We start from the raw sequence: 72,089 nt of genomic DNA, 5'->3' as shown, positions 1-72,089 counted from the left end.
TGAACAAAGGATTTATTTATTTATTCCTTTGTGCTTTTTTTTTTTCACCCTTGGCCTCATTCCTATCTTGGTCCTCCCGTAACATTCCCCCAAGTTTTAGGGCTCAATTTCTCTTCAGTTTAGATACATGTGTACAGCAAATTTCAGTCATATATATTTGGGGGTTTTACTTTCCTTCTTTAAGAAGGGCACTGGCAACAAGTGGCTTCTAAACTCCATTCAGTCAGATCCCATTCATTTCTATCCCTTACATTCTTTGTGCCTCTCCCGGCACGATTCGTGCCAGACAGAAACTGCAGAGCCAGAAAAACTCAGCAGGTCCTGCCGGGAATGTGAGATGAGTAAGGAGATACTGGCATGTCCGCCAGATTTATGGCTGGGGTTCACCTCAGGGAAATTATTGTATCTCAGCCGGGGTAGTGCATCTACACTTCCAACACACTGTGGCTGCACAAATATTCCCCATGAAGCCAATTCCCAGTGTCCTCCAGTGGGCAAATCCCGTCGCCTCATCGCATGGAATGTCAGGAACAACAATTGTTACAATAAAGTTTCATCTCAAGACTGAAAGTGCTCAGCATACAACAAAAAATTTCAGCAAAAATTTAATAAAATCAAAGTTGCATTATCGGATTGAGAAAGTTTTGGCGTATCATAAATATATTCCTTGTTATCAAAAATGAGATCTAACCTATATTTCCTTAATAATAAGGAATATTTTACTCTGGAGAAAGTGCAGGCTAAAATTTTTCTAGGATGCTTTTCTTGAGTAAACATCCATTTGATAAAGTCTTCTCTAACCAAGACATATTCATATGATAGAATACATTAGATAAAATTAATAAGATCAATAAAGACATGGTTTGTTTTCCTAATTATTTCAAAATTAGTGATGTTTATTTTGTACTTTAGTGCAGAGATATTTGCTATAAATTCACATTAAGAACAAAATTCTTTCAATTATAAAAAATAGTCTAACTGAATGTAAAATACGCTAGTTTTCAGTGTAGGTGATTCAGAGATAGGTTGATATATATTTTTGTGTAGAGTTCTTTTTCCTACAGAACTAAAAAATTTAATATTTTTGTAACTACTATGTAAAATTATATAAGCAATGCAGACACAGACACATCAAATATATGATTTCCTGACTGCAGCAGTTTAGAGTCAGTTATGGGCTTGTAATGTCCTCATTTACTTCTGAACTTATTACTATAAGCTACTTTTCTAGTCAGGAGTACAGTGGGAAGTTTGTGGAAATAATCTGCTGAATACTATGATGGCTTGCTTCATTGAAACAATCTAAAATTATTTATTATAGAGAGATTGTAGGGAAACTAGGATTCAAAAAAGACCTTTACAATTTTTAAGTGCAAACATCTATATTTTATACATAAACTTCTGTAGTCTATAGGGAAATTATTTTATACTGAGTTTCTAATATACCAGTGTTAGTGTGAAATCTATTAGAGATATTATGTCTTAAAAAGTAATTAAATCTGAATTTTAAAGGCAAATGAATGCAGCAATTTTATTTCAAATTTATTTGTTTCTGAAAACTTGATTGAAACACTGCATGGTCTAAATGTATGCATGTATGAGAAAAGAAATATATATATAAAGATGAAAATGTGAAAGCATGAAGGAAATACTCAGCCTATATATATGCATATGTGAAGGAATTGTATGTCTATAAATATGAACTAGTCTGTATATATAGAGTACATCTCTTCATAACCACTGACCTCTGGCAAATCTGTTTATATTGCCCATTTGGTTTAGTCTGTATGAACTATGCAGCAACTGTTTTAAAATATAACTAAATTTAATAGGATACTTATTCCAGAATAATTACATTCCAAGTGTTTTTTGAAAACAAGTATGATTTACAGAGCTCTGATGATTCTTTTGGAAAAAATGTATCTGTTAAATTTCAGTGAATACTTGTTTAAAATCAGACGTTGGATTTTCATATACATAACTGCCAAGCTCCATGTTAGACATTTTCAGGCTGTGAGTGATCATTTTATTTTTTACAGATGGAGGGTACTGCTTATTTTCCTGTGACTAAGACTTGTTTAAATGGTATAGACAATTCAAGAAGGACAATAATTCCTACATTAAATGTTGATAATTTACAGTAATTATTTTTTCATGAGTATAGTAGAAATTCTAGTTAATATATTCAGCATCTCTAATTAGTTCTACCACAGGTTTTAAAAATACACTGAAAATAGACTGTGACACACCTGTCCTGTTCTGTCCAATGCTGCTCTGCACTAAGCTACACTCTGGGAAGATATAAAAAATCAGACAGGTAAAGTTTACAAATATCCAAAATTGGACAGAAAAGTACATTTGATATCATAAGTATTGAAATTCAACTGATTACACGGAGAGATCAAATGCAGGTTTGTTGCTCTTTATCACTCTAATAATTTCCCTAATAAAACAGAAAATGATTACTTGAAATGAAACTTCTGTTGTCACTTTATTGAAAGAAAATACAAGATTAATTCCATTTTCCTTGGACCTCCTGTAAAATTTCTTACAGTTGCTGCTCTCACATAATGGGAAACACTTTTCTAACCTCGATGCCCTTTTCCAATCTTTCTATACAATTTATTTTTCTAAGTTCATGAAGAGATAGAAAAATGACATAGGAAAACACCCAACAGCACATGTAAAATTGCACATTGTTGAATAAGATATTTGGTTTATTGCATTTAATTACTATATTATCAGATTCCTGAGAGAGAGAGAGAGAGAATGTTTTTCTGACTGCTTGCAATACCTGATTAGTGAAACACTCTTCAATGTAATTTATAAATAGTAATTAATGGAATTGATGTTAATTCAATAATTTTGTTGGCAAAGAAATTGTTATTGATACAGTGTTCTTTGGTATTCTTTAATTTTTCCATTGAAATTTCTTCATCAAGTAATTCTTTGATTATATTTTTTCTCCATAAAGTCTGATATTTTTTCAAAATAAAGACAAACATAATGTAAAAGATAAACTGATTTCACCTTATAACTGCATATAATCAATCATTTATTAATAAAGTATTTTAGATATAATTCAAAACAAAGTGTAAGGGAAAGAAATAAAAAATCTGGTAAGATTATCAAGTAAGATTTAAGGCTTTAATCAACTAGGAAGGCAGTAAGGAAAGTAAACTGGGCAAAGTCACTCAAAGATTTAGGTGTGGAAAAAGTTTGCAATTTCACTAAAGCAAACATGCACAAAACATCTGGAGTTAGCACCACAAGGAGGGTGGACAGATTGGAGAGGAGGGCTCCAGGCATAGCTCCATGAATCATCTCAAGGAGGATATTAGGAGTGAAGAAGGAATGTTACACATGAGAGATCAGGAAGCACATCGGAACGATTCATTACAGAGGAATAAAAACCAGTGACAAGTGTTTCTTTAATGGTAAATGAGAGCCAGAAAACAAACTGAACAGTTCCAAGCCAGGATTGGTCAATTTTGAAATAGTTTTCATAAGATATACTGACAATTTTTGGTCTCTATGTCCAGTGAGAACGCTGCTCTATGATGTGGGAGTTAAAGCAAGCTGGTTGATAGAAATGAGGATGGAAAAGTAATATTAAATAATTTTAAAAAAATCTACAACTTAAAAGACTGTGGCTTTTAATGGTCCCAACAAAGAAGGAGAGCACCCACACAGCCACTTAATCTCTTCACCTCCTGTAGTGGATTGACCTTGGATGGATGCCAGGCACCCAACAAAACCTCTCTAACACTCCCCTGCACAAGTGGACAGGGGGGAGAAAATATGACTGAGAGTTCATGGGTTGAGATAAGGACCAGGAGAGATCACTCTCCAAATACCACCGTGGGCAAAACAGACTCAAGTTGGGGATATTAAATGAATTTATTACTAACAAAACCAGATCAGGATAATAACTAAAATAAATCTTAAAAACACCCTCTTCCCACCCTTCCCTCCTTTCCAAGATCTGCCTCTTCCCCATCAGCAGCACTGGGAAACAGGGAATGGGTGTTATGGGTGTTCCAGTCAGCTCGTCACGAGTTGTTTCTGCTGCTGTTCAGGGGGGACAGTCCCTCCCGTGTTCCAGCCTGGGGTCCCTCCCACTGGGGACAGTATGTCCCAACACCAAAATTGTGCATTTTCTACACTGTGTATATGGGTGTGTATATAGATACACACCAATGAAACACACACACACAAAAAAAAAGCACTATTGTTTTCTATTGCTTTCGATTTCAAATTTGTTTCCAATAAATTGAATTCAACACACACTGGAAAGAAAAATTCCAACAGCTCTTGCCCAACATCTTCAGCAAAGTCTTGCCTGCAAGAAAAGTTTAACTGCTACTATTCTTCAGATCCTTTTATAGTTTTGGCCTACAGAAATTTTCTTACACCTAAAATGGCCAGGGGTGAATAGGTCAATCCTCCAAACTCAATGGGCACATTCAAGATCTAAGGAGAAAAAGTCTATTAAAAATTCTTGAAGAAATTGGAGTATTCGCAGAGGTGAGTTGTTAGACAAGAGGGAATTCTATTACATGCTCTCAAGTTCTGCAAACATTAGAGGACAATCTATGGCTCCTCTTTTATGAGGAGGTTGCTGAGGTAACCTGCTCAAGATAGATTTAATGTTTACTTTTGGTAGACATCAAGCCATGAGGCCTGTAAAAAGAATTATGATGTTTCAGCCATTTTAGTATCAACACAGTTGGTGTGTCTATTACCTTGGCTTCTTTGATGGAAGCTTGAGGGCTTCTGTTACGAACTTCCTCATATTTCAAACACTGCCTGAGCACACATCAACTGTGGATTTTCCCCATCTGTGTATTTTCATTTGCAAGAGAAAGAGAACTCTGTTTTCTGGTTCACCTACTGAAGAAACAAGATTTAACTAATGGAAAATGCTGCTAAATGGAAACATGGAGGAAGTAGGGTTGTTTTGGGAAACGTGTAGATTTAATTATAATGTCCCTCAGAAACTCTGATTAGAACCATGAAATTATCAGGTCTCCCTTTTTTGTGTCATATCAACATTTCTAACCTGATCTCACAAATGCTTTGAAGTGTGTAGATCTTTGTAGAGCACTTGGTTTCAAGAAAGGGCTTTGCTAAAGAATTCAAAACTAGTCAAAATTATTGCATTTTTAGCTCAAGATAACTTATGCTAGAAGAAACACTTGCCTCCAAATATGAATTTAGAAATATAGTTGTACAATATACAACAATATGTTGTATAACTTGACAATTATATTTAACTATTTATTTCATGAGAGAAGATTCAAGAAGAAAGTGCTTGCCTGAAAGAAACTCCCTTGAGTCACTCAGCTGTCTCCTGCTGAAATACTCCACCTACATTTAGGGAGAAAATTTGACATGAAAACATGAAAAGTGTGAACTCTATGGAAAATTACCATCTTTTAGACAGTCAATGCCCCAGATGTTGTCAGATATCAAGTCAAGTAAGCAGGGAGAATTTTAGGTACTCAATAGGACTTTTCCATAGGACTTGCATACAGTAGTGTAGTTTGGAAGCTCACAGAGTAATCCATGCTTAAAAAAAGTAGATTTCTGGTCTGATTAGGAAAAATATATTATTTTTCCTAATTACTACTAATAAAAAATAAGTTAAATTTGTTTTATTGATATTTAAATCCTCAAGTTTATTAAACATGCTTTTTTATGCAATTCTCTTTGTAAATCCATCCTTCTTTTTATTGGTATTGTAAATGGAAGAGATAATTATCTTTTTTTCATTCTGTTTGAATTTCAAGAAAACACTGCACAAAATTAATTTATTCAATAGAAACAAAACTGTAAACTCACAGGATGCAATGCGTAGGGTCAATAATACAGGGAAGTTTTGTTCTTGCCATCAATCATCTGGTAAACCTCTATATGACCAAAACACAACTTTTATTTACCTGCTTTCTCATTTCCTAATATATAATGTCTTTAATTCCAGTTTTTCATTTCATTGTACAAAAAGACATGTAAACTCTTTTTACAGATTGGATGTATGATATTGTAATGTCCTGTTCAGTGTCCTTGAAATGCAAAATCCTGGCTAATATTGTTATGCTATTTCTGTTTGATTCTTTCTGTTCTTTCCCTTTCCCCTTATGCAACCGACATATACAGCAAGGAGCAATCAATTCTTAGGTACTTAACTGGGTTACCTAGGGCCTTTTCATTCTCTAATCATTGTCTCTCGTCCAGTAAAACAGTTTAAACCATCATTAACTGCATAAAGTAATTAGGATAACATTTTTGAAATAGAATATTAACTTGGGATATCATGTTCTACAGTCTTCTTGTTCATTTCATGAATGAAAATAAAAATTGAGTTTTAAATTAAGAGGAATAACAGTCATTGATCTTTCTGTTTAAAGTTACTTCATGTTGAATCCATGAAATTTTATACTTTGAAATGTCTTTAGTGGATTAAACACCGACCAGAAGAAATTAATATTGCACTGCAGTAAGAGTACCATTCTTTGCATGCTTTCCAGCAGCTAGCTCTTTTGACTTCACAAAATAATAACTAAAAAAAATTAGTGAAGGCAAAGAAATGAAGCCAGGGACTGGTATTATTGCAGAGTGAATTCTGTCACTTTTGGTAATACAAAGTAATATTTTTCTTAAATAGCTAAATTAAAATTGAACATTTTTTTTCCTACACAGGTGTTTCTTGAAATAAGGAAAGACTGATGACTCTTCACTGTTGGTTTCAGTCATGGGTCCAATCCTTGAGACATGGGAGGGATCACACAATGGAGGGAGAGTTTCCCTCTGTGACTAACATTTATAATCTGGCCCAGTCCCACTGTGACTAAGCAAGTGCAGTTTCTGTGTGTTAATGAGGCCTAAAATGCCCTGGGATCAGTGTTCAGGATGATTTTGCAGCTAAATCATCCCAAATCATTCTCCGTGAATTGCTCAAAAGGAGCTCAGTGACTCAGTCCTTCACCCTTTCTGTTCAAATGTTTATGGCTGATCTTGGATCACTTCCACCTCCTTTGATTTATGCTGCTGCTGCTCTTTACTTCTGGGTGTTGCCACAGATGTCTCTCCTGCCATTTTTCCTTGGCATAAAGCAGTACTTTGAGTGTGGAACAAAAAGACATTGTCACTTTAATTTTGGGGCTTTGTTGGTTTGAGTGGAACCCCACAACTCTAGCACAGAAATGGACCTTCTTTCTGGCCACTGCCAGAAGCATCTGTGAACATCAGGAGAATAAATTATATAGGGGGAAACCAGGAAAAGAAATCAGAAGTCTGATACTACAGAAATGGTAGGAATACTTTAATGAAAATAAAATAAAACTTATTGGTCCTAATTGAGTCAGCACAGACACATGCAAAATGTATATTTTATTCTCATTTAAATCTTTGAAGTAAAGCTTAAATAATATTTGAATAATCCTTCTTCCTAGAAGGGGTTCCCTGAATGGATAAAAACTTTCTACTACATGAGAAAAAGTATTGAAAACTGAGCAACACCTCTCAGTATCCTGCATCAAAGACTAGCTAAACAAACTGCATTCCGGTTATTTTTGTTAATGATGGAAAATAGAAGTTGTTTTTCTCTCAGTCTCTGGTAACAGATGCAGTAACTTAAAGTGTGGCTTGTTAAAGGAAATATTTCCTAGTTGTTCTTTTATTTGTAGGAGTTTCTCAGCCATTATAAATAGTAAACAAAAAAAGACAAATAGGCTGAAAATTGATCTGCACTTACAGATTATGAGTGCAGCTTTTATGAATTTTATTTTTCACATACTTTGAAAACTGCTATTAGGGCAAACAGCTGACAGAGCTGAAAATGCTGCATTTTGCAATTATACTTCTATACATGAAGATAATAAAGCTGTTTTGTCAAGAATTGATAAAAAAGAATCAGTTGTGTAATCTTTCAAACAAAATCTTCTCAAACAAAACCTGCTGAATCAAAATTTATTGTGTTTCATTTCAGTCTCTATGCCTTGTCCTGAATTCATGATCAGTTGTCTGAGTAAATTCAGGTATGGACAAGTAAACTGAGTCACAAGTGGCATGCCTGATTTACAGGGATAAAGAGATTTTATGGAACTACAAAATATTTTCCAGACCTAGTGCTGGTGGTACTAATATTGTTGCCTTAAAAGGTCAGATTTGGAGTTCCAACTTCATGGTCAGTGCTTTTGTGATCATTGTTAGTAATTAAAATGTAATTTTTTCCTTTTTAGTATTCTCCAGTTGCTTCACTCCACATGAATTCTTATGATATTTGTATTGGTTCAGATGATTTCTTCACCTAACCCACTAATTTTTTGCAGAAATAGGATAATGAGAAGAAAATCGGACCTATAGAGAATTGGTTGTACAACCTTAAGGTGCAGTGCCCTTAAAACAGATACAAGTATATTCTTCATCTGCATGATTTGTTTGCATTTGCAAGGGAAAAGGTTAAATATTTTTCCTCTATGAATAGATAAGTAGTCTGCAAACATTTAATAACCCTTCTGGCTAACTGGCTCAGATATCTGAAGTCCATTAAAGCTGTTGCCAACAGTTCCATGCACAGTCAACTTTTGTTGATCGGAGCAGATGAATCATTAATAAACTAAGGAATCCAGCAAAGAAATGAAAGTACAACCAGCTGGTATCAGATTCCTGGCTGATCTGCAGTGTCTGCTGGGTCTGTGGGCTTGTTTTGCTGGTATAATTCACTTGTAGTGTAAGACCTTGCAAGAATGATGAGTATCACCAGCACCTTGGTGTCCCTGACCCAGTGTGATTAAGGTTTGCACAATGTACAGCAAGTTATACTGGATGCTCACACTACTTTATATAAATCAAATTTTGTGGTTAATCTTTCAAAAGTCCAGCTTTATATAACAGCACAGGTAATATATGCTTCTTACTACCTTAATACATAAAAGTATGGTGTCTGCAATGTGTAACATATGTCCTCAAAGATCTGAAGTTTCCTGATTTTAGGGTGTATCACATTGTATTTCCTCCATGCAAACTCCAGCTGCTGCTAAAGCAGCCCTTTATAGCATGTCCTGGAGTCTTGGCCAGAGTCTGTTTCTGCTTGGAGCTGAAACAAACAAGGTTTCCTTTCTCTGAACAAAATGATCTTTTCTAAGTGTTTGTCTGCCAGATTCTGAGTCTTGGTCCCAGTCCAGTGTGATGGAGATCAAGGGAGGAAGGTTTCCTCTGTCAATAGAGGTTTCCTGCTCTTTTGTCAACTCACCAAAGAAAGGTAGAATTGGAACAAAATCAAAGTCTATAACAATCATGTCTGCGAAAAATACTGAATTTCCTGCTACTTGCTGTGTACTGTGGTCTGTGGCAGCAAGGATAGATGTTTGTCCTTAGGAGATGGAACTGAACTACAATAATAGGTGCTTGTCACTTCTATTTTAAATTTCTGCTTAGATTCATATCTTGTTCCAAAGGTTATTCCGGAGGATATTACATGTTGTTTTCCCCAAAAATACCAAAATATTAATGCTCTATTCACTTTTGATCATCGTCATTTCATAAGTATTACCCATTTTTTTAGATTAAGCTTGCCACTGTCCTTCTCTGTCTCATATGGTAAAGTTTCTTGTTAGCAAATCCACCAAGAAATGAGTAAGCAACAGTCTTGAGTTAAGGTCCCTGCCTGAGCTATGGAAGGGACAGAAGAAGGAAAGGGATATCTGGCCTATTTACAGTGTGGTTTTGTAACTAACACACTGGCCCAAGTTCCATTATTCTCACTACAAATTTATTATATGATAAAATAAAGTAGAAAATGACAAATTTCCTGGCTTTACAGTGATAGAACTGTGCTTCCCCAGATAATACCATTTCATCTTCATGCTCATTATTGCCTAAGCTATTCCATTCTGTTCCAGTTTCTGGAAGTAGATTTTATTTCTGTTCAAGGTGAAGCATTAAAAGAAAGCAAGATAATGTCCACAGCCATGATCCAAGAACAATAGCCACTGTTTGAAAAATAATTTTAGGCACAGCAAAAGACATTTGCTTGAATCTGACTATTTTGTTTGAAAAATAATCCTGAATCTGGAATTAAAAAGAATCCTGGATAATAAAGAAGACTATGGCTGTTTAAGGAATATATTTTTCACATTTACTAGACTCTTGAGTCCAAATAATGTCAGTGATACAAAAACCACTAACTATCAGCATTTTATGATCCCAGTCTGCCCCATTTTCCTTTCATAGTACATGTTCTGATAGTTTAAAGTAAATGTAAACTATTGTTACTTATGAAAATGAGCAAAGGAAAATCTAGGTTAAATATCAAGAGGCATTTTAGCAGTTAGAAGACCAGGCCCTTCCCTGCCTTACTGAGTACTCGTTAGCACAGAAGGCATATAAATAATCCAATATGTAAAGGAAAAGAGAAATAACATTTCTGGGGATATTCCTTGTGCTAGGGATGTATATTTGGGCTAGTACTGTCCACTCAACACGCTATCATTTATGGCTGAAAGATATCAAGCATCTGGATATGTTTTGAAGATTGTGGTTTCTATTCCCTATTCCATATGCACATTGTCCCTCAGTGCCACACAGCAGATACTGCTGGATGATATCAAGTCTGAAATTTAGCCCATTCTTCTAAAAAGTTAAGGAAAATACTTGTGTTAGACTTTGCCCTTCATAAAAATCTCCAGTTTTCAGAACTTGGTGGTGCAATACCCAGCTTCAGTTCAGAGCTCTTGGTGAAGCTCTAGGGTAAGACCCTAAGGGGGAAATCTAAGTTCCATAAATTGAGATCTGAAATAGTTTCATTTCTGATCTGAGAATGTCCAAGGGCAAGGAGATGGGAAATCCACACTGTTTGAGTTGACATTCTTGATTGAGGGCTTCAGGACTGTCCTTATACAGTCAGGATTATCATTTAGCACAGCTCTCCAAATGAAGGAAGATTCTCCCTTTAGAAGTATGTCTTACAAGAAATGTGCCATTTTCTAAATGCTATGTGCTACATATGCCCCGACACCATCTAGAAATGAGAGATTAATACCATCCACAAGCTACAGCAGTTCAGATACAAAGCCCTGGCTCACCTTCAAATTAAACCACACCGAGCACATCTACAATAACTCCAGTTCCACAACAGAAAAAAAAGTGTGTGGAATGACAAAAAAATAACCTAAGATATCATTTATGTTCTCCTGGAGTCATCAATATAGGATTTTTTAGAAAAATACATAGTGGAAAAAATCCATAAATTCTCTATGTATATTTCAAGGATTTTGTTCAAGCAGAGCACTTGCACAGTCAGAGGTGTTTCTATACATTTCTATATGAGATCTTTTCAGTAGTTTTTTATGAAGTCCATGTCTATTTCCTTGGAACTATCCAAACTGCCCAAAGTGTATTGATTCAAACAGAACAATTTTATATTATATTTACAGTGTACTTTAGCAAAACTTTGTAATTTTGGTGCTTCTCTTTCTAAAGCAATTTCATTACAAAAGAAGATCCTTTTTTGAGAATGGATCAGAACTTTGAAATGCCCTGATTGTCAAAATAAAAGCAAGTAATGGAAATTCTTACAAACAAAGTGTACCTCAGCAGCCAAGAACTGCAGCTGAATATTTGTTAGAACAAATTCTTCTCATGCAAAAGGACTGCAAGCCCATATGATATCGATCATATTCCTGTTTCTTTCAAGAAAAAAAGGAAACAAAGAGAACAGTCTTTGATTGTTCACATAGTTATGACATGTTTCATAATAGAATATTTTAAAATTATCTAGATTTAAAATAAATGGCTTTAATGGTCTGATAATGAGCCTAGAAATTGTAAATAATGAATGACAACATATGGCAGGTATAAGTGGACTGTAATGGAGAGACAATTAACTTCTGTACGAGCAAGGAACAGAGTTATTGGGAGAAACCCTTCCATGGGTCATTTATTGGTTCTTGATTTACCTGGCCTCAGACAGGGATTAAAACCACAAGTGTTGTGCATGACCAGCCCCATCAGGAAACAATCTCCTGCTGAAAGGGATGTTTCTGTCCCCACCCTGGGGTCATCAGAGCACATCAGAGCACTGAGCTGTGCTGAATACTTGTGCTCAATCACCACGTCACTGGAAAAGGCTCCAGCAAGTTCTAAGAAACCCAGTGCTCTGTTAGCATTATTAGATCACTAAATTTTTTCTTACCAATATAGCCTTGGAACAGATTTCAGTGTTTAGAGAGTCTGACATACAACAAGAGAAAGAGAAGAAGTGTCGTGTTGCCAAGGATGCCAAGAGAAGGAAGAATGTAAAGTGAGAGCAGAAGGTAAGGTACAAAGCTAAGTTTATAGTATGGTTGCCTGTCTACTGCATGCTATTATTTTTATTCTTAAGTACTTTGACAGTGCATAAACATTTATATGTACTTTGACTTACTTCAGCAAGGAAAACTGTGAACTGAAGTGTCACAACTGCAGGCCTGGCATTGTGCTTCCTGCCATGGCAAACAAAACTGAGGGGAGAGAATTTCTAAGGTCATTGGAACACCAGAAACAACCCTAAGCCATGAAAAAGTCTAATTTCATGCTCTTGCACTGAAAATAAAATTCCAAAATATTTTGTTAACTTCCTTTTCTCATTTTAACGAGCACCTGTGATTTACCAGTGCAATTATAGGTCCTAAAGAAGTTAAATTCAATCGGGTGTCATTTCTTGGATGTGACTGTGGAAGGGGTTAACTGATTGAGAAGCAATCAAAAAATAATTCCTGAAAATTTTCCTTCAGAAGCAATATGGATTCAAATGTAAATTATCCTGACCACAGACAGTCCTGATTTACCAGAGTAATCACAGTGCTTATTTTTTCAACCTATCCTAGAGATGGAAAGAGTTATTTCATTGCAAGGGAGTTCAGTCGAATTTAACTTCAGGTCACCAAAGCAGCCAAAAGAACTATAAAGAAACAGAATTCTCAATCCCTACTTTTAAACATTTCTTTTGTTTTTACAAAGTACTAAATTCATGGAAATGGTTAACTTGGAGGGCTGTGTATGACTGTTCAATGCCTTTTTTTCTAGGACTCCTCTATGTCACTGATTTCACACACTCTGCAATATTCCACTGTGGCTTTATGCAGGAGTCAAAAGGAGTAGAAGAGAAAATTCTGAGACTCAAATAATTGTCTCAAAATTTGAATATTGGAAACATGTCATACTGGGATACTATTTTTCCCTTTTACAGAAATTCCTGGCGAAAAATTAAAAGAGAGGTTTGGACTGTACATTTAAGGAATAAAAATAGACACAAAACTTTATTTCCCTAGTAAGATGTTATTTCAGCTAGGATAGTTATATTTACAAATTTTTATTTCTTTTGGGCTGTGTCTGCTTTTGCCAGCAATGGTTCTTCATCTACCCCATTTTCTTTCCCACTGAACTGTCCATTACACAGTTTGTCCAATCAAGTTCCACTCCAAATACTCATTTTGGTCATATTCTGACAACAAATGTGGTCTGGGTTTGTTTTCTAAAAAAATTCCATTTTTTAATTTTATTTTTCAGGGGGACAGGTTAGAAAAATACCCATTAAGATGAAGGGTATTTCTATTCCCTGAACTGGAATGGATGCAGCTCAGATTTGACCAGATAGCTATAATCAGAACGTAGTCCAAATTCCATTGCTATCTCCAGCATTTTTGGCAGAACAAAGACTGAATCAGAGACAAAAAACAGGATGCCATCAAACACATAAATGTTTTTCTTTTTCTGAATGTGTTCATTTAGCCACAGATACCTAATCATTGCAGCACAACTGGCTAAATGTAATATTTACATAACAGAAATGACACGAGTCACATTTTTTGGGATGCATTTATGCAGGAAAATGGATGGGCCCTCTATGAGCAATTCCAAGTTGCTATTCCTGAAAGTAACATCCATTGAGCCTATTTTCTTTGGGCAAAACAGCAAAATGTATTGCATAAAACAATTCTGAATAACAAATTTTAGATGTTACAAGCTGTATAACAAGTCTTGAGATGAGTGTGGTTATCTACCAGACCTAATAATTTCCTAAGGTACTTTTTGTCTCACACTTACCTGCAGGAAACAGCCCTACCCTTCTTTGGAGAAGCATTTCTCAATTAAATCCTTGTCATACCGCTTGTTTCCTCCAAACATGAATTAAAAACTCCACAAATTTTCTTGCTCTTTAAAGCCAAAACTTCCCTTAAGGATTTTGCAAAACTAACAGAAAAATTGTAAATTGTACTTCAGCATCTTCAATAATTTCTCCTTTTTCCTTTCTTGATTTTTCCAGCGGCATAGCAAGCCTTGGTGGAAGCTGCCTGGATGTTGATGGCAGCTTTGCAAAGGGAAAGGGAAAGTTTTGTGCTACACTGGGGACTGAGGCAGATCACAGATTTCCAGTAAGTCTCCTAAACAGAATACAGATTTTTTTAGTCACTACTACTAACTTGGAACTGATTCTAACAAATAACCCATATTCAATTAATAAATATCTGAAACAATCAGTCCTCAGTTTCAATATTTTTAAGTGTATAATCTGAAATATTGAGAACTTATTTATAATTTAATACAGTTATTGTGATTCTGTGCCAACTATTATCTCATGCATATTACTTGAATGTAAAGTTATGGAATAACCCAAGCCAAAAGAAAGGTAGATTTCTTTACCCACAAAATCTCTGCAAATTATAACTTTGTGTCCTGCTGTAAATAGACATATTTTTGGTTTTACACTTAATATAAAATAAGTGTAATAATATTTATGGTAAAGCAGTACAAAAATGCAGCAAACACTGCCATCATGTGAGTACACACATACAAACAAAGCATTTAGTATAAGATTGATCAATAACCTCTTTCTGCCTCCAATATTAAAGAAAATAAATCTACTAAGCAGCTCAGGGTGCTTTGATAAAACGTACAATGCACTTGCATTTTGGGAAGTAAATAAGAAAAATTCAGACTGAAATATAGGTATTAAGTAAAACAGGATTTTTTTTCTCATAAGAGAAACCTGGGCCCATTTCAGATCCATGGTAATTTTCATTTTGACTTGACTTTACTGGGGCCAAGATTTTATCCAATACCTATAAAAGGAAACTGAGGAATGTAGCCTGGCTCTCAGCACTATGGATTTTCATCCAAAGATGGTGGCAGGAGCAGCAGCAGCAGCATTTTGTTGAGGACTATTCTAAGGAATCCCAACAATCTAGACATGCACAAAATGTCACAGCTGTTGCATCTGTCTTTATCCAAATGTATTTTCACAATGCAGAATGCACTCTGCATTGTGCAAATTGCCACCAAATTAGCAGTTGGAAAAAGCACTGCAACTCATTTATAACACATTTCATTAAGTACAGATCTCGCTAACATTTATTTTATTTTCTGTATCAAAATAGGATGTAGTTTAGTTTCAGTAAAACTGCAGATTAGAAAGCTGGAGAAAAGAACATTCACTTGCTGGAATGTTTCCTTTGTACAGCAAATGCAGTAGAGATTGTAAAAACCAAATTGATTTGCTTCACTGTTTTTAATGCATTTAATTACTTTAAACTTTTTTAGCACTTGCTTTTATTTGCAAATAAGGTCCTACAATGCAAAAAAACAGCAGCTTTTCTGAAAACACATCCTTAAAAGTTAAAACAGAAGGGTCAAAAGCCATACTGATGTCTCAGAAGACAATTTAACCTGAACCGATGAGGTTTTTCCTAACTATACCACCAATGACTGAAATGCTGCTTTTACTATGTATCATGGGTTTTCATTTGTCACCTGGAAATCACTTTCATGTTCTATACAATTCTGTCACTAGTCCTAAATTTGCAGATTGTCCCAACTTTGCTTCTGAAAAGAAATTACTTCTCTTATTTGAATATGAATAGCAGCTCTGCAGTATTTTCAGTTATGAAGAACTCCGACTTTTTCTTAGTGCTGAGCTTTTTCTTCACTTCACATCTTGCAAAGTCACAACATTTACAATTCAACACAGAAGGTTGGGTGGCCTGATAAAAGGGATTTGTTGCCATTGAATACTGGAGAAATGATAACAACCAGTAGCATTGGAAATTGGAATGAGTGATTTATTCTCTCTCTTTTTATTTTTCCATTTTATTCAAGGATTATTGTCATGAGAAACCTCCTGATTACTGTGTTTTCTTATGAAAAATAAGTGGTAGTAGGCATCTCTAACCTTCCTGTCACAGTTTGAGCTTGGAGATCCTGTTTCTATTTCTAGAGTATTCATTTGCCAAGGATAATTTCTCCTAGTTCAAACCTGCTTTGGTACAAGAAATTTTTCTTTTCTCTTATGTACAGCTTGTCTATATCCTCTTTTTTACTTTGTTTCAGTGTTGACATTACAAAAAATGTATTCAATTTTTTGGGAAAAAGCTGTTCTGTTTTACTCTAGGAAAGCATGTGATTCAGTTCAAATTCATGCTGAAGGCTGTAATCATTGTAGCATTTTTATTTTTCTTTTATTTTCTTTAAAGAAAATATCTCCATTTTCATTGCAAAATATCATTTGAAGACCTCAGCATGCTAAGGAAGCATATAATCTCATTAAACTTTACAGATGAAGCTGCCATTTCAAATATTTCTTTAGGACTGAAGTGGAAGAGGAGGAGGACAATTTGTCCCTGGGTGCCTGTGAGGTGGAGAAGGCTTGAAATGCATTGTTACAATGGTGCAGATGGCCATCCACTGCACTGGGTGAATTTTCCACAAGGAAAATTCTTCTGAAATAATTTTGAAGGAGCTCAGTGAGGATCTGAGAGAGACTGATGCAAAACAGGGTGAGACTGGGTCTGGGACATGAGGAAGTCTGCAGATCCTGCAAAGAGAAGAAATAGAGATTAAGAAAAAAACATGAGGTCCAGGGAGAAAAATACATTGCCAAGCAGAAAACAGGGTTATAGCCTGACCTGCCAAAGACTTAATGCAACACAGAATTTCTTCAGCACCTTTCTTAATTTGCAGAAAGTTGAGGTTCAGGTCATTGATCACGTTGCCCTGTGGTTTCTCGTTTGAGCTTTGGCTGTCACACCAGGTAATCAGAAGTTTCCCACAGAGTGCATCACATGGGAGCCCAAAGCCCCCTCAGGGGCCTCAAAGAGCAGGAGGCATCAGTGTGTGGGCACCTGAGAAAGGTCTTCAAGGTCACGTGCAGGTCCAGACCCAGACATATGAAGATGTCCTTATTACCTGAGAGCTGGACGGGCACTCACAGTGCAATGTGTAATCACTGTCTGCCCACCATGGAGGCCAGAGGCCAGCTCTGCTCACCTCACACACACTCTGGCATCTCACTGGCTGGAGGCTCCAGACCTGACTGACTGAACTGACAGAGGGTTTGGCTCTCCTGCCCGGGCCTGGGCAGGCAGTGACATTTTGCTCATTCTCACCACCCTACAGCAGCAGCAGCGAGACCAGGCACAGCACTCCTGGCTTGGAGCATCTCTGCTGGCACCTGTGTGCTGGCAACTGTGTCATCCCATGCATATCCCCACTGCCTCTAATCAGAGCAGAGGTGTCTAATTTGCATGCAAATATCTGTACATTGGCATTTAAACGTAGGCATTTTTCTTTGCATATGAATCCTGACCTTGATGTTTGCTCTTCATTATTTGTTTGCACTGCAATTGGAGCCACCACTGAGCTTGTTGTCAGCCAAAGTGTAGCCACATCCCATCTCTCTTTATTCTCCTAAATTACTTTGTCCCTCTTGCATCATGCTACCATCATTTCAGCTCCTCTTTAGAGGCAAAAGCAAAGAGTTCCCCTCCTGCTGAGAACTGGATCTGACAGCAGCTCTGACACTGTGTACATTGGTGCCTGTTGGGTGTAGAAAGATAATGCATCACATCAAAATGGTCATAACATCACAACAGGAAAAGCACAGTGCTGATCCTGTGTGTTGTTCTTTTGCATTGAGTGCAGTGCTACACTCCTTCAAAAACAATCAGTACCTCAGTGCGAGCATCAATGGGCAAATGAATGCACAGAAATTTTGAAGAACTTTACCTCCCATTTGATTCATTCTGCTGTGAACTCCTTACAATTAGATTTGTATATGTAAGCTACAAAACAATCTTCAAAATCCTCAGATTTCAGAAGTTGCACACTGTCATTGTTGTTTGGTTTTTAATATAATATTCATGAACATTTTCCATATAGAGCTTTTCCTTCCTTTTGATATAAGAAAAACTGACTTGTGTTTTTTATGATGGAATCATAATATTTGTGTGAAGAGGTAAATTGCTATGAAGAACTGACACTGATTATTTAAATAGACTAGGTTAAAAGATTTTTAAATGTTTTGTTTCTGTTTTGGTGAAGGGAGAACTGAAGCAACCTCTGACTCCTTTTTTTTCTTCTAGTTATATCTTCTACTCATGGCTGTTTGTTAAAAAAAAAAAAAAACAAAAAAAACCCAAAAACATCGAGAATAAGCAATACCATGTGGCTTGGCTTGTCCTTTGCTGATGTCAAGCCAAATATTGAACTGTAGCAGTCTAAATAAATAGTTTGAAAACACCCATTCAGTTCTGAAGAACAAAACTCTTTGATATACCGTTAATTGTTTGAGGCTTGTATTTACAGTAAGAGTGAACATGAAGGAGTCTAGACTGGAACAGGGTACTGCATTCTGTGCCCTGTGGATCAGTTTTTGCTTGTTCCAGATTATCCTCTCAGATAGGAATTCTCCCAAAACACAGCACAGATGGGAGGGCTCTGTCTCTGTCTAGCAGAGGAAAAGAGTGCAGCAGTGTGGACATGAACTATGTAAATTTGGTGCCTGAGGGACAAATGACACCTAGGTTATTTAATGCTTAAATACAAATGAAGTTTAATGGGAAATCAAAGAGGATAGCTCAGGCTGCAAGCAATAAAACTTTTACAAATAAACCCTCACATAATCAGTATTTGGGTCTTCGTGTCAACTGCAAGAATTGTTTCAGGGAAACTCATGCTCAGATTAAAAGCTGCATTTATCAAACAAAATGTTCTTCTTTGTAATTTAGCCAATATTAAGTGTGGTTCTTAGCTTCATCAAGAATTAGGCTTGTTTATCTGAAGATAAAAATTTGTGAAGGTTCCAAAGAATTTAGTGAGGGAGAGTTATACTGCAGAAATGTTAAATACTATATACTTCCATCGTTATGACCAAAAAATGTTATGTACAGTGGTAAAATTTACATTCAAAAGTGATTTTAGCATTTAAAATTTATTTCCCCTATAAAACACAACATAAATTCATAAATTTTAATTACAGTAAGTTCTAGATAATTTGAGCATGATTTATTGGGCCATCTTCATATATGCAAAATGCTTCAAGGGCTAAAGGAAATAAGAAATGTGTTTAAAACCCAAAACTCTTCATTGTAGTTAAAATATTCATGGGTGGCAGATGCACTTTGGGCTGTAATGATCCTAACAGCTGGTCACAGCTTCTTCCAAAATAGAGCCTTTTTTTTTTTTTTTCAGTCAGATGAGTTTTCTTTCTCTTTCAGTTAAATACAAAGTTTTTTCAGACTGCTACCCAAACTTTAGATAAGTTGAGTAGATGACAATGGAATTTAAAAACAAACTAAAAAGGTATACATTTTATTCCTGCCTACTTCTTGACTTTTTAATCATGATAGCTGTGGTTAATCTCCATGGAAAGACAACCATTTTTAAAGGGAAAGTCAGTGTTATGCAATTTTTGAGCAGTTGTATATTGCATACAGAACAATTTTTGCCTTTTTCCCAAAACCACAGTAGCGGGTGAAAAGAGTAAAATTATCAGCTGCCATAATATCTCTGTTAAGAGGCACTCCTAATAAGATAAGTAAATAAATCAATTGGGATATTGTGAAGTTTGAAAGAATAGCAATTCCAGGAGACTCATCCAGGAGCAAGGGCTCTGGGGACTATAAAACATAAAAATTTCCTTTGAGGAAGTGACCAAGCCAAGAGCTGTCAGAGAAAATGCCAGCCTGTGCTTTTGCTGTCCTTTTATGCTTTCCATGAACACCAATAACAGCACCATTAAACATAAGATACTGGAAGAGGTGGAAGTTTCCTTGAACAGAATAAAGTTGATTTATACCAGTGAAGATGCTCATCATTTGCTCTTTTCGCACCATCTGTTATAGGTTAAAATGCATGTACAGATTCATTTTGAGCAGTGAGGAAATGCATATAAAATATGGTACAGCAGACTCATAATTCCATTCGTATTTCTATGTCTCTTATTTTATACATAGAGGAATTTTGTAAATGAAAATTTAAACATAAATAATAAATTTAGGTGGAAAAAAATTGTTTAGGAAAAGATTAACTGGTTAGAAAAAAATAACTAAGTAGGTCAAATATTTGTTTAATATAGGGATGATGTTGAAATTTACATCAGCCTGACCACCACTGGAAACTCCATAACACAGGAAAAACAAAAGATTGAAAGAAAAGTTGCAAAAATAAATAAATTTAAATACCATTAATAATTTACTTTTTTTCTTTCCTCAAAATGAGGAAGCCAACGATAGATTCTATGGAGCCAATCACATAAGGAAAGCAACTGGGGATCACAGTGGAGGGAATTAGTTAAAACAGAACATTTCATAGTGAGAGATTTCGCAGAGCATCTGCCTAAAATTCAACTGACCACAGAGTATGGGGCATATAAACAAAATCAAGAAGAAAATTCCAGACACAGAGCTTAGCAATTACCCAGGATATCTATGGCCACCCTAAAGGATTAAATGGTTGAAATGTTAATAGTAATGTGCAGTCCCTTGTAAAAATTGCTGTGATATATGATGACAGGAAGTGGCAAAAACTTCCAGAAAGCCTTCGGGCAATTCTGAAGGACCCAGTCCTCCAAGTCCGATACTTTGTCTCAGCAAATTACTAGAAACTGTAATAAAGAAAATAATCTATGGATACCTTTATATATAGCCTGTTTAAAAAGTGTCAGTAGTGCTTTTACAGAAAGATTTAATGTCTCTAAAACCCTACAGAATACTTTAAAATAACCAACAAAACGATGGGAACAAAGGTATGCTGCTGATAGAGTTTTGATTGGATTTCCAAAGGCTCTTGGCAAAGCCTCTCAGCATTTGCATCTAAGGAGCAAAGCATAAAAAGTATGTCCTTGCTTAATAAATCATTTGCTAAAAGGATGGTAAACATAAGGCTGAAATATATGGCCAGACCTTGCAAGAGAGGGACATTGGCACAGATCTGCAGGTTTATCCTACAAATAACTGATCTGGGGGGGATCAGTGAGGTAAGAAAGTTTGCAAAGGTTGTTAAATTAATCACATAAATAGAGATGGGCAGTGGCTGTAGATCCTTGCAAAAGGACTTTATGAGATGGAGCTGTAAAGTCATAAACTGGGAGAGGGAATTCAAAACGGATAAGCATAAAACACTGCACTCAAATAAAAAGAAATCCAGCATCACATATAGGAGGATGGGCTCTGAGTTATCATTGCAACACCAGTTGTAAGAAGTTGGAGTTATGGCAGAGTCATAAAAATGGAAGTTCAAAGATCAGTCAAAAAAAAAAAAAACCTCAAAACCAAAAGTCAAAATAACAAGCAATTAAGAATTACTGGGAAGGAAATAGAGAGCACAACAGAAAATACTGTGTACACTGCTCTTGAAAACTGTGTATCTAATCTCCATATCTGCAAAATTATATCAATAAAACTGGGAAAAGTGCAAAAAAGGGATACAAAGGTGTTCTATGGACTGAAATGGTGACTAAGATCCTGTTTGTCCTAAAAAATGATGACTTGGATGTACAGAAGAAGTCTACACAGTCATCGGTGTCAGAGAAAAGAAGATTAGGGACATATGGTTCATTTTCTTCCAGGGTAAAAATAAGACAATACAGGTGAAGTAAGGAGAGCTCAATTGTAAAACATAAAAGGCAACATTTCATGCAGAAAAGCGTGGATGTGTACAACACCCCTCTAAAAGATGGTGTGCATGCCAAAAATTTACAGAATTACTTGGAAAGTTCAAGGGAAAAAAAAGTCACAGGGAATAACTAAACTTCATGTATCTTAGCAAAATCACTGAGCTGAAAATTGCTAGGAGCTGGGAGAGAGTGTTTAGAAATTTCCTTGCTCTTACTGCTATCTTGGTTGGTTTCAGTGTGTGTCCCTTGTTGGAGACCAAATACTGGTTAGGTGAATAATTCTTCTAGGCTGATACCATAATTCTCATGTTTCTTAGTTCACACATATTTGCAAAAGGGAATAATATGGACCAAAATCATGAAGAAAATAAGATAATTTCATCAGCAATGAGAGTAATATGGCAGCGCTGAAAGATGTTCTTTTGGTAGGAGCTGCTTCATCTCCCACAGAATGGTCTGCAGATGAATGAACAGAAATTTGTGACTTCTGCAGTTTCCTGACATATTTTTTAGCCATGTCTTCTTAGAAGCAAATTCTCCAACTGTCACTGCTGGTATGACAGATTTTACTGTTTAAAATGTGTTTAGCATGCACTAATCAATGTAAAACAAAGGGTATCTTTCTTACTTCTTGCATATAGAACTTCATACGCTTAATTGTATTCTAATCTCATTAGCCAACATTATCATTTTTGCTCTCTCATAAACAAACAATTTCACAGCAGAGAACATAAAAAGAAAATTAATTGACTTGAACCTCAAAATGTTCCAAATGGTTTGTTCTCTTAATTTTTCTTTTCCTTTAGTTTAGGCAGTTCAGGCACACAAAATGCAGGATAGGAAACAATGCATCAGGCACAAAACACAGCTAGTGCTAAGAGAAGTTCAGAAAGGGCAGGCATCTAAGTCTTGAAAACTCCACTATTTAATAGTATTATTTAAATGTCTTTTGTTTCCATAGTTCTATTTTACAGGGTCATTTGCTTTTTGTCCTTAATAGTGAGGAGAGGTAGTAAAAAAAAAAAAAAAAAATAAAAACAAACAGATTCAAAGGCAGGAAAATACATTTCTTATTTTTTCCACTATTTATATTAAGAAAAGAACAGAAACATTAATTCTATTTTGGTCATCACTCAGAATGCTACCATACTTGTTTTTTAAAATGAGATGTATATAGGTATCTGTTTCAAAAACTGTATGTGAGGCCACTTTCACCATTTTAATACCTCTGCCAAAGTAAATGGCAAATGTAGGAAAAGGTAGAATCAATAATGTGTTGTTAACAAGACATTACATTTGTGTTTTTCCTTTTTAACTTTGCATCACCTTTCTGGATGCAAAGAACTACAAGAGACAGTCTTACCAATGGCCATAAATGTGTTTTTCATGGCTATTTTGATGTAAATGTGCTAGTAACATAAAGCTATACTTAGAACCAAAGTCAACTTAAAATCTGATCAGAATTACCTATTTATTTATTCATTTTTAACTGTGGCAATTGTACCTCTTGTGTAAGAATTTGTGTCTGTTTGACTCTTTTTTGGAGCATTTAGTGCCTTCCCTGACCAAATGCTAAATGTCAGGAAGCAGCTATGAAAGCTGTGGACATAGTTCTGTGTCTCTGCAGTATGAACCATCATGTCACATGAATGAGGACAGAAATATCAGCAACCTAGATATCTGTCTTGTTCCTTTCCTTGCCTCATCCATGAGTTACAATCCAGACTGTGGTATCACTCACTGAACAGCATTTTTAAACAGCACTGTGTAACTTATCCTACTTCCATGTGTGCAGCAAAAAAGTCTGGAGTCAAGTTTCTTTTTTTAATTTCATGATCCTTATGGGTCACTTCCAACTTGGGATATCCCATGATTCTATGACTCTACAGCAATATTTTTCATTTGAAAAAAATAATTTGAGACTGGATAGGTTTCAAAAAGATATAGAAAACACATATAAGTTTGACATAGAACTCACAGGGGAAGGTTCTGCAGTCTGTAGCATGTAAGAGATGATATTGCAACAGTGAATAAATAAATAAATAACACAGCACAAATAAAGCAGTCTCACTCTCCTGTCCTTGCTGCTATCACCTCTAGGCTCTAAGCTGCAGCTGAAATTTAGCAGGAGTTGAGAATACGTCTTTTATGATGGTAACATATAATTATCTAATTTATGCTGTTTTGGGTCCTCTTAGTAGGGTTGCATTTAAAAGAAAATCAGAATTAGATATAGCTGCCAGCAAGGTAGTCAACATGCACAATTGTGAAAATCTACATGAATAGAACATTTCCAACAGTGTGCAAAGTAAACATAAGTTCTACACGTGATAACCTTTTCTCCATTCTGCATTCATGTACATCTGAATGCAACAGGTTGAGGAAAATAATTACTAAACTTCATTAAAAATTTCTTTATTAAATCTAGGATATTTTTTCTACCAATTGACTCTTCGGTAGCAAATGAGTAGGGAGACAGCCCAGGTAATTGATAGAGACCAGAGAGAATATGCACAGAGAGCATATGCATGCCAGAAAGGAAACCACCCTTCCTAAAGCAGGGAAATTGCCTTCTGGACACTCAGCTTTTGACTGGAGCAGGTGTACTTTGAAAATACTGAAATACACTGATTTTTTTTCTTTTTAAATGTCTCACTGCTGCATTTTCCTTATTTTAATGATAATGCTGCGCGCAAATTGCACCAATTAGCGTCCATTAATATCCACCTCTGCTGTCACTAGTATGTGCCTCATGCATAGCCTGTGTCAGTTCTCTGACTATTGATTGGCATAGGTTATTCTGAAAGACCCCAAAGCAGCTGAAATAAGATTCTGTGGTTCCTTCTCTGATTTTGAATCCTTTTACAAACCACTTTTCTAACTTGCAGCTATGTAAATCTCAAGCATACACCAGTAATTTCTTTTGAATTTGTGTTCTCTGTAAAAGGGATTAAGCTAATTCAGCAAACAGGGAGCAGTGAGTCTATAGCATAGAAACAGGCAGGTTTCTGGACCAAACTACCCATGCCTTGTGCTTTTTTGTGGTTGGAGCATGTCTTTCACTCTTGCTCAGTATGTTGGGTTTTCTCCTTCCTTCAGCTCCCTTTCCCTGAAGCTGCTGCTTCCCATTCACCTTTTCAACAGGGACTCTTTTTCCTGATCCAATTATGTTAATTCTTTAGACATAAAGTGTGTCATACAGAACCATGGATAATTGCATTTTACAAAGTGTTTATAATTGCATCTTTCTTTCTTTTGTAGCATTTTTCTGTTTATATCTTAAAACATCTCAATGATTTCATAAAGGGGTTTTGGGTTGGTTTTTGTTTTTTGTTGGGTTTTTTCGTGTGCAATGATTATGTTTACTTTTTATTTACACTTGTGATCAATATAGAATATGAGATAAAGAAATAAAGGATGCATGTAATACTTACTTGTATGCCCTCAGAGAGCTTTGCTTTCTCTCTTCTCCAGCGCCTTCACCAATCCCAGCTTTATTTCAAGCAGGCTTCCCTGACGTGCCATAAAGAGAGTGGCTTTTTAAAGCTGGATAGATAAAACACATAAATCATGAATGCTTCTGAGACTTCCCTGCTGACATTCACCCAAGGAGCACGGAGTTTTGCATGGGGAAGCAATTGGAGTGGAGAGCTGGCCAGGTCAAGGTGAGAGATCCCTTCCCAGCCTCTGGTGACATCATGTTAATATAGGGGACCTTGGAGAGATCCTGGCTTGAGTCCAAAGTCTGGGGGTCTTGTAAGGTTTTGGAGGAGAAGAAAATGATGAAGTCATCCGACAAGCTCTCATTTCAATATTTTAGCTGGAAATCTGTTTTTAAGAGTCCAGCTTATTTCTCAAGGTCGAACCCTGCTGTGCATGATGTTACATCCCTTAAAACACAACAGCAACAAAAAAATTCAGTAGAGAAATTACCCAGCCTTAATGGCAGGACAAGACATACGTACAGTGTCAGCTTTGAGCAAATTAGTTGGTTACCCAAGATTTCAGAAAAAGAGGAAAGGAAAACCTGTTCACAGCCCTGACTTTCCTGACACCATCTGCCCTCTTTCCAATCCCAAAGAAAGAGGAGAGATTTGTCTCTGCTGCTGAATGAGTTTCTAAGCATCCTTCTGTCTCTTCATCACCGGCACGGTGTGTGCTGTGACCCTGCAGCTGGCCAGGCAGCTCTGACCTGGCAACAGCACATTCATGTCCTGCAGCATCCTGAGAGAGGAGACTGATCCCAGCCTAGGGAGAAATGAAGGGTATAGGAACACTCTTATATTTCCATATGTCTGCTGACAGCAAGAATTTTTCTTTCATTCTTGTGTGAAGTCATCACATCCATAAGCATGAAAATGAAATGCCAATATGTTTATAATTTTTAACTCTCTTCTTGGTATTAGGCAATGTCTAGACACACAAAAAAACACAGCACAAACCCCCTCTCTTACAGTGGCTAGTTCTGAAAGTTCAGTAATAGCTTTAACAAAATATAAAATCTAATGACTTTTTTGAGGGCAGCTCTATTAAATTTCCACTAGCTGATGGCAAGTAAAGTTGTGCTGCTGCAGCTTCTAAAGGCATTAATTTCTGAATCAATTTTAGTGATTTTCAGTCAGCAAGTTTAAAATTAGGCACATAAATATATTGTTACAAATGCCATGTGTTTAGATCTGCAGGAGAGTTAAAAAAGAAGAGCAGCTGAGTGAAGCAATTACAAAGGATCTTCTAAATTGAGAGAGGGGGAAGAGGTGGGGTAATAAAAAGGCATTTGTAATTTAATATTAGAGGGGAAATATATCTATCTTTATATATGTGCATATATGTATAGATATAGATAGACATAGATGATATAGATATAGACAGACATGGATGGCTCACATATTAATAATGCACACATACCAGTGCTGGAAAACCAGAGCCTGAACTGAAAATGAGTCTCTGATAAATAAATACTCTCTATTGCTCTTATGAGCTTGAAAAATTTGGGGTTTAAAGATGATGCTGAATAAGGAAGCAAATGCAGTGTATACATCAACACATATTGGCTTAGAAGTTACTAATATTTGATTAATGATGAGTCCACTGAAAAAAAAAATCTTGATTTCTGGGTAAATCTTTGAGGAAAAGGAAAATGTTTAACAGAACAAGAGCATTATGAAATTAGTCAGACATTTTTTGATAGAAAGGTGCTTCCATCTGCAACTGGAACATTTCTATCCATGTTGCAGTGGCTCAAGATCTCATGGTTTTACATTAAACCCAAAGTAATGTAACAGTTATTTAAAAAAAAAAAACATAAAGGAAATAAAAGAGGCATTTTTTGTTTTTTCTTCTGCAAAATTCAGTATCTGATGAAGCATCTGATGTACATACATGAGTGAAAGTATGTCAGAGAATGAACAAATGCTACTTCCAAAATTTAAAATGTTTGCTCTTTTTTTCCCAAAAGCATCAAGATTTTTGAAAGAGTCTGGGATCAGGGGCTCCTTAAGGCCATCTGCTCTCCTGTAGCAGAGCCCAGAGGCTGCTGTAGTGCTCCCAGCCCTGCTCTCTGGGGGATCATGCATCAGCTGGGAGATGACAAACAGGCTCATGTACACTCCCATTTGTCCCAGTATAAAGAATGAGGAACTGGCTGGCTGCCTAGAATACCTTCATAGAGAAAAGAACATGGAGAATTTTTGTTTGTAGATCTGCCCATGGTAAATAAATACTCTGGAAGAAGACAGGAGCAGAAGACATCACATGACACTGAGGTTTAGACAAGACAGACTGCATAGTGTTCTTTGGAATATCACAATAGACATAAATATTTACTTCTAAAAACTCATTAAATAATAAATAACAAACTAATTATTAAATAATAGAATAATGAAGCATTTATAGCCTACACCTTATTCAATACATCTCTTGCTTTGCATTTGCTGATATTTGCAAAGATTTAGGATAAAACTGGTAAAACGTAAAATCATCTACAAGTGGTTTTGAAAACACATTTGATTCACATACCATTGACCACTGGAAAGTTTCACAGAGAGAGAAAATCTCATAGACTAGGGATGGTAGTGATGTCCATCATTTCTTCAAAGTAAAGATGATTCTGAAACATTTATTTCTGGTCATTATTTTTTCCCCAGAAATGGTCCCTTTGAGCAATTAGATTTCTTTAGCCTTTCCTGAGCAATAATATTAAATGTAGCCATGTATAATGCAGCACTGTTTGCCTAACCTCCCCTGGTCTGCTTCTGTTACATTTTCATTGGAAATCTTCCAAAAATCTCTGTTAAAAACTGCACAACGTGATCAAGAGAACACTTGAGCTTTGTTGGACTACTGGTTGGGAGGCATGCATGAATTGCATTCCCTGTATAAAAACACGTTAAATATGAAACTCAATAAAACAGAATTCATGATGACAGTACACAGTCACTCACCTGAAATCTCAAAGGTTACAAAATCACAGGAGCAGAGAAGCTGCCAATGCCCCAAGTACAAAAGAAAGCACAGAGTGTTGTTGATGAGTAATTCTTGGTTCACATTTTTCTGAAGAACATTAAAGATAGATAGAAAGATGATAGAAAGATAGAAAGATAGATAGAAATTGCGCATGGACAAACATCAAAGAAATAAAAGTTAATGTTTTAGGAAAATAGGAAAATTTAAACTTGATTACTTAAATGTATGCTATAGATCCTGATGGATCATTCAATCAAATGTTAGGGAACAAGACATTAAAATAAAGGTTGGGCTAGAATTATTGAATGTAATAAATTTCATATTTCATCAAGCTCAATCTATTATTAAAAATAAAAGATGATGGATTATTAATCATTAATGAAATGTTCAGCCACTCTGAAAATATCAAAATTTACCATTCCATGGACAGTCACCACAGTTCTTAGGCATCCTTGACAAATTCAAATTATCCACCAGAAAAGGAGAGAGAGAGGATTCTCCTGATCTAATTCAGCTGTCTTAAAGTTAAGCATCTATTCTAGTCTTGTTCAGGATCAGAGGTCTCTCAGTACACTGAAACAGACTTCCTAAAAAGGCTGACAAGCACCTGAGACTATCTGTATAAATAATTATCTGGAGCTACTCTTGGAGATTATATGGTTAATTTAGCTGTGACAGTTAACTTAAATACATCCAGAATAAAGGAATGAACGAAACCCAGCTGAATATTTGACCTCTTTGTCTCTACTGAGTCAGTGAATGCAGGGTGTCCTCATCTTTCATCAGAGTGCAATAAACAGGGTACTTCAGAGGCCAGTGCTGCAAGCTTGCCATTATCTATTTTAATCTTCAGCTCACAGAATCAGTTCCTGTTTTCTCATATAATCACAATTCAAATATAAATACAGGATTGATTCCTCACCAGAGGTAGAGTTTCCTAATATGATGAGGCAAGCAAACAAACCCATCATATTCTTGAGAGCTCAGAAAAGGAACAAACAAGCTATAGAGCTTTTTACATTTCACTTTGAAACAATAATAGAAAAAAAAGTTGGAAATCAGTCCAAAAGCCCAATATAGTAGTCTAGACAGGAAATATTTAGGGCATGAACCAATATTTTGGCCCTTGATAAAGTAAAAATCTGAATTGTTGCTTTACTAAGCTTATTTAATGTGAATGATTTGGCAACTGTACCAGTAAGAGTAGCAATATTTAGCCTAATGTGAAATCACAGATTCTTAAAGATGAAACATGAATTAGGTGTGAAGAAATGAGTTTGAGAAACTGTCTTTGACATTGCTGGAGCCAGGATTTCCCCTGTGAGTGGAAGCAATACCACATTCTTACAGAAGCATTATACATCTGCTTACACTCATTTTACGCAGGTGTGAACTGATTAGAGCTGGATTCATAAGCATTTTCTAGGAAAAAATGTACACTCAGCATTGCAGAATTGCTTTGCAAATTTGGATTCATCTTGTTAAGAAATAAATTGTTGTTTCATTACTCTAAAATAAATCTTTTTGAAGCAGTTCTCTAACTGAGTTTCTTAGAAGTTTGAGATGCTTTTAAGAGCTAAAAGTTGAAACAAAACATTTGTTCTTCACAAAACAGAATGTCTTAACATATTTTAAATTAATCTACCATTCTTCTGCTTTGTTAGAATTCTCAAACCACCTGGGTTTTTTTCCAGAAGAAAAAGTTTATAGAGTTTGAAATTGACTGTGAATCTCCTAAACAATTTTTTTCCCAAGAGTTATACCAGTCATAAAGTATCAGAAATATCTGGCTTATAATAGAGACCTAAAATTTCCTCAGCTTTTTTTCTTTATTTTTATTTTATGAACTGAATGAAGTTGCAGCTAGAAATATATAGATTTTTTTTATATCCATGGAACTGGAACAGAATGTGCAGAAAGCACCAAAAGAAAGTTTTGAAAGTAGTTTAACTTAATATCATGAGTACTGTTATATATTATTTATTTAGTATTCAATTTAGTATTACATAGGACCAAAATACATTTTCTGAGGAAAGGTCACAGTGAAAGCAGTTTCTAAACAGAGGTTTTGTAGTTAAAGATTAATTGGATATTGGCCAGAAAGCTCTAAGAAAACACTCCTGTGCATGTGCATACATCTGTGCAAATAACAGCCTTGCAACAGCTACTGAAAGACTTTGCTTGACTCAAGGCCCAGGAACTGGGTCTGGTTTCCACGGGGCAGATGTGTCACAGTGGCACAGATGAGCTGTCCCTGGGCTGAGCATCCCCAGCGCAGAATATCCCTGGTGACTGCTGAGGCAGCAACCCATGGCACATCAGACAGGAGAGGAGGACTCTCAGCATCTCCCACCCTTAAGCCCAATCCTTTCTATTAACAGTGGAGTATTTCTCTTAAAAAACCATGGCAGATAAGAGCAGCTCCATATTCATTGACACTCAATCTCTCAGTAAGAGCGGCGGCAATTCGATCTCGCGGTGCTGCGCGCGTGGCCGAGTTTCAGCTGTGGCGTGTGAGCTGTGCCAGGGCCCACCATATGGTGCTGGGGCTGCTTCTGTGGAGCTGCAGGAGAACAGATGATACTTGAGCTGATCCTGAGGCTGCCAGGACAAAATTACCCTATCAAAATATTTAGAACAGATTTGAGGCAGCGCTATGAACTCATACCAGTTCTGCACTTGGTGGTGTGTGACTTCAGCTCCTTCAGTTGATTACTGGAAGCTGCAAAATCATCTTATATTCTTTGAGGGGCTATTTAATTATTTGGAAAAGCAAACTCCCTGATGCTGAGTTTCATGTGTAAAAACACAGAATATGATGTTTTCATTGTAGAACTGGGAAATGAGAGAATACTCTTGATCTAGCTAAGCTACATTTTCAAAAAAGAAAAAAATCAAATGAGGACTTCCCACATCCAAAGTAAGAAATTCAGATTTGAAACCTAGACCTCATTTCTAAAACTGCATGACCTTCAAAACTGCATCAGGTCTCCCAGAGATTAGAGAGGAATTTACACTTGTTCTTGGGTCTATCTCCTTGTAGAGAGTTTAGGGAAAAGAACCAAATTAAGATTTTCTTCTTTGGCTGCTGCTTATTCTTTTTATGCTTTTATGCTTCAATAAGGACAGCAGAATGAGAATGTGGAACATGGAACTACACCTGCAGCCCATGGATACAATGTCCTCACCTGGGATTTCCAGACCAAAGAGAAAGTTGGATTTCTTTTGTCTGACCCCTCAAGCCCATTGAACTTCTGTTTAATTTCAAAGCATTTCAATCAGTGCTCAATGGAGAATGGGAAATCTTGTTGGATTTCAGATCTGGCATTCCTGAGAAGCTCAGGGACAGATCACACCCAGGTAGAACAGGAAATTAGGGTAAGTGAAATATCTTTAGAACACATCTTTTTAAAACAGCCCAAGTCATTAAAGGTTGTTTTATATTTTTTTCTAAACATACCTGCTAATTTCCTTCACTCAGTTCTTTTGGTGTTTGGCTGTTTTATAAAAAAGCCCTTTTTAAGAGATGGAAATGTCCATGTAATCAATTTCTGAAAGGGACATAGCTGCCAAACCTGTTAGCTGCTGCTCATTTGTTTCCACTTCTTCCTCTTCTCCATCTTGCTTATTTAAATACTTTCATGAGCTTGATTTTAGGATCTACATATTTCCATCTGTGGCAGCAAGACAGAATTACTTCTCAGGTCATGCACTAAAGAGTCTGAACCAGTGAGTATGGTAGTAAATGCCTCTGAAATCTAATCCCACTTTTGTTCTGTCAAGTCTTGCATGGCTGACAGCAACTCAGCAGTGACGAAAGGTCAACGTGGAAGTCAAAGACTTAAAAATTCTAAGTCTCATTTGTCTGGAAGCCATGGAAGTCTTACTCCTTTCCCAATATTTAAAAAATGAGAGGACCTGCTAAATAAAACTGCTTTACAAAATATCCATATTCATTCCCCTGTAAAATACAATTCCGGATTAAGACTGAAATAAATAAAAGGGCTCAAGAGATAAGTTAAAACTGACAGCCAAAAATTTTGTCACTGTGGGCAGACACTCTGCCTTCTAGGATAATGCTCTGTGGAATTCAGTCAGTGTTCAGCTGTCTGTCCATGGTTTGAGGTAAAGTCCTTGGCTGTGGGTAATGTACACATTGTACTGCACTTCTGGTGGCCTCTGTTCTTATTTTGCTCTAGAGAAATAAACGTGCTGTATCTTGCCTGTTCTGTACTGCATTGGCAGGAAATTAGAGCACTCTTAGTTGTTGGATCCACTTTGTCAGTGAGTCTCTTTTGGGGTGGATAGAAGCTCCTCTCATTCCCCTCTTTTTTGCCCTTTTGCTTGAGGAAAAATTGTCGGATCAGAAAAATCTGAAAAAAAATATCCTGGGACAGCTATGTGCAAGAAACAGATGTAAGATACCATAAATATGCACAGAATTCCCCTCTCTATAAAACTTCGGGCAATATTAGCTGTTTCAGGAGCAAACCTGAAGCTAGACAATGTCCTAGTTTATATCAGCAGGTATTCAGGGAGTTTTGGTAGGGTCTGGACTTGGTTCTTTAATCCTGATGATTTGTGTAAGCTCTGTGGAGATGCAGAGAGTTGAGGAGATACAAAAAGGATGCACATGTTCCTTCTGCTGATTACCCTGGGAGCTGTGTACACACCCAAGGACAGGCACTGCACAGTGGTTGTTCCTGTAAGGTCATTCATGACAGGTTTATTTTCTCTGCAGTGTATGGAAGTTGGTTTGATTCCCAAGATCTCTTACAAAAGGCTCTGTCTGTGCGCTCAGGCTTTTGGCAGAACGATACACTTCCAACTAACTGGAAATAAACAAATAGATGGCCTTGTATTTTACTGCTACCCACAGAATAATTATTGCACAGAATACTCAGACAAAATCCTTTCCCATTTTATTTTCATTTCTATTTCTTTCACACTATATTTTTGAACCATGATGAAGACAAATAATAGAATTTTGCGAAGGGTAACAGCTGCACAGGAATCAGGAGAATGTCAAGGTGCATTTCAGTCACTTGTTCAGGAAAAATATTAATGTTTTTCCCTCCTTTTGTGGATGTTTAATTTGGAAGTTATTTAATTTAATTATTATAAATGATCCTGTTAAATAAAGAACATCACCATGGTCCAAACAAATCATGACGGTATTATAGCTTCTAAATTAGAACAAATCACTGGTCTCAATTCAAAATGAATGTGAGTATCAAGAATCACACAAGCCTTTATTCCTCACTCATCTTTACATTTTGGAACACATCTGGTCTAGTTTAAATGCATTTTCAGTGCTAAAAAGGGTGGATTCTTGTCAGTAAGGTCTTCAAGTTCCCAGCCTGTCTTTTGCTATCAGGCTCTGAGCAAGCCATGATCCTGTAATGAACTTCATGTGAGAAAGGTCCTGCAGAGATGCTGCTGAAGGAATCATCTGTAAGGGGCAGATATGCACAGGGTGAGCACCAGGACATTACCAAAACAAGAACATGTTTCTCTCTCCTGTGCAATGAGGAGATCCTGCAGCTCCTGCCCCCTGTGCAGGGTTGAGAGTTGGACTCCATGATCCTGATGGGTCCCTTCCAACTCAGCTTATTCCATGATTCTGCCACTGATTCCATGATTCTCTTCCATAGCTTGCTAGATTGGGCCTCAGGTGCTACAAGGTCACATACAAAGCAATTTGCTTTCAAGCAGTATAGTGGAGAGCCTTATGGATTGCCAGGAGCACACCTGAAGGAGATGGGATTTAAATTTCTTTTTTAATAGAGGACTGAGGCATGAGACTAAATTAAGCCCCAGAAAGACTCTTTCAACAGGCAAGAGTTTCAGGTGGTGAAGAGATGCAGCACAATTGCATCAATAGGGATTTTCAAGCATCTGACAAGGGTGCACAATGAAGTGTTTTCTGGAAAGGGCAAGACTGATGTGCAGTGAAGAAAATGTGAAAACAACATGACATAGAGTGAGATGCGCTTTCTAAGGAGAATAAGACAATTACTCTACAAGCAAATACCTTTGCTATAAAAAAGAAAGAATGTCAAAAAACTGAGGTAAAAGAGGCAGAGTTGTTCTACCTGAAAATAAATAGCAACACAGGGTACATTTTCAAGAGAAACAAAACCTAGAAATAAAAAGAATAAACCAAAGTCATGTAGTGGAACCTGATTAAATGTAAAATAAAGAGAAAAGAAATCAAAATCAAATCTGCCACTTTTTTGGATGGGGAACTATCTGACACAAGGCTTGTGTGTAGGAACAGCAAGGCTTGAAAGTTTGAGGATAGAGAGATCAGTAGATAAATATGTTCTTACACATACAGAGAGACAAGTAGGCAGATGGAAGGCCTCTGTTCTTTTATTTTCAATCACTAGCAATACTACTTCAATGGAGAGCTTGTGGAGTCACTTTTTTCATGGGAAACTATATGCATGTGAAATGGAACAGATTAATTTAAATAAAAAGACATGCAAGATGTTTATTTAACTAAAATAGATGAAATGTGTCATTTTATTCCTTCTGCTGGTACTGAAACATATGGACTTTCCCGAATAAAATCTCCCTTGGGGCAATCAAGGTCAGCTATAAGTCCTCATATAAATACACAAATGTTTACCACAAATCATTTCCCTCAAATATTTCAAACTAAATGATTCTTCCACTAGAAACACCCATTCATCTATCCCTGGTTTGATCCTAAACATCAGTAGTGAAGACTTTATGGATGAAAGCAAGGCTTGATTAGTTAAATAGGAAAGAGGTACTATATCCATATCATATTCTGAGTAACCAGGAAAAGAAATACTCTGTAAAATATAAACAACAGGCAGGAAATATGCAGGACCACACACATGAATAAAATTAACAGGATAATCCTTAATGCTCTCCATGATACACTGTTGTTGTAGGCCACACAGACTGATCACTTGACCTTCATAGGTGGCTCTGATCATCCAAAATAGCCAGCACTGACTACCTAGAGACCCCAGTGCGAGCAAGGAGGGAGGGTGAAAACAAAGATATGCAAAGAATGCTGGTCCTGAACTGCTGCATGACTCTTTTGGGGTTTGCATGTGCTCTTGCAGCCAAACTTAAATTGAGAGTCAAAGGCTCTATCCACTTCAGCATGAAGATGGCTTTGTGTCTTTCAGTGTTTCATTATTTTAAGAAACAGGTGAAAATTGGGAAGCCATCAGATACTGAGAAAAAAAAACAAACCAAAACCAAATTCAACATTAAGAAAGGTCTAATATTTTCCTGTATATGAAATTCCTGTGAAAAATAGACTTTAAAAATGTATTATAATTGACAAAAGTGCTATGTATCTACTGCATCTATAATTGTTATACTGATGATCAAAGTTTCTCTTTCCCAGAGGATAAGGAGGCTTTTAGGAAGCTTTGACAAGAACAGGACATTCAGTAGACCTCATCTGACTTAGCAAAGATTATGCATATATTTATAGCTCTATTTACATTTCATTGCAGAGCTCCACAGTGTCTATAAATTCCAAATACTCAGTGACAAAGCAAAAAATTGTATGCACTACCTTCTTCATCCAGACAATTTATATCAGTATTTTTAGGCAATTGAGGATAATATATATCAGATTTTATGACACTTTTTTTTTCCTCATAGACTGACATACTCTGGAGGTTATAATTTGATCAAGAATTGGTAAATGTAACCTCTATTAAAATCTTTAATTCTTTTCTTACGGGAATGCCTGGATCTTCTTTTAAACAGTTTGTTTTCTGATATATTCCAGAAAAAAAAAAAAAATCAAAAAAAAAAAACCACTCCTTTCAAATTACAGACTCCAGACTCAGTCTCTACCACGAATAGGTTCATTTACCTTGAACACTCAGTGAGCCCATGGCTGAGGAAGGAACCAATTACTTTCTGTGCTTTCCTTCTCCACATGGAGGCTGGAAAAGCCACACTCTGATCTCTTACTAACTCTTAGTTGAAAATGGATGAGCCTTTGGGCAGAGCTTTCAGGTCCAAGGTCCTTGTAGCATGAAGGGCAGCTGAGCAGGCAGTTGTACTTGGATGATGGAGTGTGTGCAGCCAAGCCTCCTCCATCTCCCCAAAGTCAGGCTCTGGAAACTTTTTATAGCAGCTGATCCTGATCTGAAACACTCTCATATTCAGTGGCATTACATGGGAATGTAATATTCAGAGATGCTGAGCCCTACATTCACATTTACAGCCTCTGCATGCTGCAGCACAGAGATTATCCTGGCAAACACCTGAAGAACACGCAGAAAACTGTAGGATAGGCGTGCCTGAAGGCAGCACATCATACCCATTGGAGAAGTTGGACCAGGCTGCTCTAAATAAGGAGAGATGGCAGAAAAGTCCATACACTGGTCTGGAACCTGCAGGAGTTTCTTTGCCCTTTGTTGACCCTCCACACCGTTCTTTTTCCAGGTAAGTAATGATTCCTTCTTTAACAAATGCCACAGTCAATTGCCAAAACATCAAGCAGATCAATAGACTGTAACTCTCTGTCTCTTGCACAGATCTGCTCTCAACCATTTGCAATACATTGCTTGAATTGCATCACAGATAATAATCAGCTGTTAACCACTCATAAACAACATATGAAAATAATATAAAGCATGAGGGATTTTTAATAATAAACATAATATAAAACAGAGCAAGCTCAAAATGCAGCTGTAGAGATATGTTGTTTCTCCCATTCAGTGTGCAGAGATATTTCTGAAGTTGTCAGAATGCCAACCACCCTAAAATGAGCCACTACCAGCAGCAATGTTCAAGCACCAATGGTTTAAAGGGTTGCTTTGATCCCATCAGTCTCTGTTATTTTGCTGTCCTAAAATTATCCTTATTTAAGTTGTTGGTTGGGGCTTATTGATTTCTTGATAGAAATGCTTTAACTTGGACACTGCTGATCCCAGCGTAACACTTGTCAGACCCACTGAGATAAAACTCAGACATTGTAGTGAGCTGTGGGTTGAGAGCAGGCTTTGCTGTGGAGCAGTGGTTCAGAGTCAGTGCTGCCATGTTCGTGGTGAACCACAAAGCTGAGCTGTGTTACTCTTCCCTTCTTTTCAGTGTGGGGTTCCACATGCAGGACACATTGGGGCTGGTCTGTGTGAGGAAGATTGGCAATGTGGAAGGAATGAACAAACCCATCCTTTACCCATGGTTTAGGATGCATTCTGAAACCATTCCTAGGCATAACAGAGTCTGACCCAAAGAGGTATGGATATTATCAAGTAAAAAAGAAGGAGCATTGGAGAAGCAGTTAGAATCCTTAAATCCAGTGCTTTACAACCCCTGCCTCCAGTCATGTAGGTTGAGTTATGGAGACTTTTGCCCTTAGCCCAAGGGGTTCCCAGAGTATGGCACAGCACAGAGTCCCTGCTGCCCTTGGAGCTCTGGAGCTCAGATTGCTTCTGAGGCAGCAGTTGGGTGTCATACACTGACAGTTCCAGCCTTTCCTTAGAATTCCTGGAGGTACAGCACTACTTCATGACAAGGTTAATCACTTCTCTGTCACTCAAGTGTTAAAAAGTTCTTGGTCTAACAAGCTCCCAGTCATAGGAAGAGAATCCCAGCATCATTAAGGTTGGAAAAGACCTATAACATCAACAAGTCCAACATTAATCCAGCACTGACAAGTCCACCACTAGACTATATCTCTAAGCACCACATCTAGAGGGTTTTTAAAGATTTCAGGAAGGTGAAACCCCCAATTCCCTGATTTCCAGTGCCTGACCACCCTTCCAGTGAAGACATTTTTCCTGACATCCAATCTAAATCACCTTGGAGAAACTTGAGGCCTTTCCCTCTTCTCTCATGATGAGATATGTGAGGTCAGGAGGTAAAACAGGGATGCAGCTTCCTCCAGCAAGGCCTGTGCCAAAGTCAGGCTCTGTGTTCAGTTCCTGTGTGTGTATCCCAGCAGTATCCATCAAGAGCCAAATCACAAATGCTGCCCAAATTATGGCCTTTTGACTGGGAAAGTAGATAACTGTGAAAGGTACATGTTGTGGCTGAGCTGCTCCCAAAATTCAGAATTGCATCTGTCCTCTGGTGGCTGCACAGAACAGGGGGGCACAGCTCAGGAGTGATGCCAGCGCGCCCCAGGACCAAATGCTCCCACGCATCACTGGCAGCACTGCAGGGGAAGCTGTGCAGTTTGGAACAGCAGCCCGTGCTGTTCCAAATATTGCAGTATTTGGAACACAGTATTTGGAAGCACAGCTCTTAGGGAGAGCCCACAGTTTTGGGGCTGAAGCGTGGAAGAAAAAGTTTCTTTAAAAAAAAAGTTTCCTTGAAGGGAAATCTCATTCCGGTTCTGGAAAGCTGTGAATTCTCAAGGGAGGTTACAACTGTTTTGAGGAAGCAGGCAGAAAAAAAAGACACTAACAATAAAAATTATGAAGTAAGAAAAAAACAGATTATCAGTAGTGAAGAAATCCTTATGAAAGGTCATTTACTAGCGAGAGAGGAAAGAACTGAGATCAGAATCATGATCTTAACAAGATCCAGTCCAGGGTGGTACTTTTTAATGGAAAACTTCTGACAGATCACAAGGGGAAACAGCCTGAAAACTCAGCTTTCCAAAGGCCCTCATGTGATTTTGATTTTAGAGTATGAAAAGTGCTGAACCCAAATGGCAGGACATCTGCTCTGTAAAATCTATGTATGTGTTTTCAATCTCCACTCATCTCTCATTTGCCATGAATTTCTTCATAGTTTGTAACATTTCTTCTCATTTCTTCACCTCTGTTCTCAAATATTCATGTAAATGTAAAATTCTAAAAAAAGTTTCTTTTACTAGTAGTGTTAATTATTTGCTAGATAATTGCAAATTTTCCACTATCTCATATCCAGGTCAGCAGTGTTATGAAACAATGTCTACTCTTAACTTACACACAACATAATTTCACATTTCTGTGACAAATGTCCTTAAATAACATACAGCATAACAATATCTGCTGACTGCTGACCAGGCATTTGAATTTTCATTTTTTTTATGGCAGATCCAAAAGTGATGAAATGAAGGAGGCTTTCACATTAATCTCAGCATCCAGCTTGTGCATCTGCACTCATTATATGCTGCTGGTTTTGATGCTGTGGATGAAATATGCATATGCCAAAATTTGTAACAAAATTGTAAAGCATGCTGCCCATATGTCCCAGCTGTATGTAGAAGTTACTAAATGTATTTTTTATCAGCAGCTTTCTGATGGGCTCAACAGTTTTTATTCCATTGCACGGTTGTAGTTGTGACTTTAATGAAAGAAACCCTGCATTAACCTTCACCCTTAGTATCTTCTGATGAGTTAACACTGAGCAATTGCAGCAGTCCCTGGGCAGATCTGAGAGTTCTACCAACAGGTGGTTTTGCTCTGCAGACCCTTGGCACTGGTACAGACCCTCTTCTGTTCCTGTCCTGTTCCTCCCTGCCACTTACACCCCCTGCTTTAGTTACTTTGGGACCGGACACCTACAGAAATGGCAAATAAAAAAGGTGTCACTTAACAAGGCAAGCAACCAGTGTGTGTCTGTGAAGCCAACAGATATTATTTGACTGCTTGCAGTGTAAATCAGTGATATGCCACTGGGTGAGTGGAGAAAGTGGGAATGCAGGAAGCAGCAGAAGAATCCAACCCAGTGCACCCATGGCTGTGTTTGTGTAACAGCCAAAGACTGCCAGCTATAAGGGACTGTAAATTTTCTGAGACAATCTAATTAAGGCCAAGCCTGAATAAAGTCCATGAAAACACAAAACAAAACAAAAAACTCCATTTACTGCCTCTCAACCCTCCCCCAACTCCCCCAAACTGGGGGAGGGGAAAGGAATGAGAAATAACTGAGTGCTGCGCCTGATTCTGAGCAATATCCTTCCAGAAGAGCAAAAGCAGCTTTTGCAGCAGACATTGTGATTTCTTGGGGAAAAAATTGCAGGAGCATGTCTGCCTTGTAGTGAAAGACACATAACATCTTGATAGGAAGGAATACACCAGGACTTGCTTTGTACCTCAGGGAATTACTGTAAAATAAATGAAAAATGGCACTTTTGACACAGGATTCTTGAAGAACCCATCAGAAACTGCACAGTAGCAATGATGGGATGGTGTAGCTCAGACAAATTTTTTGTGCAGTTTCAGTTTGTGGTTTTTATATGTTGTCAACTTACTTTTCCAATGTATAATAATATATTTTTGCTGCCTAAAAATTTCAAAGAGAAAAATTAAAGAAAACACAAGGCTGTATTTATCAGATTTCTTGCATCGACCACAAACAAAGTTTTGGCCTAATTTATTCTAAACCATCAACATATAAGAACGCATCTGTTTACCAGCTGGCTTGGTAGCTGCCCAAACTAATCAGAGTGACCTCAGCTGGAACAGGCTGACCTCCATCAAGCTGAAGAATCGATTTCTCCTGTGCATACATATTCTGCAGTGGTTTTGAACTATAGCCTAGAAACTGATCTTCTGCCTCCTGTACCATATTAGTTCCATACATTGTTTAGGAACGTTGCTACTTTTTCTACTTTTCTTACTTTCTAAACCTACATTTTTAGGCATAAAATAAATGGTCAATTTGCTTATTAGGAAAGTAATGTTCCTAATGTTCCTGATGCTCTCAGTTTAAAAATTGACCAAATTAATATATTATTAGTTCAGAAAACATTTAGATTGAAAACCTAAGTCAGTTATGTTCACTGGGAAGGGTAGAAAATGGCATCTAACTTTATCCTTTAATTACCATTGCCACAGTATAGAGACCTTTTAACTATAGAGTAAATGTGATACTAAGCAAGGTAGAGAGAAGCTTTCACAGCATCTGCCTTGGGATTTATAACAGTAGTGTTTTGTTCTGTCAAACTGTTCTTTCAGTATGAGTAGAGGTTCACATTCCAGGTGTGTGTGATTTCCTCCTTGACACAGAAAAGAATGGAAATAAAAACAGGACAGTGCTCACCTTTGTACTAACATACATAAATCCTTACTTACACAGTGATAATAAATGGGAAAACAGTGACTAGTAAATTTAGAGTTTTAAATGTGTCTAAGACTCAACCATCAGCTCCTATTCAGGCACCTTTTGCATAGTGGCTGCTTCCAAATGCTGATACAATTACTCACAGTTGTGAAAACTTTTTGTCTTAAGGACAAATTAGCACAGGGTTCTTTATCCTGAAAACATTGACCAACTGTATTATTAGGTTCTGGGGACTGCTTCAGTTATGAGTAACCTCATACCTCCCCTCTCTCTCACCACTGCACTGATTGAGTGTTTGCAATGGTAAATGACCTCAAAAGTTGCAGTCACAATTTCCATCCATGTATGTGAAACATACAGGGAGTTAGAAAATTTCAGATTTGCCTTTCAGTTCATTTAAACATTCATCTCAGTGGAAAAAAAAAAATTGCAAAGCTGATTGCAAAAAAATAAAAAAAGCTGCAATAGAATATTTTCAACTCAGCTTAGACAGGAAAGTCCTATAATACAAAGTGAAAAAGAGGGAAGAGGTCCAGATTGTGCTTGTTTCAGTAACCACCATCATGTGCTTTTATTGCTGAAATAAGTAAGGCCATCATATACAAGCCACTTGGGTTTGGTTTGACATATTGGTTTGTTTTGTTGCTTTGGTTTTTTTTTAAATTTTCATTTTGAGTTTTGCAGTTTTGGTGTTTTTTTCCTGGAATAATTGAAAGAAAGCAGGGAGGAAAAGTACAGAGGAAGGAAGACAAGAGAATGAAGAGAAAATCAAGGGAAGGAGAAAGAGAAAAATAAGGAAATAGAAGGCAAAACACCTTTCAAGGAATATGTCTTGTTTCAAGCAATGCCTACTTTTATTAACTGGAAACACACTACAACAGTTAAAAGGATCCTGCCACAATGGAGATTCAAAAAAGATAACCAGCTCAAAATGCTGAAAATGAAAACCAGAAGAAAGTTCAATATTATAACCCTTGTTGGCTTTAGCTGGACGTGAAGTGATCTCTTACATTTGTTCTTTCAGCTAATCCTGACTCCCTAAAGATTCCTCAGGCTTTGCTGGATAGAGGTTCAGCCACTCAGTGACTTAATGCTGAATCCTGCTCTATGTAGTCATGGTTAGAAAATCTCCACTGGTGGAAATTGCTTCTAAACAAGGGCAACTCCTTTTTTATTTATTGTTTAAATCTAATCATATGGTTTCCTGCCTTGCACATCTGGTCTTGGATAGATCTGGAAATGTTAGCTTTTTACATTGTTAACCCCACCCTGTAGTGTTGTAAGGACTTGATCCAAATCCCAGTCAGCATCTTTTCTACTGACTGCAGTGGAACTGGATCAGTCCCCCACTGAATTGCTGCCTCCAGTGAATTGGAGGTTTAGAAAAAAAGATTTTAGGAAAAAAAAATCTGTTTTATTGTGCTGGTAAGAAACCAGGCATCCTTAATCAAAAAAACTAGCATTACTTTTGGGTCACAGAAGTCTTCATTTGTCCCTTGGTGTTCATTAACTTATCTCTGTCTCCTGAGGCTCTCAGTTGCTGCTAAAATATGATTAACTTAGGATGTAAACAACAGACTTGATGCTTTTATTATGTGTCATTCTATGTTTGACTTGTTTGTCTCCTACACAGATTTATCTTATCAATGTATTCCCCTCTCAAAGACTCCTGAACTTCACCATGGTTGAGTAAAGTGAGTTTATTGAAAGAAAAAAAAAAATCATGTTTCCTGATGCTCCCATTTGTATAACATGACCAAATTAATACATTATTAGTTCAGGATACATTTAGATTGAAAACCTAAGTCAGTTGTGTTCACTCAGAAGAAGAGTGAGAGCTGCAGTGAGTGCCACAGTCATTGTTTCCCTATCATGACCCCACTTTTTAAAGTTAGGGAGTAGTCTGCTTTTAGGAAAAATCAGATCAGTGTGAGCAGCATCCTGCTGGATAAGGACCTGGGTTTGGTTGGTTTCTGGGTAGTTTCTGTTCCTGGGGCAAATATTCAAGGTTGAGGAAAGGAATGGGGAGAGAAAATGCTACATCCCTCTGGAATTTTTCCCATGAAAGAATGGATACATGCAATGTGCCTGAATAAATATCAGCATAGAGTTAAGGCCAACAAGCATGAGGTTAGCACTGCCCCCAAGTCACCTGAATAGGAAAAAAAAAAAAGGAAAAAGAAAAGAAAAAAACAAAGTCTAATTTTTTTTTTTGTGCAATAATTTGATTCTGTTTTAAAGTAAAATTCTATGTATTTGCATTGCAGAGACCACATATGTCCCATTTGTAAACCATTCAGCATGGTAGTATCTGGTACTATGGAACAAAAATTATTTTCATGTTTACCTGGGCTAGGGTTCAGAAAAACAAAAACTTTGTCTTTGAGGCTCCAAAACTCTGTGACCACATGTCACAAAGAACTGATACGGTATAAACCCATTCTGCTGGTTCAGATTTGTCCAAAACATTTTGAAGGATTAACCAGGGAGCTGTCTGCTGGACCAGAGAGCATCTGTCCTCAGAAGTACAGAATGCTGGCTAATGCAGTTCCAGCTGGTTTGGTCTGCACATGTTCTGAGTCACATTCCAGTGTGGAGTGCACTGGAATTGCCCCACAGTGCAGTCAGGATTGTGGGATTGCAGGGGTGAACAGGCTGCTCGCTATCACAGCACAGCTAACTTTGAGCAGTTTTGCTTCTCCACTAGCAAGTTATTTCCATTTTTTACTTGCCAGTAAGCATTCCATGCTGACAAAGTGTATCAGAAGTGCCACAGGCTGTTCACAAAGGCCTTTGACCAAAGAGATACACTGAGGCAAATAAAAGCCATTTCTGAGATATGTGACCTCACGAATTTGGTTATTTTCACCTCTAAGACTGTCTATACTTAACCTTGATAAATGAACTGTACATATTTTAAATAATTAATACAATTTTTTATCCCACTCCATATTATAAAATATTTAGCTCCCATTATTTGCCACATGTTCATTCACCCTCCTGTTATCTCTGGCTGGAACTAAGAGTTACGATTTTCTTCTACATAGGGAAGATCAGAAATATGGGATATTTTCCAAAACTCACTTAAATCATTGAACATCTTCCTACTGACATCAGTGAGCCTATAGACTCTGGGAACTAGAGGAGTTACTATTTTCTTCTACATAGGGAAGATCAGAAATATGAGATATTTTCCAAAATTCACTTAAATCATTGAACATCTTCCTACTGACATCAGTGAGCCTACAGACTCTGGGAACTAGAGAGCAGAGCAGAGGACACAGCATCTTTCCACACATAGACCTCAAATAGCAAGTGCAAGCTCAACCAGCTGTCTGTGAGGGTGAAATGAGTTTAGCTGCATGAGATTTATTTGTTTGTTTCCCTGAACTTTTTTCTTTTTTCTAAAAAATTTCAGCTTGAAACTCCTTCTCAGGTGCCAAGAAAGAACACTCAGCTGTTTTTATAATGGTACTCAAGACTTCACAGAAACTACTGACTCACGTTCATACCAGTAAAATGTTTTTAAATATTGCACCAGGGACTAAGAAGGAAAAATGTGTTGTAGTTCTGGTGATTCAAGCAAAGATTTCATAGCTACACATCATTAACGCTATAAAATGATCTGTTTCATTTCTTTTTTCATTTATATTTCTCTCATATCTCCTTTGTCAGATCTCTGGAGATTTTTCTTTCTATTCCCTGTACTGTTAAAGCTGGAAAAGAATAATTATGCAATCACTTATTCACCTGAATGCAAGTTTTAGCTCTTAAAGTGAAAAAGCTTAAGTGAGATTTTTTTTCCTCATGCTTATCTCAGTCTATTCTATGGCAGATTTTTCACAGATATTCCAAAGCAAAGAATAAAAAATCCTGTGTTAAAAAGATGACTCCATGAAAAAAAATTAAGCAATTTTGAAGAAACACAGTAACATTCTAAGAAATTTATAAAATATGTTGATTATTATATGGTTTTTTTAGGATGCCAAAATTTTATTTCAGTTCTCAGGTCTTGGTATTTTAGTGGATTTCCTTTATTCTTACTATTCATACATCTATTTCTATCATAAAGTAGTGTTTTATGAGGGAAAGCAATGCAGAAATTATTATGGCAGCATTCAAACACAGAGTGATATACAGAAGACACTGTTTCTAAAATAACAATAGTCATCATTTGTTAATTCAGAAAGACCTTTGGTCTCATGTGATGCTGCTATTTTGGGACAAGCTGATGCTGCTCTGGGATCCACAGTGTGGTGCCCTGTGGCTTCTGCCCTACTGACTGGATTTGCTTGAACACCCATGGAACACACTACATGTGTCCACAGCAGAAATTACAAGTTATATTTGCAGGCAGCCTGAGGTTCTTCAAAATGTTTTATCTAGGAAAAAAAAACCAAAACCCATTTGTGGTGCACAAAGCCCCATGTAAGCAATTGCCCTTATTCTCTATCAAGATAAAAAAATAATTTTCCATGTTATTTTCCATGTTTAAGTCACACAGATTCCTATTTCCTTCACTGTTTTCATATTCTGTTACAGTTTTCTCTCTACCATTTCCTTTATGTTCCTCTACAAGGAAATTCATGCAAACTGAATAATTCCAATTGATTCCTTTAGGTTCACAGCTCTGCTGGTGATGTCTTAACCTGTACAACTCTGTTGTATGCCTAAGACAATTTGTATTACACCACTGCCTTTGCAAAGAACATTTTTTACCATTGGTATGTTAGCTACTATTTTATTCTCTTTGAATATTTGTCCATTTAAGCATTGATCTTAAGGCAGCAATCTCCTCTGTGTGTGGAAGGTGCACTGAACAGGAGTTACAGGATAGTCCTTTAACAAATTCATCCAGTATGGACATATCTGATCAAGAGTAGTTTCCAAAAGCCTGAGATAAAGCTCATTTTACAGTTTGGGAACTGAGCATTTCCTTCTAAGGGACTATTGGAACTCTTTCTTACCTAATTGGAATTTGCCTGTCTCTCTTATTCATTTTAGGTAAGTAGAAATCCACTTAACAATCTCTGTTTATTGTTTTATGCTGGATTTGGGGGTTGAATCAATGCAAATCCCTTTCTTTCCCACCTCAAGATGCTTTTTCCAATTTTCATATCACACCCTTACAGCTGATCCAACCGATGCAACTGTTTCTATGGCTGTGCTGCAAATTGGATTACTCAAATGATCCAGTTTGGAAACAACTTCAGCCTAAATTGTATTAAGCTTTTTTGGTACTGAAGCCAAACTATTTTGAATAGAAGTCTTTTGTGAGCAATGGCTTGACCTTTGTGCTTTCCATGTGAAGTCCAGCATGTGTCTGAATGACTTTTCTGGTTAAAGAAATACATTAACAACTTACATTTTCAATACTCCAGACTTTAATCTCTTTAGATTCTTGGAAAGAAGAACAAATACTTTGTGGAAGAATAGTTTGGTTCATATTGCTCTCAATAAGCACATCAGAGTCAGTAGAATCATGATAAATAAATGTCGGTCCATAGCTCTTCTTGAAAGGGTTGTTCATTTTCTGCAAGCCTTTCATAAATCACGATCAGAAAAAGACCAATTAGTGAGTAAATTGCAAAACAAATATGCAGGGTAGGATGCCTTTAAATGTATGCCAGAGTGATCATGTCCTTTAGGGGGAAAACAGTGCTGAAGCTTCAGTCACGGCACAGGGGGCATGGGGCTGGGAACCAGCCTGGCTGAGGCTGCACAGGCCAACCAAGGACATCAGAAACATCACGATCATGGAGATGTGTGACAGTGTTCACAGGGTTCTTGGATGAGGGAAGAGATGAGAGTGGTGGCTCCGTGTTTCAGAAGGCTGATTTATTATTTTATTATATATATTACATTAAAACTATACTAAAAGAATAGAAGAAAAGGTTTCATCTGAAGGCTGGCTAAGCTAAGAAATAGAAAGGAATGATCACAAAGGCTTGTGGCTCAGACAGAGAGTCCGAGCCAGCTGACTGTGATTGGCCATTAATTAGAAACAACCACATGAGACCAATCACAGATGCACCTGTTGCATTCCACAGCAGCAGATAACCATTGTTTACATTTTGTTCCTGAGGCCTCTCAGCTTCTCAGGAGAAAAAATCCTAAGCAAAGGATTTTTCAGAAAAAGATGTCTATGACAGAGATAGTCTGCTTTTGACCTGGCTTTTGAAAAAATTAAAGCTCAAAAATCAGTGCTAGAATTCTTCATGCCCTTCTCCTCTGGCTGAGAAATGGAGAGCAGCGGGTCCTGATCGCTGTGTTCCTCGAGTCTGCAATCTGTGCCTGGCTCCTCCATATGACTGATTCTGTGCATGCTCCATGCAGCACCTGCTGCTCTCTGCAGTGCTTTGGGGAAAGCCAGGAAAACTGAACACACATTTTTTCCTCCTGACTTCATATTAACTAAAAGCCTGTGACATACAGAACTTGATGTTGTTACAAGCTCTGCTTCTGAGTAATAACCTCTCCCTCTCTCAAGGGGAGATAAAAGTTTGAGCTCAAAACCAGGGCGCCAACTACATCCTAATCTGTTTTTTTTTATCACTGACCTATGCAAAAAATGGCGTTTGTTTGCAATATATTGTCACATTAATGCATGGGCTTTTTTATTTTTTTATAACAGCAATTATAAGTTGCCCAACATATATGTCAGGATCTAGAAATAGTGTCTGGAAATACTCCTTGGATGAGCAAACATTTTGACAATCCTTAAGTGTCCTGCAGATAATAAGTATATTAAATTTTTATTTTGTTTATACTGACAAAAATTGATAGTAACAGGAAATAGATAATGTAATAAACTATGCCTTTGTTACATAGACAAGAAAGAATATTACAGTTTTATTATCTGGCCTTTCAAAGACAAGGCTAATACTGTTTGCAACCTGAAACGTGTCTCATCAGCATCTTAGTGGTCAGATTAGAGAAGTTGTGATGCCCAATTTGCAAGGCCACAAATGAGCATGGATAAGAGGTCTAGTGCAAAAGAACAGCTACAGCAGTAAAGCCTGAGGAAAAAAAATCATAATTTGGATTCAAAAAGCTTCTGTGAGCTGTTTTCTCATACATACATAAAAACCAGTTTTCATTAGCTGTGGTTAAACTGACAATCATGAGGTTAAGGTGCTACAATCTCATGGATAAAGAGACAAAAGACTTCATTCCACTTCTGTCCCTTGTTGGCCCAAGTTTATGGCTGATCCTGACATCTCTGCAGCTCTGTATGTAGAGTTTTGTACACATATTCCCAAACCTTGGAGTTATGAGTTACAAATAATTGTATGAATATGATGGGGGAGAAAGGCAGATTTAACCATCACGTCTCTACAAGTTTAGTGTCAGAACTGGATGTAAGATCGCATAATAATCTATGAAGTTGGGAACTAGAAGAAAAATAGATTTGCCTTTTTGACAAAGACGCCACTGACCCAGCTATGGGTTGAGTCCATGAGAAGTTTTTGCCGTCAGTGAGGCCAGAGCGTGGCTGGCTCAGGGGCACAATGACAGCTAGCCCTGTCTAGCTGACAGCAGCCCATCCCCACCCCTCCTTTGGGCAGGAGCTGGAGCTCTTCTGTGGGATCTCAGCACCTCAGGACTGAGGTGCAGAGGGACCAAGACCAGCCTTGGGGGGCTCGGGAGTCCTGGAATGTTGCCAGAAGTGTCTGGTGGCTGGACTTTAACCCTACAAGGGAGACGACACCTGTATGAGGACGGGAGGATTTCACTGGGTGAATGGTGAAGGGATAAGTTAATTAGAGTGTGAGACACAGGGTTTAGGATTTATGTACAGGGGGGTCTAAAGAAGTAAGATGGAGGAATTGGGGCGTGTCCTGTTCTTCTTCTTCTTCTTCTCGGCCTCCATCTTCTGTGGTGATGTTGGCACTTTGGGATTGGTTATTACTAAAAGTGCACTGGTTAATAAGGGTAAAAAGTATTGGGGAAAAATAATAAATATTGTATACATAACTTCGAGTATAAAGATAAGTGACCGCCCCGGGGGCGCTCAGTGTGCTCATGGCTGGCTGCTGTGCAGACCTCTGTCGGGCCAAGAGAAAATATTTTAGATAAACAATTAATAAACACCGAGACCGAGAAAAGATCTGAAGCCTCTTCTCGTCCTTTGAAGCGCGAGCTCTTCAAGGCCATCCCCGAGCCTTTCCAGGCCACCTAAACAGCCGAGAAACCAACACTCTTCCCCTCCAGTCTCAGTGAGGTTGTAGCTGCTGGGTGTTTGCAGGGAGGTTATTTCTGCTGCGGCAGGTAAGCTGCCCTCAGCCCCACTGAAATGCGCCTGCACCCCTGGCGTCTGCACTGGAACACTGTCTCCTCTTGCAGCAGAATTACCAAAAACCCTTGGAATTAACAGCATGGTCCACCTCATAAATTGCAGTCCTTGACACCAAGAGATTATAACCAAAGGCATAAAAATGCAAGAAAGCGCACAACAAATGTTCAGGCAGAACTGTGTAGCTCCTCAGGGTAACAAATGCAATGGCCAGGATGTCCTGCCTATCAGCTTTTTCCTCCCTAATTCTGCACAGCATTTCTAATTTTATTCCCCTACATCTCTGTGTGAACCACAAAAACCATTAAAAAGTCAGCATTTCTCAGCAATGCCACCCAAGAGTATCTGATACATCATATTCCTTTCATAATTGCTGAATGGCTGCACTAAAGTTGTTTTGTTGGGTTTTTTTATGGTAGCTACTATAATTTCAGTTCTACCCTTGATGTGTTTTAAAAGGCCTAGCAAAGACAGATATTTTATGTGTTTAGCATATTTCTAATTTACCAAGCTAATATTAAATTTCATTTATATGAGAGATAAATGAATTATTGCATCCAAGAGACCATTAAAATCTCTTCATTTGTTTTCTAAATTACAGCATTTGCTCCAAAATAAGTTTTAATGGAAACAGATGACACTAGATTAAAATGTGTTTCTATGCATGCAGATACCCAGCACCTTCCTTTGGAGGGCTGCTTCTCACTGAAGTGGCCTTGATGCAGATTCTCTGTGCCTTCCATAAAAATGCTTGCCTCTTGCAGAATTCAGTGTGCAGTTTTATGCCCAGGCAGTTTCACTTTTGAAAACACAGTTCTTCTAACACAGAGTTAATGATTTGGAGTGAATTATGACACTAAAAACTACATTCAATGATTATGTCCTCTGAAATATACTGTCATCTGTTTCCATTAAAACTTATTTTGGAGCAAATTGTGGTAGAGAATTAAAGTACAAGCACAGTTTTCAATAAATTCTGTATTTTAATGTTAAATTTGGACTTCAAAATATTTAGGGAAACAAAGTCTGGTTAGAAAAATTTTTCTTTCTAGACTCTCCTGTCTTCATTTGGTTATACAGTTCATAGAATAAATAACCAACCTTTTTTCAAAAAGTTTTTAATATATGGGATGTGGGTTTAGTTTGTAAGAATGAGTTACTTTAAGGAAACGGAAGCTGAAATCTGCAAGACATTCTTTGTCCACCTCTGTGTATTGTGAAAGACTTAGCCCTTAATGTGGTGTGAACTCCAGGAGAAGAAAGAAACCCCATGAAAGGTCTGCGAAATCCACATAGAAATCCCTACACGTGCATGAAAAGGCCTCACAAATTGATGCAGATGCCTCAGCACTAAAAGATTAACTGCAGAATCACACTCAAAAATAAATTACAGGCAATAGATACGGGCCCAAAAAGGCCTGCTCCACGGGGAAATAATTTTCTCTGCTCATTGTCACTTCATATTACCCATCCATCACTTGGTCACCAGCGTCAGCTATTCACTTGCTGCCAAGTCTATTTTCAAGTTTCCACATTCCTTCTGAGTCACTGCATCTTCCCTTTCTCCAGGAACGCTCTGGTGCTGCCTCTGCCGCCTCTCCTGCTCCAGGGTCAAATGGAAAATGTGCTTGGGGTCTGCAGGGAGTGTGGGGCTTTCTTGGGGCTTTTTCAAGACATATTTTCTGAATTTCGTGCTTGCACAGCTGCCCTATTACTTCACCCAAGAAAAGCTGGAGTCTCAAACAAGAGTGTGAAGGATCTGTGCATGCCCTGTGGCCTTTGGGTGGGATGACACCAACTATTGTCACCTTCTTAGGTGGTAATTAATCCCTTCATGTTGGGCCCAAAGTAGGATACAAGTGCTCTTTCTTTCTTTTCTTTTTTTTTTCCTTTTTTGTTTTTCCATGAGAAAGGAATATTTTCTGTCTTATGGTTTCCGAGAATTTCTGGCCAAAATGCTGTTCCAGCTCACTGTCATGTATCTGGAATTTTTCCACCATGTGGAAACAAAATGTAACTTTTTCCTCTGCTCTCTTCAGGAAGCTCCTTTGAAAAACCCTGTGCAATATTATTGCATTGGTTGGGGCACCATTAAATGGTTGGGAAAGCATCTTCTTTGAGAGTAATTTCTGTTGTGTTACCTGCAGTAGAAGCACAAAATAAAAGAAATATCAAGATATTTCCTATATCAAGATATCAATATTTTTAAAGGAAATGTCAAGAACTGAACTTACATCTACCACCCCAGCCATACCCATTTCACAAAGTCTTTCAAGGTTTTTCTTCTTGTGAAATTGGAGAATAAACAGCACCCTTCCTTTTCACTGAGTGCTCCCTTGATTGTTTCTGTGCTCTTCATTCTGCTTTCTCACTATTTGGTATCCTCAGAAAATAGGTAAAGCCCTGCTCAAAAATACTCCTTTTTTCCATGCAGGGAAAAAATTAATTTCAAACTTTTCCTTGTTTTCCAAATTATTCTTACACAGATCTTCAAACACATTTTTTTCCCTCTCTTCTGCAGCAGTTGGGTGGAGATGGTTTTTTATTTTATTTTTTAATCACATTGCAATTTATTTCTGAGCCCATTTCCTGCTGCCATTTTAAAATATATATATTTGTCAATTGTGTTGTGACATTTTGATATTATTAGCATTTGGGGGAAAAGAAACAAGATTCAAGTACATTCCTCAATGAAACTTTAGCAATGATGGTGTTTTCATTACTGCTTTCACTGACAGCAGTCACATAAAATTTTAACTGTAAGATGAAGTCCTGGCTGAGTGTTTCTCAGCGGCATCAGTAAAATGTACAACTGTCCACAGGATTTTGTTTTAATCCCTTTGATATTACCACTAACATTGTGGCTTGATGAAATTGATGCCTCAGGTTATAGTTTTGTTTTTTTTTTTCAGGTTCTATGCTGCTTTAGTGTGCAGTTCTGAGCCTCATATTAGGGGATGGTGAGCTCTCTTCACAGAGTAGGGAGACAATATAATTCCTTCTCTAGCTGGGGACCAGGGACAAATCATCCAAATCTCAGGCCCAAGAGCATAAACAATGGGGACTGAAGAGAGAAAATTAAGAAGGATGGAACTTCATGGGCTAAAGCTGTAATTGGATGATTAACTCCAATATGCAAATGGACCAGAACTTATAAAAGTGTGGGACCCCGTGCCCAGTCGTGCATTTTGTGACCATTGTGGGTTCATGTTGGGTACAGCCCTGGCTGGGTTCTTGTTCTGCCCAAGGTGGATCCACTGAGGCCTCCTAATAAATCCCACTTTACTCTTTAGCCCCATCTAGTCTCTGTTCTAGGTCAGCCTTCACAAGGCACCAAAATGACCCAGAGAAGGGGTTGGCTGCAGCAATAAGCAGCAATAAGCAGCAACAAGCAGCAATAAACAGCCAAGGTGGAGCTTTCTGTGCACCTGGCTTAGCTCAGTGCTTGCCTTTGCCTCTTCCCTTCCTGCCAGAGCTGAAGGGCCACAACCAAACCTCCTGTGATCACACAGCCATGGACAGACACCATCCCAGCTCAGCTGCAGTGCTCAGGACAAAGGTGATGAAAGGAAAACAGCTTGCCTTGAATTTACCCCAAATTTTACTTATATCTGGGATATTCACAGACAGCCTCTTCACCCAGAAACAAGGGAAGCATAAAGCCTTGCTTTTCCCACCCCTACCTGCCTGAGCTCTCTCTGCTCTGCTTTCTGCTTTCCTGAAGGCTGCCTGAGAAAAACACAGCTATTAGAACTGGATCCATAAAAACAAGCAAATAAAGAAAAGGGACACTGCTTCCTGTAACTGTGCTGGTGATATTTTTTTTTTCTGCGCCCATAAAAAATTTGCCTTAATTTCCCTGTTACCAGCCCTCATACTCACCCTTTTGCTCTACAGCTTGTCTCAACTTAAGCCACAGCTGTCTCTAGTCCCTGGGCTAAACTCTAAACTAATGGATTTTAGTAAAAAACTCACTCTGTTTTCACCAGTAAATACTCAAAAGCAACCAACAACAAATCATGGCTTGGGCTCATTCTCTCAGTAGTCCTTGCTACCATTGTCTGGTTCTTGGCTTTTCTGGCCTGTTTGTCATTCTTGATGGACCACTTGTTTCCAGACATTTTTTTTGCTCTTCTTCCCTCATCACCTTTTCCCCACTACCTGTCACTACTTTTATGTTCAGAGCATTGCAACCATTTATTTCAATTTCTAACCATAATAAAACCTGTCAATTCAAATCAATCTGGATGCTTTTAAACAATTGCATCCCCACAGTGACAGATAACATTAATTAAGTCATTAAGCTATGCTAGAAATGCTATCCAAGGAAATTAAGCTTCTACCTCCCTGAATATCAAAGCTGCATTTTTTTTTCCTTTGTGTGTTTTGTTTTGTTTTTGGTTGTTTAAGTTGTTGGTCTTGTTGTTGTTTTATTTTGTTGGTTTTTTTTTTTTAATGGAGAGATTATTAAATATAAAGTACTCATTTATTTGTCATGCTCTGCTACTTGAGTCACTGCACAAAGGCACTTCAGCTGTTTGATATCCTCCATCCATCACTTGGACAGTGAGCAATAACTCCTCAACCCCTCAAGTGGTTGCTCCACGCAACAGGAATTCACAATGCAGGGAATGCTCATTGCCTCAACTGCCCTGATCTGGTTTACAGTGTGTCAACACTTGGTGCTGTGTTTATCAAGTGCATGTCAGAGGCAACTGAGGTTCAACAAAAGGGAAGAGGAATATGCAAGTTTTTACAGCTGATTTATTAAATCATGTGATCCAGGAGGAAAAAAAAAATTTAAAATTTTAAAATCAGCCCAAACAGCTGAGTTTTACAACTTCACCCTGACTGGCCTTAGAGGAGAGGAGAAAAAGTTTTATCTGTATCCCCTTCTCCCTAACTGCACTAAGTGCAACCACACTCCTCAATCACACTAACTGAAGTAAATGTGAGGCTTAGAGTTAAGTAATCCTCTATGGCTTGAATAAAAGTAATTTCTGTTCTGACAGCCAAATTAAGAAATTTCTGATTGAAGCAGTGAGTTCTCAAGGTCCATTCTTTCAAATGTAAAAGACCACAAACATCAGGATAGGCTGAATTTGAAATCTGTGGCCTAATTAATTTCAGACCTGATCTTACAGCACTTATTTTAATGCCCAAAGATAAGGTCAGTCATGAGAAAAGATATGATGAGTGTAAGCTTGAAAGAAATGGAGGAGTGACACTAAATTAATTTCAGAATTTACTTTCTAGCTTTTATTTTTGTCATAATTTTCTTTCTAAATTTCTTTGTGTATATAACCTGAATGCCTCTACTATCCTGCTTTGATACCTATTCCTCTGTACAGATGAAGGAGCCACATAAAGTGATTTAAATGTGTCCTTTTCTTATTTTTGCCATGCTGATTTGAAATTCATGATGCAACCCGGGAATTCATGTTGACATTTCACAATCACTCTTTATATTTTTTTTTTACTAACTATGAAAACAATTTTTTCTCTGTATTTCTGGTATAAATCTTTGAAATTATGTATGCAAATATGATTTTGCAAGACAATTTTTATTAGAACTATTTTTGAGGCATTCTGGAGAAAAATAAGAGAGCGGAGGAGAGTATTTTTTTTGAAACACGGACCACTGAAACAGCACAGAGAAGGAAGAGTATGGCAACAGTGAAATAATATAGCATGCAGTCTGCAGGCCAAAATCATGATTTGTTAACCTATAACTCAGGAAGAAGACAAAGAAAGGAACTCTGGTTTATGGCTAGCTATCAAGAGGTAACTGAGTATGTGCTTATGCAATAAATTCTGTATTAATTCTCTAGGTAGAAGAATTTTTTCTCCTTTATTTTCCCCTCCAGCAGGAAAACTGGATAAGCACAAGCATATTAATACTGGTGAGCCTATTACTTCTTCTGTGTGTATATAAAGCTGCTGTTCTGATCTTCACAGTTGTATTTATTGTTCAGTAGAAGAGGATCCATATGCAGAGAAATAACACTTTCTCATATGTACACCACTGGCAAACCTCATCCACCTAAAGCTGTTTCCAATGTAAATAAGTAAAATATTATATTAGGGATGCATTTAAATTTATTTTCTTTAAAAAGCACCTGAAGATTAAGCTTCAAACCATGGTGTTTGTTTTCTATGTGTTAGTTTATTACAAATAATATTTTCAAATACTTTTGCTATACAAAAAAACACCCTGGAGATGAGAGGTCCTATAGGATCTGCCGCAGCAGAAAGGATAATGAAATTAATCTCACCTGCAGGCTAAGGAGTAGAAAGTTAAAACACAACATCTTTTTGAAAAGTGGGTTAAGATATCAAAATTAGATTGTAACAGTACACAAGTGTATCACATGAATTAGTTCCACTACCTGGGAAAATGTCCAAAGGCTTCTTATCAAGAAAACAAATACTTCTCTGAACCAACTCGTTCTTGCAGACAGTGTCAGTCAACCTGCTGCAAAATCAAGGAAGAGGGGTTTGACCTTAATTCATTTAGGTGTTCTGTGTTGAATTTTATCAGGCTGTGCTCCCTGTCCAGTGCTCATTTCAAGTGCATATTTTGCTTTCTACAGGGTGTATTACATTCTAGCTATTACAGCTGTTCAGTATTTTCTTACTGGTCACTATAATGGAAGAAAATATTTTCACTAAAAATACATCTTTGCCTTTTAAAAACATTTTAAGCAAGCAAAACAATGTGGTAGTTGAAGGATAAAAATACTTTTCATTTGTACTTCAATTTCCTTCCTTCCTTCCTTCCTTCCTTCCTTCCTTCCTTCCTTCCTTCCTTCCTTCCTTCCTTCCTTCCTTCCTTCCTTCCTTCCTTCCTTCCTTCCTTCCTTCCTTCCTTCCTTCCTTCCTTCCTTCCTTCCTTCCTTCCTTCCTTCCTTCCTTCCTTCCTTCCTTCCTTCCCTTTAATAAGAATTTATTTTTTATTTTGTTAAAAGATAACTATGATTACAGTTATGATTACAGTCTGGGTAATTTTTGCTTTTCCTAATCAATTAACCTTTGAAGTCCCAATGGAGAGACAATTACTGGTCCTTTCCCTACTGAACTGCCTACTTTCCTCTGCCTCCTGTGCACCTGTGATGCCATAAATTAGTCCCAGATGGTTGCTAGGACATAATCACTGCCATTTGTCATGAAGTTGATAGCTGGATCACTTTCTCTTGCTCTGCAGAATCCACTTCTTGACGGGTCAAAACTTCTACCTCTGTGAGTTTGATTAGGAAAAGAAAGAGAAAGGGCTTGGCCTTTGAACCTATCAGGACTCCAACCTCTTGAAAAGGGGTAACAAATCTCACATTAAGATGCCTGGAATCTAATGTGTACTGTGTGTGGAAGTTTTGATGCCATAACAGTGAACCCTGTGAGATTTCCAACCTACCTCTGTTCTCTAGTTACCCAGAGCAAGGTAAATCACAAGAAAGAATATTTTTTAAATCCCATAGTCATAATGAGGATGTTGCTACACTCTCCATTCTGGCAGTTTGTTTTTTTGTTTTTTTTTGTTTTTTTTTTTTGTTTTGTTTTGTTTTGTTTTTTTAACTTTTTCCTGAAATACTGGCCCGGGATCATGTTAAGAGGAAAGGATTCCTTGTCTATGCAATAACCTATTAGTTGTGCTGTTTCCCCAAGAAGTCAATGAGATAGGTGGTGTGTTCTCTTTTTCCTTCTCTTACTAACACACAGGAACCTCTCTTAGCTCTTCCAGGAAGACTTATTTAATTTTCCAGGAAAGGGCCACGAGCAGCCACCCACTCCTTATGGCACTGATGGGAGCTGCCATGTGGGAAACAGCTCAAGACAAAGTGGTGGAAGGGCAGTGGGCTTGTGACCCTGGCAGATCCAGCCTTTGGCACCCTTTTCTTTCTCTGGGTGATCCCTCTGCTGTTAATGGCCTGGGGAGCAGGAAAGGAAGGAACTGAAACCTGAGAGCAGATCCTGAAAAGTCTTAGAGTGAAACAAGCTTTGTCTGTCTGTCTTGAGACACTGCAAGTCCTATGCAGACTTTCAAACAAGCTTCCTGGCTACAGCAATTCTTTGTTCTTAGATCAACCTGCTGTTTCTTTTCCACAGTAAGCTTATTTTTTTCTATCAGCCTAATTGCAATATCAATTTTAAAACTAGATAAATTCTTTAGTCTCGTACTTTGTTTTTACATAAACTTCCTTACTGAAAGAAACATTTTGTAAATAGTAATTATCTAAGGGTGTTCTGCCCACTTCAATAATTTTCACTAAAGAAGTAGCAAATGATCAGGTTTTCAAAGTATGCTTTAATAGCAACCAGATGAAACTTGGAACCCAGAACTGGAGACAAGTGTTTCAGGACTGTGACAATAAACTTTTGGATGCTCACCTTGGAGTATTTCCTAGGGAAGAATGTCTGAAAATCATAAAACCTTAAAATCTGAGCCTTTATTCTCTGGTTTTCAGACTTTAACTGTTATATCATGCTTCTGGTATCACTTTTGCCTCTCAATCTTGAATCTGAAACATTTTAGAAAAAAAGAGTAAGTTTCATCTTATGAGATTGGTCAAATATGCTGCACCCAAATAAACCAGTGCTTGACCTAGAACTGGCACAAAACTGACATAAAAGATTTTTGGGCTTGATGGTATCACACTTTGTCCTTTCAAAGTTTATAATAATGTAAAACAATAGATAGCAGCTAGTGCTTGTTTACAGGGCAGCCTGTCCTTGGGTGGTTCTGTGCGTTGTGTAGCTGAAGAACAGTCACTTCATTATTCTCCTACAGCAACCCCTACTGAAATATTTTTTGGTTTTTTTTCAGATAAATTTTCATTGATTATAAATGTTTTACTTTGCTACAGTTATACTTTGTATAAATAAACCATTTCTATAAACTAAAGGAAGGATGCCAGATTCCTACACACTGCATGTGTCCAAACCACCAAAATCATTATATTTCATATTTCCATGTTCTACTCAGTATCTGAATGCTCAATTAAACAAAAACAAAAAAGGAAAAAAAACAACAACATAAACCCCAAAAAACCCAAAACAAAATAAAAAACCCAAAAAGCCCCAAAATAAACACAATTCCCCCCCCGCCAAACCTAATAAAAACCACCCCAAACAAACAAACAAAAATCTCTGTCAGCTCCACTGCTATACACACTGTAATGTGGTAAATAGAGACCTTCCTGTGAAAATAGATGTCCATGGAAGTATTTTCGGACAAATTTGTGACTTTTGTGAATAGTCACAAATGTGACTATTTTGAAGTTTGACTTACATAATAAAAAGGATTTTCATATTTTCTTAGCCCTTTCCTTCTTCTCTCCATCTTTTACTATACAAAGGTATTTGAAAATGATGAAAATGTCAGTTGTGAATAGAACTTAAAGAATTTTAATCATATTTTACAGCAATTAACATCAGGGTAACCAAATTAATACTATTTAAAAATAGTCTTATTGCAATTGACATGGAATTATTAAGCTTAGAAAAGACATTTAAGATCATTTAGTCCAACAGTTAATCCAGCACTACTAAATCAACACTTAATCTTATGTCCTTAAGTGCCACATCTTCACATCTTTTAAATATCCCCAGGGCAGGTGACTCAACCACTTTCCTGGGAAGTTCCTGTGCTTGACAAACATTTTGGTGACGAATTTTTTCCTAATATGCAATCTAAACCTCACCTGGTGCAACTTGAAGCCGTTTCCTCTTGTTGATTTCTTGTTACTTAGGAGACAGAGTCCTACCTTACTGTAACTTCCTTTCAGGTACTGGTAGAGAGCCACAGTTTGTTGGTAATAAATAAAAATTCTGTTGCAGCACAGTGACACAGTATCAGCCCAGTGTTGTACTCCTCTTTAATTCTACCTTTGTTTTGCATGTAGAAAAATTGTTGCCTATTACTTATGGTAGCTTTTCTTTCCTTAGGAGTTTACTGGCTTGTTCTGAGGGCCACAGCTTTAAAAAAATAGCGATGATTTATTTTGGTGAGGTTCCAAGTAGGTGAATTTAGTTGTCATATTTTTGGTCAACATAAACCAAAGCAGAACAGAGAGAAATCTGAGTGTATTTAATCACAGAGTGCTGTCTTGCTGCTGAGGAAAGTCATAAACAGTTGACTCCAAGCTGGGAACACCACGCCAAACATTTGGATCTGGAACAGGACTGTACGTTCCACCAGTGTGCTGCAGCAGGGAGAGCGTTAACACAGGGAGTTCAGTACTTGTAAAAATGTTTCAAAAATTAAAGAGTTCAGGACAGGGGGGTTGGAATGGGCCTGGAGGGTGTTGTGCATCCAGAAGAGAAAAAAATATTATGCTTCCTAATGCAGAACAAAACTAAATTAAATTATTTGCTATATTATCCATTAAGAAAATAAGGAAGTCGAAGAATTCCCAAGGGACTTTTTTTTCCCAGTCACACTCAAAATAAGTAATTTTGAGCGACAGACAACTGAATCCACTACAATTAGCATATTTCTTCCTTGCTGGCAACAAGATCAAACTGAGGACTGTACAAGCATTGTATGCCCATCATGTTACTAAAACTTTTGCTAAGCACAGGAAGGAAATTATACTGCTTTGATGTTACTTTTGGCTTCCAGTCTCAGGATTTGGACAAAAAAGACTGAAATAATATTTTAACCTGCTTAGAGGTATTCAAACCCATCTCTCTCAGCAGAGTGCCCTAATCACTCTGCGGTTTAGGGAAGGAAGCACACTCCACATGCCTACTGCTGAAATTGCTCCAGGATTCACTGGTGGAGGGAGCAGAGCTAGGAGAGGCAGATGGAAAACAGATTGCGCTCCTGCGGTAAGGCACGAACCTTGGAGAAACACGGTCCCTCTGCTAATGTTTGTGCTATCAGGGTGTGGGTGGAATGCATGTCTCCTTCCAGGCTGCAGTCCCACCAGCTGGGATCCCAGCCCAGGTCAGCTCAGAGCCATAACCAGGAGAGTTTTGTGCAGAGTCAAACTGCCGAGCTCCGCACCTTGAACACTGAGTCTCGCTTTCTCTCAAACCCTCTGGCTTTGGCTATGTTTTGTCCTTTCACTTTCAGCAGGTAAGATGAAGTCTGTTCTAAACATCACCTTCCCCCTATGAGCTGTCAGAGGATTTGTGCTGAGCAGACAGACAAGCCTGGATCTGGGTCTTTGGGGATGAAGCCAGAGTGCAGCTGCAGTCCTGCACTAAATAATTTCTGCTTAAGAGCAAGTGCTGGGTCATCATCCTGATATCTCCAACTCTCCCCAGGCTGTGACTGGAGGGTCAGCGAGTTCAACTCAGGATTTTGGCTTGTTTGGGGGCCAGGCTGACACTCTTCAGCTACCTTCCCCAGAGATACCTGTATCTGCACCCTAAGCCTTGTGCTTTAATCCAGCACTTATGCAGCACTTATGTATAATTCCTGATTAAACAGTTCTGTGCCGTGAATTTAATTTTTCTTAGCCTTAAGATCTTCGTGAATTCATTTGTACTGCTAAATTTCACCTTATTTCTAGCTCTACAACATGACTTTCCTTCTCTTTTGCTGCTTTTGCAGCTATTCTGGTCTTTGGCCAACTCTTAGTCAAATATGTTCATATTAATGCAGGTGGCTTTAAATCTATTTAAATTAGTAAATCAATGAAATGTAAATCAAAATCAACAGACACTTCCCCTTAGCATACTGTGTGTTTTCTGTTATCAGACTGTTTAAATTATAGAATGTCTGGTCTATGTCTTCTTCTATTTCTTCAGCAGCACTTAGTACAAGTAAACAGGGGCATTCAGCAAAATCTAATCCAAACAGAGCACTCCTTGATTTACTCCGAAACTACATATTAGAATAAAGACAAGTCTATATTTTCTTAAATCTCTGTTTTGACTAGTAAGCAATGATTCTACAGGCCAAATTCCCCTTCCTTCAATTAGAGTTGCATATTGTTTTTTCATTCAAACGACCACACACAAATTGCTCTGGTCTGGTGCCCAGATAGTACACAGATTCCTTGTAGCAATTCATTTAAGAAAGCTGATTTCTGTATTTCATATCTTGCTTGTTATTTGAGAAATTAACTGTGCTTTTTTTCCATGCAAAATGGTTTTTTGCAAGGGTATATTGTTGTTCCAAACTTGTACAATTAAAAAAAAAAAATATTTTTGCTTTTGTTCCCCCAAGTCCTATTTAATATAATCCTCTCCTTTCAAGAATTTAGATATAGTTTTTTGATTGCTTGATTATTTTTCACCAATCTCTGTCCTCGTCTGAAACCAAACCTCTGGATAGATGAAAATCATAATTTATCAGCTTTAGCAGGAACAAAATCCATAAAATTAATGTCAAATCAGGTATATTTTGCAATCATTTCAAATGTGCTCAGTCAGAAAACTGCCTGTTAAATACCTGACAGTACATGCAAAATCTCATTTATTTTAACTTCAGCCAATCTGTGCTGTTTGAATTGAAAAGTCAAATAGTTTTACTTTGGAAAAATGGCACCACTTCATAGGAAATATATAGGTCGATGTACATTAGTGTAGTGTAGTCAATGTGCATTAGCGTAGTCCTACAAACTGAAGGAAAACTTGAAAGAAACTCAAAGAAAATCAGTTTCTTTCTTTGTTAACATCTGCATATGCTCTAGGACACAACACTTTTAATCCCCAGCACTATTTCTGTTCTGCCCCTATTTGTCTGCATGATGCTGACTGACACCTCATGACTTTCAGCCATTTCCATTTCCTCCTTAATTTGATTACTCCATAGTTAACCATAGCTAGTTCAGCGGACAACACAGAATCTCCATTCTACTTCAGTGCAAATGGTAATTTATCCATCCAAATAAATGACAGACATAATCCTCACAATTTAGAAGTATGTGTTAGTATTACATGTCTTCCTGCTATTATTTGATTTACATCTTGTTTGTTCAGAGAAATCCTGTATCTCTCACACATAAGTCTAAAAACTGGGGATGTTGCCTAGGGTGTGCAGAGTAAACAATTCTTAATCTAGACTGTTTTTCCTTGCTGTACACACCCTGTAACTTAACTATATCCCAAACATGCTGCAATCATTTAAAGAATATGTGTCTCGGCTTTCATTCAAAAACTTCTTGAGCTTGAAAACCATACATCTGTAAATCTGAGTCAGAACCACTTCAACCTATTTTACTGAGGCCAAAGGGAAGACAGAAGAGTGACAATTATCTAATGTTACCTTTCTTGACCCCAGCAGTTTGTGGGAGTTTTCCCACTGAGTTCATGGAGTGGAAATTTTGACCTGGGTTAGTTCCAACCTTTGAGGAGCAGAGGGTGAGCAGCACCTGCAATCCCTTTTATGTGATTATTGGGACATGGGGAAAACAAGTATTCCTTCCCAAAATAAAAGCTCATCTCTGGCATCTTTTTTGAGGCACCCTTGTGACTCAGATGAAAAGAGAAATCTGAATTACTCCAAAGAGAATGAAAGGAATTGGATTCTGGAAAGGTGATGTAAGTCTAGTGTGTTTTACTCCATTTCATCTCATGTAAAACTCAACCACAGTGAGAAAGGTCTGTCAGCATCCCACAAATTATGGCTGCCCAAAACAAAGTGAGACAGAGTACTTTTTCTCCAAGATTTTCTGTATCTTTCTTCTTCATAAAAAAATTTGCCATGATGTAGGCAACACAATGATGTAATTGTGCCAGTAAAGCCCATTGAAATTCATGGCTGTGGTTTCAGTTCATGCCCACAGGGTATGAGCACATACTGCTATGAGCAAGGGAAAATTTTAGAGGATCAATTGCAAAAAAAAATTCCACTGAATTTCTAAAAATACTTACTCCTCCCTTGCCCTTTCTCTCTTTCTGTACCACAAGGCAAATGTAATGGCTTTCTCATCTTTCCCTTCTGCTCCATAGGTACCAGCTGCCTTTATATCCCACTGAATGAAATAATTAAATAATTCCCAGAACAGTCATTTTGAACCTTTTTTTCCGCCAGTAATAAAATCTTCTCCCATAGAAAAGCACCTCTGGCTATACACCTTGCTGTGATTTGTAGCATTATTTCTACGTATTCAAAGGCAACATTTTGCACAAGTATTAGCACTTGACTTTACGTTTGTAAATTAGGTAGGTGTTAAGTCTGCAAATATTTCTCCTGGTGTAAGTATTTTATTACTGCTCTCTTTTCTTCTCTCCAAGAAAACTCCAATAAAAATTATTTTATATCATTGCTGTATTCCAGCTACTGGAATTGTTTTCACCTTGTTTTACTGTGATATTGACCTTCACCCAAATATTCACACAGCAGCAATGTAGTAAGTAAATTTATTTTAAAAAGTGAGAAATCTGATTTCATTCCAACCTGAGGGAATTCAAAACCATCCTTATATTTTCTGAAAAGTGTTCTAACAGACATGCTGTTAAGAATATTTGAGCTTTGGTGCTAATAGAAAATGAAGAGGTATGTAGAAATTTTAAGAAGAAAACTTCTGACTCATTGAAGCTGGGGCTCTACACAACCAGTGATGCAGAACATAGGGATCCAGAAGAATGACAGCAACCTGACAATTGCCCTGCAGGAAAATTATTTCTATTCTTTTTCTCAACGCTTTCTAAATTAAAATGCTCTTAACATGTAAGACCTGATGTTTGAGCTAAAAGGGGAAGGGGAAATTAAAAAAAAAATTCTATTCTTAATTTATCATGTTGGGTAGCTGAGGATGATGCCTTCAGAGATTCCTTAGTCTCAGCCACATTGATTATTCTTAATTTCCTTGCTGGTTTACAACCTAGGTGCCTACTTTCAGGAATTGTAGCTTTTAGTTGTGTTATTTGGGTAATTACTCTACACCTTGATCTCAATGTTTAGTACTGAAATAATTTTAAAAGCAGATCTTCCAACATTGTGTGATATTTTATATCTATAGCTCTGGTAAATAGCAAGTGATTTCTAGTGCCTGGCATTACTTTTAAAATAAAACAGCCTTTTCATCTTGCTGGGCATGAAGACAGATTGTCCCTCTCTAATTCTTTTAAATTATGTATATACCTCATTTTAATAACATATGTTTATATCTCAGTGACTTTTAATAAATGATGGCATTGAAACCTTCGTGGACTGAGAGTTTTCCTGGGCCAGAGGTGGAAGATGGACAATAAGGATTTGCTGTTTTGAAGCTGCTGTATATGGGACAGTCTCTAGATTTGCCAAGCTGCATATATTGAATAAAAAGGCTACATGTACTAGTTAATGTGATATGTGCCAGGTACCAGAGTTATAAGGCATTAGGTTAGATATAAACACAGGAGTCAAACAGCAAGGCATTGTTCAGAAATAAATTGAGCTGTCTGGCCCTCTTTGGGACAGAACACGTTCCCTTAATAAAATACTCAGCATATTTTACAATTACTCCACAAGAAAATGAACAGCAAGAGAATTAAGCCTTCTGCAAAAAGTTAGACTTCTGATACAAACTGCAGTTTAACTAGCAATTCATGCAAACATGCATCACACATAATAATGAATATAAAAATTAATAGAATTTCTGAAAACCTCTTTGGAAAAAGACATTATCACTGAGAGTTAAGTTCAAAGGAGTCTAATAGAACTGACAATGCACGAGGACCAAATTTTGGCGGTAATTATGTTTACACGCCAATTTCTACAAATATTCTCTAGTTTAATTACAACAGGAATAATGTTAATAATAGTAGTAATGACAACATCACCAACAGAACAACAATAACATTAATTATAATAACAGTTACAATATTCATTTTCATAATGATAAGCACAATTTAATTACTGTTTCAAATTCATAAAATAAATGTCAGCTGCCTAAAATGACAACTTAATTTCTATAAAAGTCTCTGGCCTTTTATAATTTCTACCTTTGGTCTGCACTATCCAGTACAGGAAGAAAATATTGTCAAATAATGGAAATAAGGTTATTTTTTAAAAATTTCCAAGCTGGATTGAAGAACAGTCCTGGAAAGCTTAAGAAAGCCTATTCTCACTGTGTTTGCAATTCAGCTTTTAAATGGAAGTGATCTAAATAAACATCAACACAAGCCATCAAAACCTTTGATTTTGTGATATCTCAGGTTGAGAATCACAGTGAAATCATAAATGTGTTAGCATTGGAATGTTATTACCAAAACCTACTGGTGCTGAAAAAAAAAAGTCATTGAAAAGCACTGGGGACAGTCCAAACCAGTATAGTTAAAATGCTTGAACTAAAAAAGTCATCATTCTGAAGCCAAAATATGACAATCAAAACAATATGTTTTAGTTCTAATGCACTCTGGCAAATGCTGAACACATAAGAATTTAGCATCATCAATTTAGCACTATCAAGTTCAAGCACCAAATAGCTCAAATCAGTGGAATATACTATCTGTATGTAATTCTGAAGCCAACTATGCTGATGAACAATGTTTAGTTTTTAATAATGTGGGTGGATCTGTTTAAAAATTAGGTAAAGACAAATAATCAAAAATTTATATTATATGTCAGCTTATTTCAAAAAGCTAGTTTGTTCTGCTATATACAAGAACAAATCTGAAGAATATGTACCACAATAACAATAATTTACTGGATCCTTTATCTTTTATTAATTTTGACTGCTTTATTCTAACTAGAATATTTGTTTAGAACAGCTGTTCTTACCTTCCATCTCAGTCTGAAGGCAGAAGTTTAAAGAATTCAATGAGTCCATTCTTTGTGAAGCTCCAAAAGTGGAGCTCACTGCACCTTTTCAAGATTTGACACATTTGCATCTCTCTAAGCTTTAAAACATAAATAGCAGTTACCAATAAACTGTGAGAAACAGACCAAGGGCACCAAATCAAATCTACCATTTCTATTTCAAACCCAACCATATAATCTCTTTAAAAATTTCACCCATCATGATCCTAAAAATGCTACAAGTACTAATTTTCCTATGTGCTGGATGCACAAAACATCTTTACATTAATAGAAACATATTGCTTTTTAAAAATCATTTACAGTTTAGAGACATTTAATTTTGCATCAAGTTTATCCTTGTATTAGAGTAACTTTTATTTACTTAGAGCAATCCAGTTGGTTTGGATTTATGCATGTATAAAAATAAATATGTATAAATTTGTGTGTGTGAATGTGTATCCTCACACATATATGCACATATATACATATGTCTATATATACACATATATATTTTAAATTATTTTTACATATTTAGTGACTATATAGAATGGCTTAGGTTGGAAAAGTCCTCTAAGATCATTGAGACCAAGATATTGTTTTATACAACAGTATTGGCACTTTGTGCACAAGCATGTGTGTATGGTTTATTTTGATGGCCTTAGAGGTTTTTTCCAACATAAGTGTTTCTGTGACTCTGTAATGTATAAATACTCTGCTGTTGATCAGGAAAATGTGTTTTCTGTGAAGGAGAAAACAAAAGACATACATAGATTTGTTTTCTTCCATTAGCACACATTACAAACAAACAAATCTTTTCACAAATACAAACTCTGGCTTGAGCTCTGAATGTCACTGAAGTTTTTAGGATGGAGATGGAGCATTGTTTTCTAAGGACACTTTAAATAACCCCAAATACATTCATTTTCCAATTTATTTAAATTCCCCTTTGTAGTGTTTATCATTGTTAAATACCTGTACTCTGACCTAGGAAAATGTACCTTCTAGATGTGCAGTTTGAATGAAACAGAGAAGTTTCAACAACAAACTTGAAATTTCAATTCAAACACCCCAGGTTACAAAAACACTTCCCAGATTATTGGCAAGAGTTTAGCTCTCCCTTACATTGTCAAAGACATGGTGTGCATGGGCATTAAAACACCTTTAAAGGGTCTACAGCCAACTTGGTCTATATTCTAGCCACAGGAACCAAACACATTTCTACACCTTGAACTTTTACAGCTCAACAGCTGCAGAGAGTATTTTACCTTCATCTTTTCTCCCTTGGAGTGTCCATCCTTGTTATTTTCCCACTTCTAAACCAAAAAAACCCCACAATATGTATTGTTTTTATTGATGCTCCAGAGTTGTTTCTCAAGCTGGCAATGAAACTCTGCTCCAAAGGTGTCTGTAGGGCTTACAATAATCCAGTAGGGATGTGAATGACTGAATTCTGCCAATAAGAATCCTCACTGTGAAGCTGCAGTGTCCTTAGACAGGAAGGCTGGAAGAGAGCTGCTGCTTCACTAAAACATCCCATAAAATCTTGAAAACATTGAACCCTTGAAGTGTGTTCCAGTGAGGAGGTTCTCCAGCCTGAGGTCATGACTGAGAGTTTCAAGTAAGTTTTCCATATCATATTGGTACGGATGAAAACACTGTTACTCTTTTTGCATTGCAGAAAATATTTATTACTTCACATCCTGGCACTCATTTGGAGGAATTTGTCTTTCTAATGGTTCTATTGTTTCCTCTGCTCTGAGCACAACACAGGACTGGCATTGGTCTCCTCCTTCACTGCCAAGTCTATAGGCAGCTCCTACAATATTGCACAGACCAGTGTACAAAGGATTTGTACTGTAAAATGACCCTTTTCTTCCTGAAACAATTGATTTTTTTTACTCCTCTTCACCTTCTTAATCCCTGGTACATAAATACACATTTGAGGTCTGGAAATACCATATCTGTCTCAAACTCTAATTGCTCAGACAGAATTTGGAAGATCTTTCAGCTGGCATTCAGTCTATAGTTTTCCCAAATGCTTTCACATTCAGCTCAGCATGAATACACTTCTTCTTTAACATATTTTCATATGTCTTTTATTAGTTTTATTGGAAGACAAAAATCTAAGAATTTGGAATTGAGACTCAGTAAAAAAGAAAAAAAAAAAGTGGAGTCTGTATTACATTGGTTTTGTATCCAGAATTCTCTGAATCTAAACTGAAAATTATAATCTACCACATCTTTTAGCTATAATAGAAAAATTACTTTATTCATGCAAAAGAACTCCTATACTGAAGAGTAAAAAGAAAAATTAGGTTTTGTCTCTTGAACTTTTTGTGTAAATCAGATATTTTAAAATTATACTCAGACCAAAGAAACTGACAGCTGGAACTCAGACTTAAAGCTTATATTATTTATTCCAGTACTAAAACATTTTAAAAAAACTCTTGTAGTCCAGGAGATTATGGAGAGTCAGGCCACAAATGGTATTCCTAATCTTTAACTGTTTCAGAGATTTAAGAAGCCCCAGAAGGAAAATATTTTATAGTAGACTCTTCAAGATGAGCATGACAGATTCAACATCACAGTCCTGGGATACTGCTCATCACACTCCAGGGTTTTCAGGAGACAACCTCACGTTTCTATTCTTGATTTTTTCGAGCAGAAATATTTCAGACTACTCTGATACCATTCCAAGGTATAGATTAAAATTTGGAACTGAATTTGAAATATATGGAAATCATTGATGTAAAGGAGTGCCCAAATAGTTACTGGAAATCTCTAAGCATAATTAACAGATTAATGTGAATTTAATAATTTAAATTGACATTTGTCTTCTTACTAGGCCAATCTAAACCAAAATGAAATATTTAAAAATTAAATATTTAAAAAATCCCATTTTCTTTATTTTTATGTATTTTTCATTGCTAGAAAAAGAAATCAGTATGTTTACCTTTTCTAAATCTTGGAAATTACATTATATGGTCCTCTCTTGGGAAATTGCTAAGAGGTTTTTGCAGGCACAAAAGGCCCAGTAAGTCCTTAAAGTACTAAAAGCCATCCTAGCTTTGAGATATAAATCCTAACTTTTCTGAAAAATTAAAACACTATGAAGTTTTTACTCCTATTAATCATACAGAAACCAACCTGTACCAACTACAAGGAGACACTGTTATTTTTTTTTTCTTTCAAAGAAGGAAAACACATCCAGAAATTAAATCCTTTCCATTGTGGTGTTGCACTGTCTTTCTTGCAATTCTCCCTTTTATTAAAATTAATGAAGGTTTGCAGTCTTGTGATTTCTAATCACATTTGTTGATATGTGCATGTGTGTCAGTCCTGAACTGACTCCCTGTCTGCACTCCAGCTCCTTCAGAGTGGTGAAGCATCTTGGAGAAAAAAAAATAAGATTCCATTTACCAACTATTCCCCTTCCTTGCCTATTTCCAAACCAAACCCACAAAAATTTATAAGAGCTTGGAATTTTTTTAAATTTCATTTAAAACATGTGTAATTTTGCTTGCTTTTTCCTCTGAAAGACCCATAAGAAAACAATTGGAAAGAGCCTGAAGAGAGATATGGTATTTTTTTGGCTCAGCTGTAAGCAGCAAAGAGCTAAAAATCTCCCAGATGCATTGGAAGGCAAGGTCAGGGACAAGGACAGTGACATCCATCTCACATATCTGTGCAGGTATGTAATAGTTTTCTACATTTGATAGAGTCACACTTTCTACGCAGTCAATGCCAATAAACAAGGTGGGTGCAGCCCAGATTACCTTTCTCCTTCATGAAGAGATTAAGTATTCCCTAAATTTCTCCTCTTCAAAGACTACAAACAGACCTGGGTTAACTATCTCAGGTGTCAGGTAGGAGGCCACAGCTGTTAAGATAAATCCCATTCAGGCTATCTTCATTTCTTTGAACATATGTATTGGTTTCTATGTCCCTACAGCGAGTCTGAACTTATTAATGACAGCTTCAAAATCCCCACATTGCTCTGCAATGTGTAATATGTATAAACAATTTCCAGTGAAGCTATAAAGTTTATATCAGCTTCAGTTTGGGTATTCTGTCTTTAAAGGATGGAACTGATTCACAATGATATATTTTCATTGACCTTAGTGAGGTGAGGATGCCACCCACAGCTCTCCTGAGTGATTTTTTAATATATTCCAATTGAGCAACATCTTGCAAGTGTAATAAAGAAAATTTATCAGTAAATTGCAGCCAACTGTGAGCAAGTAACAAAGTCAAACATTCCAGTTTTCAGGGGGATTAAATCTAAAGAGACCAATGTTTTTATTTCTACTCTCCCTCAATAGGGGCTTTCCTTTCAGATGGATTATGCAATTGTTGCTTTTTTTCTGTCAACTGACTAGTCAATCCTCTCCCTCCTTTAAAATTAAGTCTGAAACAGGATTACTTTTGTTTGTTTAAGCAGGGTGGGGATAGGGGTGGGGTGGGGGTGTGGGCATGGCGGAGTTTGGTCTGAAATAAATATTTCCCTTGGATCTCTGTTGCATTTGCCAGGGTGTCTCAGATTGATTTTTTCTTCTGAGTGTTGAGCTACATTTCCTACCTTCCATAAAAGTGCCACAAATGTTACATCATGGGCATTCTGTCACTCAGTATTATGAATGTCTTCTCTGACACATTTTGTCTTGAAAAAGGTTATGAAATATTTAGAAAGAGAAACCATTCTGAGGGAATACAGTAATGCTTATGCTAACAACCAATTCCCCTTGGTTTTGCATTCTGTTTAAAATAAAACAGTTTAAAAATGAGAGTCAGGGGAAGAATCAGCTCAAGCTAGCAAAAAGCATAAAGGATAAGGGATTATTCTGAAAGGCTGAAAATCCCTGTTCAAATATCTGTAGGATACTGGAAATACCTGGAAGTCATGAATGAATGGCTTGTATAAAAGACAAAGCATGAAATGCACTGCCTTCAGCACCCCACTTCCAAAGCTGGCCCTGATTTTATCCAGAAGAAAAATATTTGATAAACTCAGGGTCTGAATAGCTTGGGACTAATGGCATTACATTTTTCAAGAAATAAAGTATTTACAGATGCACAGATGCATGTTCACACTTCTACATACTGTTTCCAGCTTTCGTTTGACATTCAGTTGCTGAAATGTGCTACTTAGGCAGATGCTTGACATCCAAAGCTTCCCTTGAGACCTCTGTTTCACAGTACATCAGATTTTGGCTGGGCCAAACGAGATTTCTGAGATCCAGTACTTGTAAAGTTGAGTTCTCTTTCTAAATGCAGGTAGCCAGAACGGAGTGACCTGAATTAAAGGACTTTTATACAACCCCATCTTAAATATATTACTGCTGTACTTAACTGTTCTGGAAGCTTCTGCCAGGCAGTGTTCTTTGGCTCCCCATGCCAAGTGATGCAGTGTGGCTTGTGAGCAGGCTAATGCTTTCCCACAGCACACTGGTGAAACCACACTGCACAGCACTAGAGGGACGCTCCTCTTCCTGGCTCCACACGTTCTCTCTGTTCTCCCAACACACATTTACACTACGTGTGGGTTTTCCAGTGAAGGGTGTGTGAAACGACATTAGAGCTGTGCTGCTGATAATGTGCAGGGCTGGAGGCTTGGTGGGGTAATATGACAAGACAGTGTGGCATAAAGGGAGTTGAATCTGGTGCAGTTTCATCTCTGTGGTTTAAAGGAGCAGCCCTGGAGCATGTTCTCTTCATAA

This window comes from Ammospiza caudacuta, chromosome 5 (assembly GCF_027887145.1).
Source record: "Ammospiza caudacuta isolate bAmmCau1 chromosome 5, bAmmCau1.pri, whole genome shotgun sequence".
Lineage (NCBI taxonomy): Eukaryota > Metazoa > Chordata > Aves > Passeriformes > Passerellidae > Ammospiza > Ammospiza caudacuta.
The sequence above is the reverse complement of the archived record's forward strand: the minus strand, read 5'-3'. Positions refer to the sequence as shown.